Raw genomic sequence first — 58,702 nt, 5'->3', positions numbered from 1 at the left:
AATCAGCATCAAAGCATTTAAGTCACCGTTCCAGAAATAGTTTTGTGAGCAACCATCCCCAAAACACTTGTTTTGTAAAGTGTTTTGCAGTTAACTATAGAGAACGGAAAGTAGACATTCCAAAAATGCTACTAACCGTATGAAATGGTTCTATCTTTATAAATGGGGATTTTTGAAGATAATGTTTCAGTTTAATGGAAGACCACAGGACTTGAATGGGAAGAACTTCCTTAGAGATCATCTTGTCCCATTCTTTCAGAGTATTAGCTCAATCGCAAACCAACCGGTACCAGAAGACTGAACCGGGCCTGCGCCTGTATCTTTTTAAGCAAAACCCGCCACACACCGAATTCCCTATCCAGTCTTGAGCGCACAACGACTTTCAGTAGTCTTCTAGGTTCCCAAGAACAGTGTCCACACTTTTACTTTGCTGGTGTTGTCTTGATTCCTTTTTCTTAAGCGTGCACGTCCCTCTAAGAGCGCACCCGGCGTATCCCTCCTACCACTCCTATGGTGTCGGACCGGAATGGAATACCCAGACTTGCGACCACCATGTGGAGAAGCCACGGTCTCCCTCCTGAGCGGTTCTGAAACACCCACGGAGTTTTCCTCGGTTCTATACGACTCGCCTGCCACAATATAAACCGCTCCCTTTGGTGCAGACCCGTCACGTCCGACAGCAGCCGCCGCCGGACCCCTGGGCTGTGCCGCGCGGGAATCGGCCATGGGTGGCTCGCGGCACGTGGTGACGAAGGGACAGGGGGACACGATCCCTACCCCGGGAGCCCTCAGCTAAGTGACCCCGACTGTGGGCACGTCACCCCCGGGCAGGCCCCTTCCTGAGAAGTTAGGGACTCGAAGATCCGTGACGGGTCTCAGTTAGTTTAACAGGCCCCTCGCCCCACTCCCGAGAGGCCCGCCTCTCTTCAGGGGTCCTGTGCCCCCCTGGGGGCGGCGACCGACGACGCTCAGAAGGCGAGAAACGGCTCCCTAAGCCGCTCGCTGGGTCCCTTTCTCCCCACAATGCACCGGGGCCAGCAGGAAGGCCGCTCCGACCCCTAATTTTCCCGCGAATTCAGTTCAAAGAGGCGGCCGGGCCCGCGATCGGCAGCGCGCACGGGCCAACCAAGCCGCACCTCCCCGAGAAGCGCCTCCGCGTGACTGACGGAGGAATCCGCGGGCCAACGAGCTGGGCTGCCGGGCGGCGCGCGCTCCCGCCGGCCAATCAGAGCGCCGGGCGGGGGAGGTGGGCGGAGCGAGGCCAGGGTAGGGTGAGCGGCCTCCGAAGCAGAGCGGGGCTCTGAGGAGACTTTTTTTTTTTTCCTCCCTCCTTCCCTCCTCTCCTCCTCCCTTCCCTTCCCCTCTCCTCCCCTCTCTCCTCCTTCCCCCCTCGGTCCGCCGGAGCCTGCTGGGGCGAGCGGTTGGTATTGCAGGCGCTGACTCTCCGGGGCCGCCCGGCGGGTAGCTGGCGGGGGGAGGAGGCAGGAACCGCGATGGCGCCTCAGAAGCACGGCGGTGGGGGAGGGGGCGGCTCGGGGCCCAGCGCGGGGTCCGGGGGAGGCGGCTTCGGGGGTTCGGCGGCGGTGGCGGCGGCGGCGGCGGCTTCGGGCGGCAAATCCGGCGGCGGGGGCTGTGGTGGCGGCGGCAGTTACTCGGCCTCCTCCTCCTCCTCGGCGGCGGCAGCGGCGGGGGCGGCGGTGTTACCGGTGAAGAAGCCGAAAATGGAGCACGTCCAGGCTGACCACGAGCTTTTCCTCCAGGCCTTTGAGAGTGAGTGTGTGCGCGGCTTGGGGGGCAGGCATGCCCAGCCGGGAGCTTTCGGGGCACGGGACACTCCGTGGGGCCTCCCCGCCTCACCGGGAGCCCACTTGGTTGGGGAGTGGAGGGAGCAGTTGTGGGGGGCTGTCCCCGCTCCTGAGGCTGCGGCTCCGGGGGCCTCGAAGTCTGGGGCTTTAGGGGGGAGGTGAGGGGCTTCGGGGTGGGTTCGTGGATCCCCGAGGGCTCACCCGGGAGGTGCGGCGCCGGAGCCCCTGGCTGGAGAGCAGGCGGCTTCCCGGCGAGGAGGTCCGAGCAGAAGGGAGGATGCCGAAGGATCCCAGGACTAGTTGGTGTTTTCTTTCTCTCGTACTCTTGGAAGTGCGGGCGGTTCGGTTGTGGGTTTTCAGGGGGGCAAGATTAAGCTCTCAGAGGGACGGGGGCCGTAGAAGCCACGGGATTGTCATCCGTCCGAAATGCCTTCGCACCGGCTGGTGCTGCCTGCTAACATGGCCCCTTCGGATGCTTTAAAAGCTTTCAAATCTACCCACCCATTTCATGGATACGTAAACTGAGACAGTAGGCAGACAGTTTCGTTTGCGGGAGATGACCCTGAAATTCTGTCTCAATTCCAGAACGTTTTCGTCCATCAATTTCTGGTTCTGAGGTCTGTTTGGAAAGCAAAACTATGATTTATTTGGAAAGGGGAGCAAGGTGTCTGGAAACAAACAATAGGACTTATGAAAAAATCATGACTATAAATTATCTTAACGGTTCTTCAATGAATGGTATATTCTGGTGGTTTTCTTTTTTGCTCTTGTGTGGCTGTTACAATTTGGGTGATCTTGGAGCTAAGTGGCCTGCAGAAACTTGAATAAACTCAGCTTTTCTACCCAGTGTCTTTATTTACAATTTTACCGTGGCATATGCCAAGGGCATGGTGTCAGCTGTGCTTGGAAAGACATATTACATTGTTTAATACCTTTCCTTCTCTCTCATTAGTGCTTCATGAAATTCTAATTGGAATTTAATATAAGGAATTTCCGTTTTTACTGAAACGAATATTTGAACTTGCCTCAGAGAGATCCATGTTATTTTGCTTAATAAACTTTCAAAAATCTGGAGAGGCTTTAATTGGCAGGAGGCTTGAGAACTGAAGGGCGGTGATGACAATACATGCACTTGTTTCTGCCCTTCCTGAAGTGCCTCTGCTCCTTTTACTTTAATTTGAAACTAAAATTAACTGAAGATAAAGTGAAAATTTTAAAAATTCTTTCTCAACGTCACAAGAAGACAAACCCTTCCCAAGAGTTTTAGCTGTTTGTTTTCTGATGAGTAGTTCAGCTCCACAACTCAGCTGTCATTAAGAGCTAGATCTGGTCAGGAAACAACTTGATTCTTCTCTAGTGCTGAACTTTGAGACTACTAATACAGTTCTTCATTGTTTATTTTGATACTGCTTTACTTAAAGAATCTTGATACTAACAGGTCATTAGTATAACTGGTACAATGGTATATGTATATATTTCCCAACTTTAACCTATTTAAAATAAATTTTAACTAATTTTTAATTTAGGCATTATACAATGTTTTTGAAGTCTGTCAAATGTGTGAAAAATATATATTGAGGTAATATTTACATGATGAGATAATTTTACATTGAGAAAAATACATAAACATTTAAACTAAGATATATTCATGGAAAATTTAACTGAAGTTTATGTCTTCGACTGGTTTCACTATTGACTGTCATCTGTATTAGGATGACTGGGAAACAGTTTTATTCTGTTTTGGCTGGCTGCTACACAAATTTTTAAAATAACCAATTAAAAAGTGAAATTTTCATCATGTTTGGCGTCAGTAGTTCTTTTGTTGACTCCAACTACCTCATTTTAGCTACTTTTTTTTGAAGGAGATGAGCTATAAATAAACAGCTAAATTAAGTGGATATAACTATTGCCATTCAGTTCTGTACAATAACAATAGGTACCTTAGAAAAGATTTAAGAAAAAGATTGTAGAGAACCTTAAGTTTAAAATAAAACGAATGAGTTTTCTGAATGTATCCCGTAGAGTGAATATCTTTTGATCTTACTGTGTATACTCATTTTTTTGGTGTAAATATTTGGTTCAAGATTTTTATAATGGGTGATTGGTTTATATGGTTAGTAATATGAGCTGGATTGACAGTTTTCTGACAAGTTAAGTAATAAGTAAGATTAATTAATGTGTTAATTTCTCTTTCTTGTTACCTAGAACCAACGCAGATCTATAGATTTCTTCGAACTCGGAATCTTATAGCAGTAAGTAGTCTATGAAATTTATGAATTGTATTTCTTTTAATGTCATCTGTATTTAATTTTAACATTTTAAAACTTTTTTTTTTATAGCCAATATTTTTGCACAGAACACTTACTTACATGTCTCATCGAAACTCTAGAACAAACATCAAAAGGTATGTTTTTTGAATCATTTCAAACTGGTCAAATGCTTAAGAGGTTTTGGTTTAAGTTGTTGTTTCTAATTAAAGATTAAATTGTAAAACTGGGTGAAAGAGTGGTTGAATAGGCCGTAAAGTGATTTTTCATACTATCATATTTGTAAGTCCCAGTTTATTTCTAGGTTTTTTTCCTAATAGAGATGATTTGGTAGTGAAGTAAATGAAGTGATTTTATTAGTTTGTTACTCTGTGCCACTAGTTATTTTCAAGTTTGGTAGAAGTCCAGAATTTAAATATTTGCTAAAGGGCTTAGGATAACTGCCTTTGATATATAAAATTTAACAATTAGTTTAATATTTCCTATATGTCTTAGCAATAAAGGATTAGCTTCTATAATGATAGATAGAAAGTCTGTCTAATGATAGAAAGACAGAAAGTCTCATTTTGTGTCTTCGGTGGTGGTCTTACTGAGGAGGAAATACTCTTGAAGATGATAGAATGAATGTTATTAAAAGACAAGAAGTCTTAATTATCTAGTCTTAAAGTGGAGAATCTGGAGGTGGGGTCCAGAGCTTAGTTTTGCTGTGTAACATTTAGCACTTAACCATTCGTAATTATAGAATGCAAGCTTCTTGTTCTACGTGAAAGATTATATGTATTGAACATATCAAATGCAGAAGTTTATGGAGAAAATTTCTTTTAAGCGTTTTGGTGTCATTGTCTTGACTAATAAAACCATTAAGCTATTTCAATAGACTCTGAAAATAAGCTTCTTGCAGGATGTTTCCTGGTTACTAAGTAGGCTTCATGTTTCTATAGCAAGATATTAGATTAATTTTGTAGATAAATCTAGGTGTATTTTGAAGGATTGAAATGTTAAAGCAATTTTGCTTTTGGCAGTCTTTCTGAATCTAGAGAGACAGCATTGTGTTTAATAGGTAAAAATTGCTAAGCATATAAAAAATGGGAAGAGGTGATGAATTAGGTAGCAGAATTGGTTTGTCAACTTTTTTGTGGAAACTCTGTTATTTCACCTATGTCAGAGTTTAGCAAACTTTTTCTGTGGAAGACTAGATAGTAAATATTTAGGCTTTGTGTCTAGGAGGCAACATCAAGGTTACTATGTAGGCATTTACTAAAACACAAAAGAAAAATGTCTAATTTTTTATTGGTGAAATTTAAAATACAGTAATACAAGATATAATATTATGTTATAATAAGATTACTAGCAAGAAATAGAGAATTCCTTTATTTTTGTGGTCTGGAGTGGGGAGTTTTAATTGAGGTTCAGAACTAGTGGTCTCTATCATTCAATCAGTTGCTGATTATTTGTAAAAACCATTCGTAGCTTCATGGGTTGTAACAGACAGTAGGTAAGATTTGGTTTGTGTTCCATGGTTTGCTGACCCTTGATTTCATTCTGTAAAACTAGGAGAATTTGATTTAACTTTTTTCTTTTGTTAACAATTCAACTGATGATCCATATTAAAAACCTTTATCTAGGATGCTGTTGGTTTTAATCTAAAAATAATTAAATTATGTAAACAAGTTTGGGGCTTCATAGATTAAAGTACACATTTAAAATCTTATTTCCTGTTGGGTTTTGTTGATTAGATTCTGTCTTGTGGGATATGTTGTCTGTCAGTGGTTGGAGAGAATTTTAAAAGCTTGGGTAATAGAAACTGATTTTCTTAATGATTACCCTTTAGATTTTTAAAAAATTGTGGGAAATTTTGAAGCAATTTATTAGCCAAGAAAATTTTAATCCCACTATTTCCATATAGAAATGTATAGGGTTCTCTTTAATCTGTGATTGCCGTGCCTCCAGAGTTTTTGGTGACTTTGGAAGGTAGCTGATTTAGCTGTGCTTATGTTCTTTCCTTAAATTGTTTTTCATGCTCCTTTTTTACTACAGCTGTAACAACAACATAATATCCATTGTTGGAATAAGCATGCTACATCCTTTGAAGTCATACTCTCAGTTGTATTATTAATTCTGTTGTATTGGTTAAACTCATCTTGTACTTCAGCTTTACACGTAGAAATACTCAAATTCTGTAGGCTAACACTATCCTAACAGTAGAAATACAGGTGAGAAGGACATCTTTTATTAAATCCTTTTTCCTACATTTCATATAAGCTATCTCTGAATCCTCCTGAGAAAATGTCCAGAAATTTCTTGAATTTTTTAAAATAGTCTTTTTTTAGTGACCTTTTGATAACTATTTCCTGTATTAAATATAAGCTGTAGTGGCATTACTTCTCTAGATATCAGAAATACTTGATGTTAGCAGAGGAGCTGCTTTTATATAGTTGCTTATGTTGCTTGTTTTTTCCTAAGGAAACCTGGTTGCTTGTATATCTTCCCTGTTTCAGATGATTGTTAAATTCAGTTTTCCTGTTCACTTCTCCTGTATACAACTTCATAATGTTGGAAGAGATTAATCTTGGCCCTTACAGTCTTAATTTTCTTCCTACAGACAGAATATCTTCTTAATCATTACATCAAGATAAACATACTGTTCTTAAAAAGTTTCTAGTAACTTTATAATCCTCCTTGATGGTGACTTTCAGTATTTATACTGACCAGGTCTTTTTAACTAGCCTAAAAGTCTTCTTTCTTCTCTCTATCTCTGGAAATTGAAATTGTATTGCCATCCTTCAGAAAGTACTTCTTGCTGTGCTCTGTTGGATGTTACTTTAATATTGAAGTTTTCAATTATTCTAAAGGTAAAGAGAGAAGCTTTGTTTTTAAAAGTTCTTTTGTTAATAGAGGCTACTCTTTTACTCACTGTAGATTAGGTTCTGTTCTTCCTTTCCATATTTTACTGTAATATATTTTCATTAATATATTTTTATTATATAAGTTGAGTACAATGCTAGTTTTTGAGGAATGAGTATACTAATAATTTCTAGTATCTGCATTCAAGCAATATAAGGTAATAAGTTAATGTGAAATATATTAAGCTTTTCAAGTCTAGAACATATCATAGATTGCCCTAAAAATTAAGATGAAGCTTGTTTTACAGTCTGTTCATTCTTTAATTATTTTGGGAGATCATATTTGATCTCTGTTTTTTAGAAAAATTACTTTTTTTCTTCCTAAACTTGTCAAGTTAAAAGCTAATATGGGGCAGGCATTTGGGCTAACAGTTAAAACTACTTGTTGGTACACCTGCATTCCATATTGGAGTGCCTGGGTTCAAGTTATGGCTCCTGTTCCTGATTTCAGCTTCCTGCTAATGCACACCGTGGGAAGCAGAAGTGATGGCTCAGGTGGTTGGGTGGGTTCCTGCCATCCATGTGAGAGATCCAGATTGAGTTCTCAACTACTGAACATTTAGGGAGTGAACCAGAAGATGGGCACTCACATGCTCTTAAAAGAAAATAAGTTCTAATATATAATTTTATTTTGATTTGATAGATATATCCCCTAACTTCAAAAAATTTTCATGATTCTTTAAAACCACTCTTTAGTATAATTTAAGTTTTGCTAGTAGTAATCTTTGAGGCTGCCTTATAAAGTTTAGATACATTTTTATAGAATATCCATTTTTATGTGATGGTGGTAGTACACATTTGTTGTGTTGCTTAACAGTGATATGAGAGTGTTTCAGAATATGCATAACTTGCATTTGTTTGGCTCAGTTAAACAGATGCTTGAATATCTACCAAGAATAAGGCACTGTACCAAGCACTATATGGCTTTCCTTGAGGAAGAGCAATTACTGCCCTTCAGGAACTTACAATCTAGTAAGAGAATAAAATATTTTCAGAAGTTTTACGTGTGGAAGACTAGATGTCACAGTAAATGTAAATGAAATGCCATGAATAGGAGAAATCACTCTGGCTTGGGGATTATTACAAAAGGTTTCATGAAAAAGTTAGTATTAGAGGTGGAACTTTGAAAGCTTGTCTGCTACATTATAATACCATACTATCTCATTGTTACGGCTAACCATCCAGAGTTATCTTACAAAAATAATCAAAATCAGATTCCCATATTGCCTATTTATAGTGATGATGAAGTATAATTTGTTTGTTTTTCTCAGTTGAGAAGTGATTATTTTGTTTATCTGTTTCTTCCAGGAAAACATTTAAAGTTGATGATATGTTATCAAAAGTAGAGAAAATGAAAGGAGAGCAAGAATCTCATAGGTAAGAAAACCTGTCAGTTTGCATTAACTGATTTACAGGAAAGAGGAAAAATTACAGTGATCATTCCCCTAGTGATCACCTCAATATCATAAGGAGTTAGAAGGAACCTTAGAGGTCAGCTGGCCCAAATTCATAATTAAGTCAGTTATTAACTTCTGCAGCATTCTTGTCAGAGAATAACTTAAGCCTTGGCTTGAATACCTTCAGTGTTGAAGAACTCAGTGTTTTGTAAGGCCGTTGTGTTCTTTATCGTTTACCTCTGTTACCAATTTCTTATATTTTGAATCAAAGCTTATAACTTCTGCCATTGATCTTAATCTTACTACTACTCTAAGGAGGGAATGAGACTCACATTTGTGGTATACTCCTGTTTGCTAGGTGCTATGGCAGGTGCTTCACAGCATCACATCTCTTCTGAGTAATTATATTCAGATGTTAGAGAGGCTGTTTTTTTCCTTTCTTTTCCTTTCCCTCATTTAAATCCCTCAGGCAAAATAGTCATACTTTATATTTGAAATATGTTTTTCAAACAGTAGCTCCAAAAATATGTTTTTCACATGGCAGTTTTGGAAACTTGACCCTTTGGACAGAGTCTACTTACTGTAAATTTTTGAATATATAGCCAGACTAACCCATAAATATTCTGACTAGTGTAATGATTGCTTACTCTAGATAGTATGCTTCCATTTGTTATTTGATATGTGGACTAAAGAAAATTGGATATTCTAGAAAGAAATGGGAATTTTAGTGATGTTTATTCATTCATGATTACTTTTAGGGAGAATTCAGAAGTAAAAACAGTGAATTTTTTTTAAAAACCTGGAGTTGGAAAAATTGCCAATGTATTTTTCCCCTTGACATTTTAATTCATATCTTATAGGATATATACTTAATAATGGTCCATTTTTTATCTCATTGTTTTAATGACTGATAAAAGACTTCATTTTTATAGTCATTTGTATTTTGTCTTTTGAATTGGGTGATTTTGTTACTTGAATTGTAAAGTCACTTTTTTTTATTTTGTATATTGCACTCTTACAGGTTTGGAGTATAATTTATATTTCCATGTCTAGGCAATCCTGACTTGTAAGTAAGGTCCAGTAGTCAATTCTAGAAGCAAAGATCCTAAATCTTTCCCTAGTCTATCACTGCCTAAGGAGGAGTACTCTCTAAGAAAGAATGAATATTCTTGAGTTGCATGCACACTCTATTTTCTGTTTGAATTTCTACTCCAAGTGCTTGTCAGTGGTCACCTACCCTGGACAAGGATCCTCAGGGCCTTTTTTACTGAAAATATAGGCTATAGACAAAGTCTGTTTTGACCTTCTTGCTTCTTCTGACCACTTTAGTAGTTTTCTAAGATTTCAAGATTTAAGTGAAAAGGAAGAATGAACCAACAAAAAGAACATTTGACCCTTTTTGTCATCTTTACTATCAAGTTTCTACATTCCTCACAGCTGAACCCTACTACTGTCTCATTGTGACATTGGGTTTGATAAATATTACAGAAACTTCCCTAAGAGTGTGCTGTGAGGAAGATACATTATACTGGTCAGTTCTTTGAACAGTCCTTCCTCTGATAACTTGTTCCTTTTGACACAGTAGGTTCAGATGAAGCAGCTCAACAGAAGCAAGGTTATATAAAGTTGCTGCTTGTAATTTTGAAAGATGTTTTCAATCTTTAGGGTCCAACTGGGTCCATTGATTTGGTCATTTTAAGTCTCCTCTGACAAGATTTTTATGAATATCTCAGTGTTGCACCAGAGTCACTAAAGTGAATTGAGAAACTACTTAATTTCAAGTTTACCCCCGAGACTGCATAGTGTAAGATTTCCTCTGTATATTGTCTTAAATTAAGCATAATCTTATTTTTTCTGCTAAAGTTATTACATAGGGGTGTGAGAAGTACCCTAGCCACCAGTATATAATGGCAGCACTGTAAAACTTTGCTTGTAAAAACTGTCAAATTCTTTATTGGCCCATAATGTTAATTGGTAGAAGTTAAAATCTTAAATTGTGTAACTTATACAAAAGTTTCTGTCTTCTGTCTACATTCACCATACCATCTTGGACATAGGGATCTCATTCATGAAGTTTGATTGGATCCTGGGTAGAATCAACAGCTGTAGTTTGAGAGTCTTCCACTGGAATTCAAATTCTTTCAGGGCTTTCAAAGTTGCAGTATCTTCCACTCCCAAACCTAATGTGTTTCATCCCTGAAGCCCATAGGCATATCAAGATATATAAAGCTATCACATACTAAAGCCCAAAAGTTAGTATAATCAATCTGAACAAATTATGACATTTACAGTGGCTTACAAACTAAACCAAAATGTTAGCATTGTCTGTGCAGAAGAAATTGGTATTCTGGAGTCTTTTATAATTTATATCTACAGTTGTTATAGAAGTCACTTGTAAAAACTTACTACCGAAAGGAGCTAATAGAAAAAAAATTATGGGACATTTCATGGTTTTTACATTAAGTACAGTCAGTTCATGACAACACATCAGAATTGTCATTTATGATCTTAAAAATCAATGTTAAAGACTGTAATCCAAGCAGATTGTTTCTTTTCTGGAAGAGTGACTTCTGAAAACTTCAGAGTGATATGCAAGTTTCAGAAACTTATTGTAGTCACTTCTCTATTCCCCAGGTTTTTCCTTTTGTTTATCCATGAATTGGTTTGTTTGTTTTTGGTGTGATTATGTGTATTTAAAACATCTTTATTTTCTTTTTATAATGTCTGATATGATACCTTCTCTAGCTCTTGTTTCTGGTTCTCCAGCTTATACTTTATTACAGATTTTGACCAAGCACTATAGCTTCCTCGAATAAATCTCTTGCCTTTCTGTAGTTGTCCATCCTCTCAGGATTCCAGAGTTTTTCTTATGCCATCAATCCTACCACTTTGGAATTCTGTAGTTGTAACTCTTGGCTTCTAAGTGCATCTCCATGGACAAACATATCATGAAAATATTTCCAAATTTGAATTGCTTCCCAAAGTGTTTCCCAGGGCCAAATGAGAATCAAAATGTATCTTCTTTCTTCCCTTATCTTCCATTCCTGGCCCACTGTTAATAGCTGAAGAAATCCTGTGAACTGAAAGCTAGAAATTGTATTAGGGATATTTTCAAACATGTTTTTAGTAAGATAATAAGGTGAAGTATATTTTAATTTTTATTTTTGTTGAAATCTAAACTTTAGTAATTAACTATTAGAAATTAGTAATTAAACACCCCCTTTTGTAGCATTTGTGTGTGTGTGTGTGTAATAACAAGATTTGGACCTATATTTTTGGGGAAGATTCCCAATTCCTTTTTTCTTCTCTCTTTTTTTTTTTTTTAAGATTTATTTATTTATTTGAAGGGCAGAATTATAGAGAGGCAGGGAGAGAGACGCCTGCCATCTGCTGCTTCACTCCCCAAATGGCCGCAACGGCTGGAGCTGGGCAGATTCAAAGCCAGGAGTAAGGAGCTTCTTCTGGGTCTCCCACGCAGATGCAGGGGCCTAAGGACCTGGGCCAGGAAGATTCCTGTTTCTTTAATGTAACTTGTCCTGGGCACTGCATTAAGCCCTAGAGGATATAGAGCTGAACAAAGCAGAAGACAACCCTGCCTTTATGGAGCTTAGTGTTTGAGGTGAAAGGCATAATCATATAAAAAATATCAGTAGTGCTAGGTAGGGCCATGAGACTCCAATATATTAATAGCTTTCTGCCTCTGCCTCTCTGTAACTCTGACTTTCAAATAAATAAATAGATCTTAAAAATAAATTCCTTTAAAAAATGCTAGGAAAGAAAAATACAAGGTAACTCTGAGTGTATAAAGCAACAGAACCAGCTCTTAAGTAAAGGTGCTGAATATGAGAATGGTGTTGGTTAGGGAAGAGTTCTCTGAAAAAAATAAGCTGGTATTTGAAAGGTGAACATAGGGGGCTGGTATCGGGAACAGTGTCATGGCACAGAGGTTAAGCAGCTTTCAGTGACATTGGCATCCTGAAACCAGTGTCCCGTCTGAGCACTGGTTCAAGTCCCAGCCACTCCACTTCCAATTTAGCTCCCTGCTAATGTGCCTGGGAAAGCAGCAGAAGATGGCTGAAGTGCTTGGGCACCTGCCACCCATGTGGGAAACCCAGATGGCTCCTGGCTTCAGCTGAGGCCCAGCCAGTGCAGCCATTTGGGGAGTGAACTAGCAGATATAAGATCTCCCTATCCCTCCCCACCAATCCCTGTCCCCTTCTGTGACTCTGCCTTTCAAATAAATAAATAAATCTTTAAAAAAAAAAGAAGTAAAATGGGGAGGAAAGAACAGTATAGGTGGTTCTGGATAAAGCATTTGAAGCCACAGTAGCTGAGTAGAGAGAGAGCAGGTGGAGTGGCATGAGAAGATCCTGGAACAGGTGGCCATGGTCAAATAATACAGGTTCAAGTAATGCATGGCCAAATAATAACCTGTAGTCTATTTAGGGATGTAGTCTTTATCTCAGGGAAGCCCTCAAATTATTTTAAGTAGAACTGTTGCATTAGTGGGTTTCCCTACTCTTCTATTTTATAGATATGGCTGTGTTTTTAAGTTTTAAACTGATTAAGTTGGTTGTATATCTTCCCCATTATTAGTAAAATTAATTTCTTCCCTTAATTTTTTTTTTGTTGTTTTAAGATCCTGTCCTGAGTAAGTTCTGAAGTTTGCAAATTGACATCTTTTTGCTTTTGTGTTTTAGTTCCCTCGTCAGAACCTGACTCATAAATTTCTTTCTCTCTTTCTCTCTCTCTCTTTTTTTTTTTTTTTTTAAAGGGATTTATTTAAATGGCAGAGTGTGGGGTGGGGAGAGAAAGAGATGTTTCATCTGCTGGTTCACTCTTCAAGTGCTTCCAGCAGCTGGGACTGGACCTGACTGAAAACAGTAACCAGGAACTCCACCATCTGGAGTCTCCCACATGGGTTGAAGCAACCCAAGTACTTGGGCTGTCATCCATTGCTTTCCTAGGTGCTTTAGCAAAAGCAGAATCAGCAGATTAGCCAAGACTTGAACTGGCATTCCAATATGGGATGTTGACTCTGCAGGCAGCAGCTTAAACTGCTGTGTGTCACAGTACCAGCCCCGTAAATTTTTATTTGCCTACTCCTGAAAGTACCTCATCACTTGTCACTGAGCATATCTTATTTTTATTTATTTATTTGAAAGGGAGAGGCAGAGAAGGAGAGAGATATCTTCTATCTGCTGGTTCACTCCCCAGGTGACTGCAACTGCTGGGGCTGGGCCAGGCCGAAGCCAGGAGCCAGGAGCTTCTTCCAGATCTCCTCCTGTGTGGGTGGAAGGGGCCCAAGGACTTGGACCATCTTTACTGCTTTCCCAGGCTTAATAACAGGGAGCTGGATAGGAAGTGGAGTAGCCAGGACTTGAACCAGTGCTCGTGTGGGATGCTGGCACTGCAGGCAGCAGATTAACCTCTACGCCAGAGCACCAGCCCTTATATTTGGTTATTAAAATCTGAGTAATAAAGAGCAGAGCTTTAAAATGTTCCTTATAATCTTGGGTTTTTAATAATTCCTTTCTTTTCTCTAAAGTACTTCTGGAAGGTGACATAGTACATGAAAAGACACGTGCTATCCCTCATTCAACTATCTTCTTATCACAAGAGTGTTACCTGTGTGTCTAATGCCAGTGATGGGATGCCAGTGCTGCAGGTGGTGGCTTAACCCACTATGCCACAATGCCAGCCCCCATTTAATTTCTTATTAGTATGTTGCCTGCTTCCTGTTATCTTACCCTGTTCATCTGAACTAGGTCCTTGCAGCCTAAAACCATATAGGCTTGCCCAGCTTTACATGTTTCTTTTCCTTCTCTTGGTCTGAGCCAGCTTAACCATTAAGATGTGGACATAGTAACCACAAGAGAGGGGAAGGGAAAGAAAACTTTGCCCTGGTTGGTTTTTCTTGGAAGCCACCACCTATAGAATGGATCATCATTACACTTTATTCTAGGTACATATCAGAGTGTTTAGTTTGAGGTGGGGAGGAGAAATAATGCATAGCAAGTTTATATTATATTCCTAGTGATTTTTTAAAATTGATTAATTGAAATCTGGAGCTATTTTTTGTAACAAGAAATGTTAAAGATTTTTAAAAAAGAAAGTGTTGGGGTTGGCATTGTGGCACAGTGTGTTAAGCCTTTGACATCCCAAATGAGACCAGTTTAAGTTACAACTGCTCTGCTTCCAATCCAGCTCCCTGCTAATATGGGAAAGCAGTGGATATGTCCCAAGTACTTGGGCCCCTGCCATGTATGTAGGAGACCTGGATGGATTTCCAGACTCCTTCCTTCAGCCTGGACCAACCCCGGCTATTGTGGCTATTTGGGGAGTGATCCAGAGGATGGAAGATCTCTCAATCTCTTCCTTCCTCCATCCCTCCCTCTTTGTCTCACTCTCTTCTGGCTCTACTTTTCAGATAAATAAATTATATCTTTTTTTTTATTTTTTATTTTTTTGATAGAGTGGATAGTGAGACAGAGAGAAAGGTATTCCTTTTTGCCGTTGGTTCACCCTCCAGTGGCCGCTGCGGCCGGCGCATCGTGCTGATCCGAAGCCAGGAGCCAGGTGCTTCTCCTGGTCTCCCATGCGGGTGCAGGGCCCAAGGACTTGGGCCATCCTCCACTGCCTTCCCGGGCCATAGCAGAGAGCTGGCCTGGAAGAGGGGCAACTGGGATAGAATCCGGCGCCCCAACCAGGACTAGAACCCGGTGTGCTGGCGCCGCAAGGCGGAGGATTAGCCTGTTAAGCCACGGCGCCGGCCTAGATAAATAAATTATATCTTAAAAGAAAAAGTGTTACTGTCTATAACTCTACCTGTCAAATAAATTAAAAAAAAAAAGAAACAGTGTTATAGTGATGGCTATCCCAAGTAATATACTGTACCATTGCTTTTTCATTTCCAGTCTTTTGTAGATTGATACTTTTGTAAAATGCAGTGGCACATGTTTGTGATCCCAAGTTAAATTTCTATAAAGTTTCTTAAAGTGTTACTCTTGATAGTAGTTCTAATAATTAGTTATTTTGAGTTATATATGTAAATATATAATAAATATATAAAATATATTTATAGATATATAGTATATAATAAATAAATATAACTAACTATAGTTATATTTGAGTAAGGCTGATTTAAAATATGTTCTGGTGTAGATAAATAAGATGTTTCTGGCATTTTATAGTTGGAACTTAGTCTCACATTTCCTAGAAAAGCCATGTAAATGATACTATTAGTGAGTATAATGAGCCGTAATCTCTACAAAAGCTCACTACTCTAAGAGGACATTATCCTTATAAAAAGTGTTTGTTGAGTGTCTAGCTGCTAGGGTTACCAGTATAATAAAAAGACTTTTGAAAGAGAACATGTATAGGGACCATTGTTGTGGTCAGGCAGGTTAAGCCACCACTTGTGACTCTGGCTTCCCATGTGAGCACCAGTTGAGTCCCAGCTTCTCCACTTCCAATCCAGCTCCCTGTTAATGCTCCTAGGAAAGCAGTGAAAGGTGACTCAAGTGCGTTGGGCCTTGCCAGCTACGTGGGCGACCTGGATGGAGTTATAGGTTCCTGATTCAGCCTGGCCCATCCCTGGCCATTGCAGTGTGGATCAGCAGATGAAGGATCAATCGATCAATCTCTCTCTCTCTCTTTCTTTCTTTATGTCTGCCTCTCCCTATTTCTTTGTAACTCTGCCTTTCAAATAAATATATATATATTTTTTTAATAAAGAATGCCTGTGAGAAAATAGTGACAAAAAGTTAAATTCAGATGCTTATGAAAGAAAGCCCTGGGATGATTGAAGTTAGGATCTTGGTAGAAGAAATACCAATATATACAGGCTTCACAATCTAGAGAGAAACAATATCTTCTTTTGTATATATTAGGTCACAGCTAATAATTGAAGCCAGAATTCAAATTTGGACTTTCAGTCTCTATCATTGCAGTCTCTTCCTCCTTCCTTCCTACCTTCCTTCCCTCCCATCCATTATTTGAAAGGCAGCATTAGAGATCTTCCATCTGTTGGTTCACGGCCCAAATGACCACAGTCATCTTGTCTTGGCTAGCCTGAAACAGGAGCCCAGGATTCCATCCAGGTCTCTCACATGGGCCCAAGCACTTGGGCCATCTTCTGCTGCTTTCCCAGGTACATTGATAGCAACTGGATCTGAAGCTGAGGGACTTGAAACAGCAGTCTGATGTGAGTTGATGGCATTGCAGGCGGTGACTTTACGTGCTACGCCACAACGGTGGCCCTTTATTTTTCTATATAAGGCTTTGGTGGCCATAATAATAAATGAGAGTCATAGGTAGCATGTAGACAAAAGATTTAGTAGCTGGGAGCTCATTAGAAAGTTTGCAGATAGAGTGATAGTTATAAAACAGTATTTTGAGAAAACTAACCTGGCCTTAGTATGTAAGTTTAATTGACCAAACTGTAATTTGATAGATCTGTTTTGACTAATGTGTTATCTTCTACTATGTGGAGATTTTAGAGCATTCCTCTTTTAGTTATGTTTTATTTCTTACTTTTCAAAATTTATTTATTCAAATGGCAAAGTTAATGGTAGGGGTTGGGAGTAGAGATCTTTTTTTTTTTTTTTTTTAAGATTTATTTATTTGAAAGTCAGAGTTACACAGAGAGAAGAGAGGTCTTCCATTCGCTGGTTCACTAACCAATTGGCCACAACAGCTGGAGCAATGCCAGTCTGAAGCCAGGAGCTTCCTCCAGGTCTCCCACTGGGTGCAGGGGCCCAAACTTCTGCTGCTTTCCCAGGCCACAACAGAGAGCTGGATTGGAAGTGGAGCAGCCGGGACACAAACCAGCACCCTTATGGGATGCCGGCACTGCAGATGGTGGCTTTACCTGCTACGCCACAGCACCGGCCCCTAGAGATGTTTCATTTGCTGGTTCATGCCCCAAATGTCCGCAATGACCAGGCCTGGGCCAGGCTGAAGCCTGGAGCCTGGAATTCCTTCCAGGTCTTCTATATGGGTGTTGTGGTCCATGGACCTGGGCCATCTTCTGCTCTCTTGGGCAGATTAACAGGGAACTGGGTCAGAAGTAGAGCATCTGGGACTCACCCATATGGGCTGCCAGGGCTGCCAACAGTAGCTTAACATGCTGTGTCATAATGCCAGCCCCTGAGTTATGTTTTAAGGTTTAGCTAATTCTGCTTTGTAAGGTAAAATTTGTGAAACTATTTTTATAGGAATAGTAACTTTTTAAATGTAAAGGTTTATTTATTTATTTGAATGGAAGAGAGAGAGAGAGTGATGCATTTTCCATCAACTGGTTCACTCTCCAGATGTCTACAATAGCTGGAGCTAGGCCAAACTGGGGAGAAATCAGGAGCCAGGAACCCCATCTAGATCTCACACATGGGTAGTAGGAACCTGGGTTCTTAGCCATCATCTGCCTCCCAGGCACATTATCAGAACGCTAGATTGGAAATGCACAATAGCAGGGTCTCAAAACACATACTTGGTTTAAAGATAAAGGCATCACAAGCAGTGGCCCAACCCTCTCTGCCACCATGCCCATGTCTCCCCTCTACCTCCACGTTGTTTTTTAGTAGGTGTTTTCATTGCACACCTCACTAAGAAAATAGAAACATCCCCAATATTTCACTGAAATACCTCACTCACCTCCTATTGCTCTGTTAGAAATAGAGAAGTCCTAGGAAAATATACAAGGCTAACATTTTTATGATATGTTCTCATTTCAAATTGTCACTCCCCTTTAATTCTCTCTTGTCTCAATGCCTTTGTTACCACTCTTCTGATTATAAACCGCCTAGATTGTCATTATCATTTAAGAAAAGAAACAGGTGGACATTTGACCTAGCAGTTCGTGCTTACACCCCACATCGTAGTACATGGGTTTGAGCTCCAGCTTCTAAATCCAGCTGCCTGCTAATACAGACCCTGGGAAGCAGCAGTGATTGTTCACACAAGTCGGGTCTGTTCACCCATGTGAGTCTTGAACTAAGTTAACAACTCCTGGTTTCAGTGCCTCTTCTCCAGCTGTTACATGTATTTAGGGGATAAACCTTTGATGGGAGCTCTCTGTCTCTGTCTCATTGCCTCTCAAATATATAGGTTATTAATCTTTTTTTTTTAATTTTTGACAGGCAGAGTGGACAGTGAGAGAGAGACAGAGAGAAAGGTCTTCCTTTTGCCGTTGGTTCACCCTCCAATGGCCGCCGCGGCTGGCGCGCGGTGGCCGGCGCACCGCGCTGATCCGATGGCAGGAGCCAGGTGCTTCTCCTGGTCTCCCATGGGGTGCAGGGCCCAAGCACTTGGGCCATCCTCCACTGCACTCCCTAGCCACAGCAGAAAGCTGGCCTGGAAGAGGGGCAACCGGGACAGGATCGGTGCCCCGACCTGGACTAGAACCTGGTGTGCCAGCGCCGCAAGGCGGAGGATTAGCTTAGTGAGCTGCGGCGCCGGCAGGTTATTAAATTTTTTTAAAAATTTGATAGGCAGAGTTACATAGAGAGGGACAGTGAGAAAAGTCTTTCATCTATTGGTTTGCTCCCCAAATGACTGCAACAGCTGGAGGTAGGCCCATCCAAAACCTGGAGTCAGGATCTTCTTCCAGGTCTCTCATATGCGTATAGGGGCCCAAGGACTTGGGCCATCTTCCACTGCCTTCCCAGGCCGTAGCAGAGAGCTGGGTTGGAAGAGGAGCAGCCAGGACACAAACTGGCACCCATATGGGATGCTGGTGCCACAAATGCAGGCTGAGCCTGCTACACCATAGTGCCAGCCCCCATTAAATAATTTTTAAATACTCTTTACTGATTTTTATTGTCCTGTAACTGCTATTTCCTTTAATTCTTTGTTTTTGTTTTAAGATTTATTTATTTTGTTTGAAAGGCAGAGTTACAGAGAGGCAGAGAGAGAAAGAGTTTGTCTTCCATCCTCTGGTTCATGCCCCAGATGGCTACAATGGCTGAATCTGTGCCTGTCCGAAGCCAGGTGCCAAGACCTTCCTCTGGTTCTCCCATGCAGTTGCAGGGGATCAAGCACTTGGGCCATCTTCTACTGCTTCACCAGGCCATAGCAGAGAGCTGGATCAGAAAGTGGAGCAGCCAGGACTTGAACCAGCACCCTTATGGGATGCCGACACTGCAGGCGGCGGCCCCAGTTGTTGCATTTGTTTGTTTGTTTGTTTGTTTGTTTAGGATCTTACTCATTTGAGAGGCAAGAGTTACAGAGAGAAAGGTCTTCCATTTGTTGGTTTACTCCCCAAATGGCTGCAACATCTGGAGCTGGGCCAGGAGCTTTTTTGAGTCTTCCTTGTGGGTGTAGGGGCCCAAGCATTTGGGCCATCTTGCACAGCTTTTCCCAGGCTATAAACAGAGAGCTGGATCAGAAGAGGAGTAACCAGGACTTGAACTGGTGCCCATATGGGATGCCGGCACCACAAGCGGAGGCTTAGCCTACTATGCCACAGCACCGGCCCCAAGTAAATTTCTTGAGTAAGGGATCACTCCTGCCTCTCTTTCTCTACCATCTATTTTCTGTAGCCCTCTATAATGCAGTTTACGTTATACCAAAGCAACTGCTCTAAAAACATATAAATGGCTGCAGATCAACAAATACAATTGTTCTTTTTTGCAGTTAGAGATAATAAAAGGCTGTTGATGTTTCTGTTAGTATATCCCATTCTAATGGTTTTTCCATGGTTGATAGGTGTTTTTCAGAACAAAAGAACTAGTTTTCAGAACTAATTCATACTTCCTTTTCCATAGTTTTTAAGGCTAAAGGTGAAGATGACATGTTTAAATGGTAAACTATAGATCTATAACACATTTGTAATTGTTTCACTCTTAATTGAAGCATAAAGTAATGGTTCTGCATCATCTGTTTGGAAGATTGAATTTCTATAGCTTTAAAATATTCAAATTAAAATTTCTATGTGGAATCAGGTAACCTTATCAAAATTTCATTTTGAGTGATGGAAAGGGAAACCCCATTTTATAGATAGCACACTAAAGTATAGTAAATCATGTGGTCTGTCATTTGATGTGGTCTGTTTTCTTATTTGATACATTTGTGTGTTTGTTTTTTGTGAGTTGGAGGTTTTGTTGATTATGTTTTTAAGTATATTAAAAACATTATTTTGAATGTCCTGACAGGAAAAACATGGAGTCATGGACTTGAGTAACAGTTATGAATGAGAAAAAAAAATATTTATGTTAATTGAAATAGCTGTGATTTCAGTGTTATATTTTAAAGTCTAGATTATTTATTGCTGAACATTAAAGTGATAAAACCTTTTATTTGTTTTATTTAGCTTGTCAGCTCATTTGCAGCTTACATTTACTGGTTTCTTCCACAAAAATGGTATGTACTTAAAAGTAAATATTTCCACATTCTTAACAGAAGTGTCAATGTGAATGTGAATGTGAAAAAAAAGCTTTTTTGTATAAATATATAAAATATATTTAATGGAATGTTGATTCTGATAATATTTTTAAATTAAATTATAAAGGCTATTGATGAAAATGTTAATTAATTGCCTTGTAACTCATATGGGTGAAGAGTCTCCTAATACAACCTTTTCTTTTTTAAACATTTTGAGTTAATATTGCTGCATAATTTTTTTTTTTAAGTAGTAAAACAACTGACATAAGAATGTTACCAATGGGATACCTTAGTATGTTTGATATTATACAAAGAAAATTATATAGTACTTTTATGTTATTTCAGCAGAAGCTGAAAGCATCCTTCAAAAAGTTATTTTCAGAATGGATAAAATTCCTATATACTTGTCCATCTTACATTTATGTATATATCAAATATAATGTAGTGGAACAAAACCTGTATTAGAAGCCTACCAGGTTGTCTGTAGGGTTGTTCAGTAAGAAACAAAGGTTAATAATAAGATGGTTATATTAGAATAATTTGATAACTCTTCAGCTTTGTTTTGTTTTTGGAAAGGCAGTGTCAGGGTTGGGAGAGGGAGAGAGAGGAGAAAAGATTTCCCATCCACTGATTTACTCCCCAAATGGCCACAACAGCCACATCTGGGCCTGGCTGAAGTCAGAAGTCTGCAACTCTGTCTTGATCTCTCAAATGAGTGACAGGGGCCCAACTACTTGAACCATCTTCCACTGCCTTCCTAGGTGCTATAAGCAAGAAGCTGAATCAGAAATGGAGTAGCTGGAAACTTGAACCAGAACTCTGATATGGGGTGCTGGTGTTGGAAGGAATGGCTTAATTCATACCCCAATGCCAGCTCGTTGGTCAGATTTTTTACATAAGAAATTTGATGTGTAATCATATCTGTGTTAGCATCTAATGTAACTTCTAGTTTTTTGCCTTAAATCTGGCATATTTTTTATAAAGAAGTAACCTGAATAGCTTTTGTATGACTTGCCCCCTTCCTTAAATTATAGTTGTCTTCTGGAATCCTTGTTTCTAACCATCCATATTTGGTTTTCTGTGGTACATCTAAGGTATATGAACTCTTTTAGAAACTTGGAATTTTATAGTTTCATTAGCCCTGTGTTTCCAGGAACTAATTTAACATGTAATCACTGAGAATGCTTTGAAAATAGTCTGCTTAATTTTTTTCCTGTCTACACACTTAAAAAATAAGTTCAAAAGTTGCTCAGATTCTGTTTACGGTTTTGTTTGTTTGATATTGTTGAAGTAAATGGGAAAGTAAATCGTTGCTACTTCTGTTTCCAGAAAATAATTTCCAATTGTAACTGAAATTAGTGGAAGTTGGGAAGAAGCAGATAGTTTCTTTTCTTGTTCATTCAAGGTGTATTTGTAGGTTTTTGTAAGTTCATTTACGCAGAGCGACAGATAATTCTTCCATTTGCTCATTTACCCCACTCCACCCCACTCCACCCCCAGGATCCACACTATTTAGGACTTGGCCAGGCTGAAGCCAGGCTGAACAAAATTTGGGTCTCCCAAATGGCAATAGGAAACCAAGTTACTTGGTCCATTACTTACTGCTTCCCAGGATGCTCATCAGCAGAAAGATCCATAAGTGGAAGCAGTACTTGAACCCAGACACTCCAGAATGGGATGTGGACATCTCATGCAGCATTTTTTTTTTTTTTTTTTTAAGATTTATTTATTTGAAAAGCAGGGCTACAGGGTATAGAGGGGAGATCTTCTATCTGCTTGTTCATTCCCCAATGGCTGCAATGGCTGGGACTGAAGCAGGTCACAGCCAGGAGCCTGGAACTCCAGCTGGGTCTCCCACAAGGGTGGCAGGGGCCCAAGCACTTAGGCCATCTTTTTTTTCCTTTTTTAATTTATTTATTTTATTTTTTATTTTTGACAGAGTGGACAGTGAGAGAGAGAGAAAGGTCTTCCTTTTGCCGTTGGTTCACCCTCCAATGGCCACCGCGGCCAGCACACTGCAGCCGGCACACCGCGCTGATCCGAAGGCAGGAGTCAGGTGCTTCACCTGGTCTCCCATGGGGTACAGGGCCCAAGCACTTGGGCCATCCTCCACTGCCTTCCCGGGCCATAGCAGAGAGCTGGCCTGGAAGAGGGGCAACCGGGATAGAATCCGGCGCCCCGACCAGGACTAGAACCCGGTGTGCCAGCGCCACTAGGCGGAGGATTAACCTGTTGAGCCACGGTGCCGACTTAGGCCATCTTTCCTGCTTTCCCAGGCGCATGGGTCACAGATGACAGCTTGCTGTACCACAAAACCAGCTCCCCCAAAGCGGTCTCATGTCTTTTTTTTTTTTTTTTTGACAGGCAGAGTTAGACAGCGTGAGAGAGAGAGACAGAGAGAAAGGTCTTCCTTTTTCCGTTTGTTCACTCCCCAAATGGCTGCTTCAGCCGGCATGCTGCGGCTGGCGTGCTGCGCTGATCCGAAGCCAGGAGCCAGGTGCTTCCTCCTGTCTCGCATGTGGGCGCAGGAGCCCAAGCACTTGGGCCATCCTCCACTGCCTTCCCGGGCCACAGCAGATAGCTGGACTGGAAGAGGAGCAACTGGGACAGAATCCAGTGCCCCAACCGGGACTAGAACCCAGGGTGCCGGCGCCAGAGGTGTAGGATTAGCCAAGTGAACCACGGTGCCAGCCTATTTGTTATTATTTTTAAAGATTATTTGTTTAAAAGTCAGAATTACAGAGAGGGAGAGATCTCTGTCCACTGGTTCACTCCTCAAATAGCCACAACAGCCAGGAGCTTTTCTGGGTCTCCCACGTGAGTGACAGAGACCCATTCCTTTGGACTGTCCTCCACTGCTTTCCCACGCACATTAGCAGGAAGCTGGATTAGAAGTAGAGTAGCTAGGACTTGAACCGGTACCCATATGGGGTGCTAGCTTTGCAGGCAGCGGCTTAACCAACTATACCACACACCATGTTCTTATTTTTTAAAGATTTATTTGTTTATTTGAAAGAGTTAGAGAGAGAGAGAAATCTTTGTTCCACTAGTTCATCACCAAATGGCTGCAATGGCCAAGTCTGGTCCAGACCAACTCCAGCCTGGTCTTGCATCTTGTGGCACAGGCCCAGATACTTGGGCCATCTAATACTGCTTTCCCAGGTGCATTAGCAGGGAGCTGAAAGCAGTGGGGACTTCAGCTGGTTCTCAGATGTGGGATGCTGGCATTGCAAGCAGTGGCTTAACTCATTGCACCACAGTGCTGGTCCCCAAGCAGCATCTTAACTGTTGCTCCAAACTCCTGTCCCACACTTTTTTCATTTTCAAATGGGCATTGTGGTGCAGTGAGTTAAGTGCTACTTGGGATGCCACATCTAGTATTGGAGTTATCATCCTGACACTTCTGTTCCCTGATTCCTGCTTATGTGTATCTTGGAGGTACCATGTGATGGCTCAAGTAATTGGCCCCTACAACCTACATGAGAGACAGATTGAATTGCAGGCATTTCAGAATTGAACGAGCAGATGGAGATTTCTGTCTTTTGTCTGCCTTTTTAATTTAACATGTATTTATTTGAAAAGCAATGAGAGATCATTGTGCTGTTTCACTGCACATGCTTGCAACAGCTGAGGCTGAGCTAGGTTGAAGTCAGGAACCTGGAACTCAAAAAGGGTCTTCCAAATTGGTGGCAAGGACCCAACTACTTAGACTACTATCTGCTTACTCCCAGGTGCATTAGGAGGCAGCTGGATTAAAACTGGGATAGCTGAGACTTGAACCAGGCACTCTAATGCAAGATACAAGCATTCCAAGTAGGGGCTTAACCCACTGCACCACAATGCCCACCACCATCCTTTTTTAAATCTCAGCCTTTCAAATAAATAAATATCAACAGAAGAAACCAGGAGGGGTAGGCGTTTGGCACAGTGATTAAGATGCCACTGTAGGGGCCAGCCCTGTAGCGTAGAGGGTAAAGCCACCATCTCCAGTGCCGGCATCCCACATGGGCTCCAGTTTGAGTCCAGGCTGCTCCACTTCCAATCCAGCTCTCTACTATGGCCTGGGAAAGCAGTAGAAGATGGCTCAAGTTCTTAGGTCCCTGCACCCACATGGGAGACCCAGAAGAAGCTCCTGGATCCTGACTTCAGATCAGCCCAGCTCCGCCTGTTGTAGACATTTGGGGAATGAACCAGTGGATGAAAGACTTCCTTCCCTCCCTCCCTCTCTCTCTCTCCCCCTCTCTTTCCCCCCTTCCCTCCCTCCGTCCCCCTCCACCCCTCCATCCCCATGTCTGCCTAACTCTGCCTTTCACAATATTTAACAAAAAAAAAAAAAAAAAAAAAGATGCCACTGTGATAACCACATCCCATATCTTAGTGCCATGTTTGATTCCTGTCTACTCCAATTCTGTTCCAGGTCCCTGTTTATGCCCACCCTGAGAGACAGCAAATAATGGCTCAGGTATTTAGGTTCCTGCCACCCACAGAGGAGACCCAGACTGAGTTCTTAGTTCTCGGCTTCAGCCTGGCCTAGCCCTGGTTGTTGGAGGCATTTGAGAGTAAACTAGTAGATGAAAGATCCTTTGTGTGTCTGCCTCTATCTCACTGCCTTTCAAATTAAATTAAAATACATAAATTTTTTGAAGTTTAAAATAGATTCCTAATGTCAAGATCCTTATAAATCTGTTTTTTCCTCTTTTTGTTTAGCAAAAGAGCTTAGGATGAATACAAAGAGGTTAATAGTATAATACTACGGTAATTTTTTTAAAGATTTATTTATTTATTTGAAAGGCAAAGAGAGAAACTGCAATGGCTGGAGCTGGGCTGATCTGAAACCAGGAACTTCTTTAGGTCTCCCACGAGGGTGCAGGGGCCCAAATACTTGGGCCATCTTCTGCAGCTTTCCCAGGCACGTTAGCAAGGAGCTGGATTGGAAGTGGAAGTGAAGCAGCCAGGACTCAAACCAGTGCCCATATGAGTTGCCAGTACCCACTGTGCCACAATGCCAGCCCTGATGATTATTATTCTGAGAGTACTTTTGTTATTGTGTTTTAGGGATTGATTTTTTTTTCCATATTAAAATTTTTTGCGTGCCAGCATTGTGGCATAGGGAGTTAACCCACTACCTACAACACCAGCATCCTATGTGGGCTTCAGTCCAAGTCCCAGCTGTTCCACTTCTCATCTAGCATCCTGCTAATGTGCCTTGGAAAGCAGTAGAGGATGGCCCAATTACTTAGGCTCCTGTACACCAATACTTGAGAGACCTGGATGAAGCTCTTGGCTCGTGGCTTCAACCTAGCCTATACCTGGCCGTTGCAGCCATTTAGGGAATGAACCAGTGGATGGAGGGTCTCCCTCTCTTCTGCAGCTCCTCTTCCTCTCTTTGTAACTCTGCCTTTCAGACAAATCTATTTTAAAAGGGCTTTTTTTATGTTTTTCTAAGGATTTAATTTTTTTAATTTTGAAGGAGATACAGAGGTAGACAGAGAGATTGTCCATCCATTGGTTCACCCTTCAGATGGCCATGACAGCCAGTGCTGGACCAGGCCAAAGCCAGAAGCTTCATTCAGGTCTCCCACATGGGTGGCAGGGGCCCAAACACTTGGGCCATCTTCCGATGCTTTTCCCAGTACATTAGCAGGGAGCTGGATCAGAAGTAGAGCAGTCAGAACACAAATCAGCACCCATATGGGATTCCGGTGTTGGAGGCGGCAGCTTTACCCACTGAGCCACAATGCCAGCTCCAATGCTGGGCAGGCTAGCAGTTAGGACACCCATGTTCCACATTGCAATGCCTGATTTTGAGTGCAGTCTCTGGCTTCCAATTCTAGTTTCCTGCTAATACAAACAGACCCTGAGAAGCAGCAGGGTCTCAACCTGGATTGAGATCCTGGCTTTGGCCTAGAGTTAGAGGCATCTGGAGAGGGAATTAGACAGAAGCTCTTTATATCTGTGTGTGCCTTTGCTCTTATGTTTAAAAAATTAAAAAATAAAATAGTATTTTATCCTGAATATAACATCTTAAGAGACTAATCAAAATATGTTTTATGCATGTCCTGAATAAGAATGTTTTTAAGTTAGAAAAATAATGTTCCAGTCCTCAGAACAAAAGCTATTTTGTTTCTATACATGTATATGTTTATGGATTAATCTATGTAAAATAGTTTTATATACTATTGGAACTTACAGATGTAAAAATTTAGGTATGAACTGTTAAACACCTTTGGAATCTTAAAGGCAGGTATAGAGATTGTGCCAAAACCCTAATTTGCAACCCTTTTTAGTTAATTTTTCTAGAGAGTATAGTATTGAAAATGGAAATCTCTCGGGGGCCAGGACTGTGGCGTAGTGGTTAAAGCCACCGCCTGCTGTGCCGGAATCCCATATGGGTGCTGGTTCAAGTCCTGGCTACTCCACTTCCCAGGAGTCAGGTGCTTATCCTGGTCTCCCATGGGGTGCAGGAGCCCAAGCATTTGGGCCATCCTCCACTGCATTCCCGGGCCACAGCAGAGAGCTGGACTGGAAGAAGAGCAACCGGGACAGAATCTTTTATTATCATAAATGTTAGATTTTTTTAAATCAAATGTAATCATTAAATATAAATGAATTGAGCCCCATCTTTTGTGAATAAAAATAAAATCATGGTATATAGGATGATAATTATATTTTTCTTGTGAAAGGATGGATTTAAAAATCTTGTGCAGCAAAGTAATTCTGTTTTCCATGAACTTCTAGAAGTTCTGTCATATAAGGCTTTTGAAGAGTTTGCTGCAGATTTGGGACTGATTTTGGGGAAAAAAGAGTAAACTTCTGATCAGTCTTATAATTATAGGAAGTCTGTTGTTTGCAATTACCAGATTTCTAGATAAAATGATAAAGTATTGATTTCTATTTAGATAAGCCATCACAAAACTCAGAAAATGAACAAAATTCTGTTACTCTGGAAGTTCTTCTTGTGAAAGTCTGCCACAAAAAAAGAAAGGTAATGTGTAAAATATTGGTAGATTAAATGGATTAGTTTTCTTTCTTCTTAATTGAACATGTAATTGCATTTTGTATTTTTAAAGCCAATTTTTAAACTTGAAGGACTCAAGTAATATGATGGCTGTATTGCAAAACTGTTAACTGATTTTTGCCAGCCTTGATTCCCTGTTTTCTAGTCTAATTTGGTATAGTATATGACTGTATTTCCTTTACTACTATTTCATTCTCTTAGCTGATTGACTTAACTTTTTGTACCCATTGGAATTTTAGATGAGGACTTAAAAAAGTTTTTCCCATTAGGAATATCTTTTATAATGCTTCTTTCATGCAAAGAAATTCTCTTGTCAGCATTATCAGTCACCAACTTAGTTAATTAATACATTGCATCTCATTTTTTGTATATGATGAAATCACTATGGAAGCAAGTATCGTGATGATTTTATCATTAAAAGTACAGATGTACTTTTGATGGCTTCAGGTTACTGAGAGTTTTAAAAATAGGAGCTACTGACCTGTATAGAGAGTCTTTATTGCTAATATTTTTCCAGGATTATAATGTGATAAAAGACTTGAAGATTGCTAGATCACTTGCAGGTTGTAGAATACGGCAGTAGGAGTAACTTTGTATTAAAACGTTTATGTAAAGTTAGGAAATACCATTCCTCATTTCCCATCCAACTCCCATATTCTTTATTTTAGCAACAATATAAATATTCTTTGTGATAAATTATTTAGGGAAATAATGTAAATATGAGTACAGAGTAACTATTTTGTCTGCGTTTCAAAAACAGGCAAAAACATTTTCTTGGGTAGTAGTCATGCTTGAAGTACAAACTCCTACTCTGACATGGAGTAGAAACTTATTTGAGGCCATAATCATATGTTTTATTTTAGAAAAGAAACTAAGATATGAACTGTTTTTTTCTTGTTACAAAAGCCTTCTGCATCTTTCCGTTTTTCCACTGTACTTGTTCAGCGTAGCTTGTTAGCTGATAACAGAACATTACTCAGAAGATGACTAATATTTTTGCTGTTAAATTACATGTTTAAATAAATTACTTTATCCTTAATGTTTAGACCATGGAGTTGTCACAGCTGTCTTTTTTAATTTGCGATAACTTCATTAGGTATTATTACATTAAAAAAGAAAATATTTAAGAAAAATGAAGTTGATGAGTTTAGTTAGCATTTTAAGCATGTTTATAACATAAAAATTTTCTCAGGTGACCAGCCAAATATTAGAGATAATATTTTCATTGTATTGGAGAAATCCCCAGTTGTTATTATTAAAATATAGTTGTTTCATATTTTCATTTTGACTTCACAATTTTCAGAACTATGATTAGAATTCTAACATGCCATTTAGTAATCATGGCCTATTCCTATTTTCTGTAGGTGTGATTAGAAGTTGTATTATAATCTTTACTATTGCTTATGTATAATCTTTACCTTTGCAGGATGTAAGTTGTCCAATAAGGCAAGTTCCCACAGGTAAAAAGCAGGTGCCTTTGAATCCTGACCTCAATCAAACAAAACCTGGAAATTTCCCGTCCCTTGCAGTTTCCAGTAATGAATTTGAACCTAGTAACAGCCATATGGTGAAGTCTTACTCATTGCTATTTAGAGTGACTCGTCCGGGAAGAAGAGAGTTTAATGGAATGATAAATGGAGAAACCAATGAAAATATTGGTAATCAAAAAAATTTTTTCTGCCTATTTTTATATGTTTTGAGAAGCAGGGAGAGAAAGAAACAAAGCTCCCATCTTCTGATTCAATACATAGCCAAATACCTGCAGTGGCTGGAGTAGGCCAGGCCAAAGGTGGGAGCCAGGAACTCAATCCAGTTCTCCCACATTTGAACCATCACATCCTGTTTCCCCAGGGTACACATTAGCAGGAATCTGGAATTGGCAGTGTAGGTAGGACTTGAATCTAGGTACTCCGATATAGGATATGGCCATCCCATCTAGACCAAATGACCACCCCAATATTGGTAATTTGTATTTCAATAATTTTATTAGATTTTATCATTAAAGATGAAGGTAGTCAATGAAAGTGATTGAGCCAGTATTCCTTCATGGTATTCTATGAAAGTATTTTTGAGTTACTTTAAAACCTTGCCTTTCCAAGGTTGGAAGGACTGCTATTTTAAATCTAGCAAGCTATGAAAAATTTCAAATAAAAAGAAGCTTTGAAAAAATGTTATTATGAACTTTACCAGTTAGACATGAATTTCATTATGCTTATCAAATTATCACTCTCTCTACCCATCCATCTATTCTCAGAATTCTGAATTCATCTTGAGGTAATTATTCAGCCAGCATACAGGTGCTAAGGATATAAAGATGATAAAACATTTAGTCCTGTTCTCCAAAGACTCACAACACAGGGTAGGGAGAGAGATAGGAAATAAGTTGCAGGAAAATGATGAGTATTTTAACGGTATATGTGGAAAAGCACCTTGGAAGAAATAATCTTTTGAGTCTTGCAGTATCCTTTGAAGTTTTTGAGAAAGAACCTTGAGTGAGTGTGAGGAGGAGTTTGCCTTGTAAAGATCATTCGAAACAAATTAGCATTTGCAAAGATAGGAGTTAATGTCAATGAATGTCAAAAGGTAATGACATACACATATGGTAAAAATGCAAAATTATAAAAAGTTTTCATATGAACATTATATTGCAACTTTGGTATAATTTGTACCTCATTTAGTATAAGTTAGTATGCTTTATGTTAAGGGACTACAAAGCATAATCTTTTTTTGAATATTTGATTGATGACACATGTTTGTTAAATTCAGATGTGAATGAAGAACTTCCAGCCAGAAGAAAACGAAATCGTGAAGATGGGGAAAAGACATTTGTTGCACAAATGACAGTATTTGATAAAAACAGGTAATATTTATGGACAAGTGAGGCTACCATAATGTTCTCCTGTTGTTTCCATTCTGAAACAGAAAATGCTATTATTACCTTGCCTTGATTCTATTTTTACAATGAAAAATTTGCAAATACTGCATTGTTCTTTTTATCACTTAGGAAACAATAAACACAGATAAGGAACTATTTTAATGACTCAGTTAATATTGTTTTTTTGTTTGTTTTGGCAAGTATTTTCTGAGTGCCTACTCTTTGCCACACACTGTTCTAGGTAGTAAGAAGGCAACAAAATTCCTGCCTTAGTGAAGCTTAACTTCTAGTGTAGAATGTAGACTACCCCCCAAAAATATCAACTAATGTTGCTTAGTGGTAAGTGCTATGAAGAAACATAAGAATAAGTGGTTACTGTTTACAGTTAAAGTCTCTGGTAGGAGGTAATTTAAGGAAAAATATTATCTAAAATCTTCTTTATGTGGCTGTGTGTGCATTTAGCACAGGTTAACAAAGAATGCCAGCACTTAAACCACCTCCAAAGTTTCTGTTTGAAAGTGCAGCATCTCGGGGCTGGCGCTGTGGCACAGTGGGTTAGGGCCCTGGCCTGAAGTGCCGGCATCCCATATGGGCACTGGTTCTAGTCCCGGCTGCTCCTCTTCCGATCCAGCTCTCTGCTGTGGCCTGGGAAAGCAGTGGAAGATGGCCCAAGTCCTTGGGCCCCTGTACCCACGTGGGAGACCTGGAAGAAGAGCCTGGCTCCTGGCTTCGGATTGGCGCAGCACCAGCTGTTGTGGCCATCTGGGGAGTGAACCAGCAGATGGAAGACCTCTCTCTTTGTCTCCTGTCTCTGTAACTCTGTCTTTCAAATAAATAAAATAAATCTTAAAAAAAAAAAAAAAAGGAAAGGAAAGAAAATGCAGCATCTCAGCCCCAGTTCTAGGAAGGAAACAGTTTATTTATGTATCTGAAAAGCAGAGATCTTCCATCTGCTGGTTCACTACCAAAATGCTCACAATAGCTGTTGCTGGGCTGAGCCAAAGCCAGGAGCTCAGAACTCTATCTGGGTATCCCATAGATGTGGCAGAGGCCCAAGTACTTGAGTCATTACCTGCTGCCTCCTAGGGTCTGCATTAACAAGAAGATGGAAGTGGAAGCAGATGTGAGATGAGATTTGAACCCAGAGATGTGGGATAGCACTCTGCTCTGGTATGGGATATGGGTATCGCAAGTGGCAGTTTAACCTCACCAAATGTCCATTCCCTAAATGACGGCACTCCTTTTCACAATATTGGAGGGTAAAGTAAAACATGCTCTAAGTTCTTATACCAGGCTGCTTACTAGTAGTTAACACAGTTTATTGTTATAAAGAGTCAAGAAAAGTAAATGGGCTATTCCTCATTTTTTCATAAGCACTAGACAGATGTATTAATATACTTATCTATTAGTCACATATAAAGAAGGATTGCAAGGCTTTTAATTGGAAAGCAAAGTAGAAATGGTGACAGATTTTAGCTAACATGTTGTCTTAGTATAAATCATGTACTGCCATTTAATGTTACTAATGGAAACCAAAAAGTCAGAAATTTGAATAAGAATCAAGAACTTAAATGGATAACAGAAACATTAATGTCCTGTCTGTGGGGGAGGGAATTAAGATAAGACACACTTTTTTAACAGTATCATTAAGTGTTCTGTTTTAGGCTATTGCAGGTACATTGTGTTTTCAGTTTATTTTTTCTACCTCAGATATAATGTAATTCTTAGAAATATTGTTTTTATTTGAATGAGAAAAATATTCCAAGAAAAAGACTAACAATTTTCCCCAGTTTTAATTTTGAAAATTTCCATACTTATAGAATAGTTAAAAGAATCTGACACAGCTATTTAGTACCCACACATTCTTCACCTAAACTCATCTGTGTTAACATTTTGCAGCACATGTTCTTTTTGGGAGTGTATGTTTTATTTTTGTGCAGAACCATTTGAAAGTTTACCACATCCCTTGGCAGGCGCCGTGGCTCACTTGGCTAAGCCTCCACCTGTGGCGCCAGCACCCCGATTTCTAGTCCTGGTTGGGGCGCCGGATTCTGTCCCGGTTGCTCCTCTTCCAGTCCAGCTCTCTGCTGTGGCCCAGGAGTACAGTGGAGGATAGCCCAAGTGCTTGGGTCCTGTACCCGCATGGGAGACCAGGAGAAGCACCTGGATCGGTGCAGTGCCCTGGCCGCAGCGCACCGGCTGTGGCAACCATTTGTGGGGTGAACCAATGGAAAAGGAAGACCTTTCTCTCTGTCTCTCTCTCTTGCTAACTCTGCCTGTCCAAAAAAAAAAAAAAAAAGTTTAAAGAAAGTTCAGCATGTAGCTCTTAAGGAGGACATTTCCATTCATAACCACTGGTCATACTCGGGAAAATTAAGCTGCAACATAGATAATGTTCTCTCCCCAACTGATCCCATAATGTCCTTTATAACTTCCTCCCCTTCTGTAGATAGTTATTATTTCTGTATAGTCTCCTTTGCTTGGGAATAGTTCTCCAGCTACCTTCTGTAGCTAAGTTTTATTGAGTGTATTTCAGTTTTGGACAGGTGCTTATTTCCTCATTATTGGGTTCAGGTTAATTATTTTTAGTATAGAAATTATTTAGTGATGTGTTCTTTGTCCACCACATCACAAATACAAGGTGCTACTAGGTTTGATTGATTAAAGGGTGGTCACCATATTTCTCCATTGTAGCAATACTTTTTTCCCTTTCCTTTTTTTTTTTTTTTTTTTTTTTGACAGGCAGAGTAGATAGAGAAAGAGAGAGACAGGTCTTCCTTTTTGCCATTGGTTCACCCTCCAATGGCCGCGATGGACGGCGCACTGCGTTGATCCGAAGCCAGGAGCCAGGTGCTTCTCCTGGTCTCCCATGGGGTGCAGGGCCCAAGCACTTGGGCCATCCTCCACTGCCTTCCCGGGCCATAGCAGAGAGCTGGCCTGGAAGAGGGGCAACTGGGATAGAATCCGGCGCCCCAACCGGAACTAGAACCCGGTGTGCCGGCGCCGCAAGGTGCAGGATTAGCCTGTTAAGCCTTCTCTTTCATTAATTAACATGTGATCTCGGTGATAGTAGATGAACCTCTGTGGTTATCTTTTTTCTCCAATAGGCTTTTACCCAGTAGTTTTAGCATGCATTGGTAATCTTGCTTGAATAAATTATATATTTTCCTTTATTTAAAAGGCCGTGGGGGGGGGGGAACAGTGCTGTGGTATAGTAGGTTAAGCCTCTGTCTGTGGCTCCAGGACCCCATGTTGACACCAGTTCAAGAGTCCCAGCTGCTCCACTTCCAGTCCAGCTCCCTGCTAATGTTCTGGGAAAGCAGTGGAAGATAGCCCAAAAGCTTGGGCCCCTGCACCCATGTGGAAGACCCGGAAGAAGCTCCTGGCTTCAGATTGGCTCTGCTCCAGCTATTGCAGCCACTTGGGAAGTGAACCAGTGGATAGAAGACCTCCCTCTCCCTCTCTTCCTCTCCCCCTCCCCCCCCTCCTTTTCCCTCCTTTTCCCTCCTTTTCCCTCCTTCTCCCTCTCTCCCTCCTTCTCCCTCTCCTTTACTTGAAAGGCAGAGAGACAGCTCTCTCATCCACTGGTTCATGCCCCAAATGACCACACAGAAAGGACTGGGCCAGGAAGAAGCCAAGAGCTCAGAACTCAGTCTTGGCCTCCCATGTGGGTGGTAGGGACCTATCTACTTGAGCCATTACCTGCTACCTCCAGAGGTGCACATCAGAAAGCTGGATCAAAAGTGGAACCTCAAATCATATGGGATGTGGGCATCCAAACTAGTGTCTTAACTGCTGTGACAAACACCTTCCCCTTAAATACATTTTTTATTTTGCCAATTCCCCACTGTAATATTCTATCATTTCTTCAATGTTCATTAGCATTTTTCTATAAAGAGTATTCTTGGCCTTAATTTCTATTATTTTTTTTACCAAAATACTGGATTAATAAATTTCATTCAACTTGTTTTAATTTATTCATATTACTCATTATTGTTGACATTGTCCCAAAGTCAAGCTGTTGTGTCTTTTTCTTCCTTATTTTCGTTTTGGTATAGTGGTTTTTTTTTTTTCTTCTAATTTTCTTGAATAGCAAGATATACCTCTGCTCTGGAATTGTTGTTTCTTTAAGGAGTCCTACCTCCTAGTAGAGGAATAGTATTTATAAAATTTAGGGGTTTCAAATGTAAAGTTTATTTTTATAAATCACAGAGAAGTTAAAGTTGTAAAGAATAACCAAAATTCTAAATCAAAGGCTGATGTTGGTTGCAGTGGGTTAAGCCACTGATTGCAATGCCAGCATCCCATCTGATTTTACTCCTGGCTGCTCTGCACCCCATCTAGCTCTCTGCTAATGTGTTTGGGAAAACCACAGAAGGTGGCCCAACTCATTGAACCTCTGCCTCCCACATGGGAGATCGGGATGCAGTTCCTGGCCTCTGCCTGGACCAACCTTGGCCATAACAGACATAAGGGGAGTGAGCCAGTGAATAGAAGATAGCTCCCTCCCACCTCCTCTCTCACTCTGCTTTTCAATAAGTAAATAAATCTTGAAAAAATTCAAAAGCTGTATAGAAAAAGTAGAAACATGAGCAAAACTTTAGATAATAAAAGAACACTGTTACCAAAGTAAAAATGATGAAATTGTTTTCTATTCATTTTTAGTATATCATATCATTAATGTGAACAGATAATATAATTTTAGAGATTTATTTAATTGAGAAGCAGAGTTACAGATAGAGGGAGACACACAGAGAGAGGTCTTCAGTCCATTGGTTCACCCCCAGACAGAACAGCTGGACTTGGCAGTTCCGAAGCCAGGAGCCAGGAGTTTTCTTCTGGGTCTTCCACATGGATGCGGGGGCCCAAGCACTTGGGCTGTCTTCCATTGCTTTCTCAGGCCATTAGCAGGGAGCCGGATTTGAAGTGGAGTAGCCAGGACATAAAGTGCCCATGTCAGATGCTGACATCCCAGATGGTAGCTTAACCCACTGTTCCCCAGTGCTGGTCTTGTTTATTTTTTGGAAGACTTATTTGTTTGTTTAGTTGAAATTCAGAGTTAGGGAAGGAGAGAAAGAGCTCTACCATCTACTGATTGAATCCCCAGATGACCACAACAGCCAGGGCTGGGCCACACTGAGATCGGTGCAGCGCGCCAGCCGCAACACGCTGGTAGTATCGGCCACTTGGGGGGTGAACTGATGGAAAAAGGAAGACTTTTCTCTCTGTCTCTCTCTCTCTCTAACTCTGCCTGTCAAAATAAATAAATAAATAAAAGTATGGAGAAAAATGTGTTAACTATGTGTATACACACATAAATGCTCAAACATTATAAAGCAATACTGTATTTAATTGATTCATTTATTGATCGCCTATATGTGCCAGGTGCTCCCCAGATCCTATAGTTAAAGATTTATTTATTTATTTGAAAGGCAGAATTACAGAGAGGCAGAGAGAAAGAGGTCTTCCATCTGCTGGTTCACTCTCTAAATGGCCACAACAGCCAGAGCTAGGCCGATCCAAAGGCAGGAGCCTGGAGATTCTCCCAGGTTGCCCATGAGGGTACAGGGGCCCAAGCACTTGGGCCATCTTTTACTGCTTTCCCAAGCCATAGCAGAGAGCTGGATTGGAAGTGGAGCAGCCAGGACTCGAACTGGCACCCATATGGGATGCCGGCACTGTGGGTGGTGCCTTTATCCACTATGCCACAATGCCGGCTCCAAATTCAAACATTTATAATACTTAAAAATAATGGTTGTGCTTCTTAGTGGTTCCCTAAAGCAAGTATTATTTACACTGTTATCTGGTTTTTCAGAGTATGATGCCTGCACACCTATTTTGTACTTTAAATTTAAAACTTGGGAGATTTTAAGATCTTAGGCATATTATACTTTGAGTGTTTAAATTTACATCTGAGTAGCTACAGTAATGAAATAATTGTCTAGCTAAAATTGCTTTTGTTAGGACTGGAGTGTAGATACATTTGGAATCTTGTTGGATGTAGGTTTAATGCTTTTTAAGATAAATCTAAACATGTAATATTGTGTACTTAATAATACATAGGTTACTTTAAAAGTGTATGTGTTTGTCTAACAGGCGCTTACAGCTTTTAGATGGGGAATATGAAGTAGCCATGCAGGAAATGGAAGAATGTCCAATAAGCAAGAAAAGAGCAACATGGGAAACTATTCTTGATGGGAAGGTATGGACTACTTAGAAGTTTGAGCACATTATAGTTCTGAACTCCCATTTTTGACTGATGTCTTCTTTCCCAAATGCAAATTCATGTTTAAAGTAAAGAGTCCTTCATTTTTGGAACTTAGAAAAACACAAGTAAAATTATTTATAGTATTTAATAGAAGGCATTGTTCTTAAAGCCAGACTGCCTGATTCAAATATCTGTTCCTAGCTGTGTGGCATTTCGCAAAGTACTTACTTGTATCTCAGTTTTCTCATTTGTAAGGTAAGGGATGGAATTGACAGATTAAATGAGATAATAAATGTTAACTACTATTTTAAATCATTAATGGTAACAACAGGTAAGAGATGACTAGTAACAAATTTCTCAAGAAATCTGCATAATTTAGATAAAGCATATTTAAAGTAACTTTTTGTTGTTGTTGTTTTGGACAGGCAAAGTGGACAGTGAGAGAGAGAGAGAGAGAGAGAGACAAAGGTCTTCCTTTTGCCGTTGGTTTACCCTCCAATGGCCGCCATGGCCAGCGCACCACGCTGTTCTGATGGCAGGAGCCAGGTGCTTCTCCTGGTCTCCCATGGGGTGCAGGGCCCAAGCACTTGGGCCATCCTCCACTGCACTCCCTGGCCACAGCAGAGAGCTGGCCTGGAAGAGGGGCAACCGGGACAGAATCCAGCACCCCGACTGGGACTAGAACCCGGTGTGCCAGCGCCGCAAGGCAGAGGATTAGCCTATTGAGCTGCGGCGCCAGCACTAAAGTAACTTCTAAATGACTTTAGAAAAGGGGGTACACCTACATTTCTTGGATAGGCAGACTCAAAATAGGACAGTGTCACTTATTTCTAAATATATTAGATCAGTGTACCATCATAAGTAAAATCTGTAAAAGCTTTTTTAAGTCTTAAAATTTGTTTCGAGTTAATCTGAAAATATATAATACCAAGGAAATTTTTAGAAACATTCTGAGAACCTTTACCTACTATATATTTGAATATGTCATAAACATAATAAAGTTAACAGCATAAACTGTGACTATAAACATACAAATCACTGATGGGTAGTCCTGAAATGTGTGTTTGGAAATTAGTGTATGATAAAGATGATAGTTAATTCTGTATGGGAAAGATAAATAATTAGATCTCTAACCCTCTGGAAATAAATTTGTGCATAATAAATTCCAGAAGGCTTGTAAACATAAATGTAAAATTAGCATTCCTTAACTTCAGAAAAAAAAATCTAGGGGAATGTTAACACAATCCTGCAGTGAGAAAGACCCCTCCAAGGGTGATACAAAAGCCAGAATGCTTAAAATAGCTGACTGAATGTAATTATTTCTGTACTTCAAACATGTAAAGAGGAAAACAGAAATGATGGACTTCGGGAATATACTTGTTACACAAAATGTTAATATTATGAACACATAATATGAGTTTAAGTCAATAAGAAAATGATAACACTCTAATAAGAAAAATGGATAAAAGATGATCAGGCAATTCTTTGAAAATTTTATATACATATTTTAAAATTTATTTATTTGAAAGTCAGAATTTCAGAGAGAAATCTTCCATCTGCTGGTTTACTCCCCAAATGGCCGCAACAGTTGAGGTTTTGCCAGGCTAAAGCCAGGAGCCAGGAGCTACATCAGTCTCCCACATGGGTGCAGGCGCTTTTCCCAGCCGCATTAGCAAGGAGCTGAATCAGAAATAGAGCAGGCAGTACTCCAATCAGTGCCCATGTGGAATGCTGGTGTTGCAGGCAGCAGCTCAACCCACTACGCCACAACACCAGCCCCTATATTTGTGCTTTTAAATAATAGCTTCATTAGTGTTTAGAGACACACAAATAATAGATGAACATTTAAGATTTATTTATTTAAAAGACACAGAGAGTGGGATGGAGAGAGAGAGAGTGAGAGATTGATCCTCCATCTGTTGGTTCATTCCCAAATTGCTAGAACAGCCATTGCTCAGCCAATCACAACCAGGAGCCAGGATCCTCCTCCGGGTCTTCCACATAGGAAGAGAAGCCTAGATACTGGGCCATCCTCCCCTGCTTTCCCTGGGTGCATTAGCAGGGAGCTAGATGAGAAGTGGAGCAGCCAGCATCATGGGCAGTGGCTTTACCCACTATGCCACATTGCCATCCCCAAGATGTTAATTTTGACTAATAGTTTGGCAAAGGTTGATAACATCTAGTATTTAGGGATGTGAGGAGACATAATTTCAAATAATACTTTTTAAGAATAAGTATGAAGGCTGGTACTGTGGCATAGCATGTAGAGCCACCACCTGCAGTGCCGGCATTTCATGTGGGCACTGGTTTGAGTCTCGGCTGTCCCACTTCCAATCCAGCTCTCTGCTATGGGCCCCTGCATTCCCATGGGAGACCTGGAGGAGGCTCCTGGCTCCTGGCTTCAGATCGGCATAGCTCTGGTTGTTGTGGCCATTTGGGGAGTGATCTAGTGGATGGAAGACTTCGCTCTACGTCTGCCTCTGCCTCTCTGCCTTTCAGATAAATAAATCAATCTTAAAAAAAGTGTAGTCTTTGAGGAAGGCAGATTGGCAATAAGTATAAAATTAAAATAACTATTAGAATTCTACATTTCTGTTACAAGTTAAGTAACTGAAAAGTCATGTAATAGGTCTTCTGGACATTTTTTTAAACAGTAAAAAATTGGAAACAATTTAAATCTAAAAGGTAGACATTGAAATGAATGACATTTGACAAGATTTCCATGGTATTTAATTTTACATATATTTACATAATAGTATATATAATCCTCATTTTTTTTCTGAAATTAATGACAGTGGTTAACTCCAGGTGATAGGATTTCAAATAATTTTATTTCTTGATACATACCTAAAGCATTTGAGTTTTCTACAGCTCTTCGTTATCTTTATAATCTTTTATTTTTAAATTTATTTAAGTCTGATAAGTTTGTTCATGAGAAGATAACGGTATATGTGTAATTTTTTCTAACACAATTGTAGGCAGCATTTTTTTTTTTTTTTTTTTTTGACAGGCAGAGTGGATAGTGAGAGAGAGACAGAGAGAAAGGTCTTCCTTTTGCCGTTGGTTCACCCTCCAATGGCCGCCGCGGTAGTGCGCTGCGGCTGGCGCACCGCGCTGATCCGATGGCAGGAGCCAGGTGCTTCTCCTGGTCTCCCATGGGGTGCAGGGCCCAAGCACTTGGCCATCCTCCACTGCACTCCCTGCCAACAGCAGAGAGCTGGCCTGGAAGAGGGGCAACCGGGACAGGATCGGTGCCCCGACCGGGACTAGAACCTGGTGTGCCGGCGCCGCAAGGCGGAGGATTAGCCTAGTGAGCCGCGGCGCCGGCCTGTAGGCAGCATTTTTAAATTGACTTATTTAAGTCACAGCATACAGATGGATTTCTTTTTAAAAACTATTGTATTAGCCAGTGCTGCGGCTCAATAGGCTAATCCTCCACCTTGCGGCGCTGGCACACCGGGTTCTAGTCCCGGTTGGGGCGCCGGATTCTGTCCCGGTTGCTCCTCTTTCCGTCCAGCTCTCTGCTGTGGCCCAGGAGTGCAGTAGAGGATGGCCCAAGTGCTTGGGCCCTGCACCCGCATGGGAGACCAGGAGAAGCACCTGGCTCCTGGCTTCGGATCAGCACGGTGCGCCGGCCGCAGCGGCCATGGGGGGTTGAACCAACGGAAAAGGAAGACCTTTCTCTCTGTCTCTCTCTCTTTCTCTCACTGTCCACTCTGCCTGTCAAAAATAAAAAAATAAAATAAAATAACTATTGTATTCTCTTAAGCAAGTGATTTATAATTTCTCAGCAGGTGCTGGTTTGATGTGTAATTAGGATACTGAATGTTTTTGACATTTGCAAAAATTACAGTGAATATGTTTGTATCTGAACCTTCTTTTGCAATGAAAGTTTTTTGATGGCCAGCGCCGTGGCTCAATAGGCTAATCCTCTGCCTTGCGGCACCGGCACACCGGGTTCTAGTCCTGGTCGGGGCGCCGGATTCTGTCCCGGTTGTCTCCCTTCCAGGCCAGCTCTCTGCTATGGCCCTGGAAGGCAGTGGAGGATGGCCCAAGTCCTTGGGCCCTGCACCCGCATGGGAGACCAGGAAAAGCACCTGGCTCCTGGCTTCGGATCTGCGCCGGCCACAGTGGCCATTGGAGGGTGAACCAACGGCAAAAAAAAAAAAAAAAAAGAAAGACCTTTCTCTCTGTCTCTCTCTCTCTCACTATCCACTCTGCCTGTCAAAAAAAGAAAAGAAAGAAAGAAAGTCTTTTGATAAGATAAATTCCTAGAGACTTACTATGTCAAAACCAGTTTATATTATACATTTACCTCATTCTCATCAAATTTATAGGGTTTTTTAAAAGATGTATTTTATTTATTTGAAAGGCAGGCCGGCGCCGCGGCTCAGTAGGCTAATCCTCCACCTTGCGGTGCCAGCACACCGGGTTCTAGTCCTGGTCGGGGCACCGATCCTGTCCCGGTTGCCCCTCTTCCAGGCCAGCTCTCTGCTGTGGCCAGGGAGTGTAGTGGAGGATGGCCCAAGTGCTTGGGTCCTGTACCCCATGGGAGACCAGGAGAAGCACTTGGCTCCTGCCATTGGATCAGTGCGGTGCGCCGGCCGCAGCGCGCCAACCGCGGCGGCCATTGGAGGATGAACCAACGGCAAAAAGGAAGACCTTTCTCTCTCTCTCTCTCTTACTGTCCACTCTGCCTGTCAAAAAAAAAAAAAAAAAAAAAAAGAATGAAAGGCAGAGTTACAAGGAGAAAGAGAGGCAGAGGAGAGGAGGGAGAGAGATAGAGGACTTCCATCCATTGGTTCACCCCCTAAATAGCCACAACAGCCAGGGATAAGCCAGGCCAAAGTCAGGAGCTTCATCTGGGTCTCCCATGTAGGTACAGGGGTGCAAGTATTTTGGCCATCTTCCACTGCTTTTCCCAGGCCATCAGCAGAGAGCTGGATCATAAGTGTAGCATCCAGGACCCAAACTGGCACCCATTTGGGATGCTGGCATTGCAGGTGGGATTTTTTTTTTTTTTTAATTAATTTATTTTTTGACAGGCAGAATGGATAGTGAGAGAGAGACAGAGAGAAAGGTCTTCCTTTTTGCCGTTGGTTCACCCTCCAATGGCCGCTGCGGCCGGCACATCGCGCTGATTCCCCAGTGCCATCCCTGTTTTTTTTTTTTTTTTTTAAGGCATAGAGAGACCCTCCATTTTTCTGGTTCATTCCCCAAACAACCACAACATTAAGACTGGGTCTCTCAACTAAGTGGCAGAAATCCAAGCGTTAGAATCTGAAGTGGAGCCGGGATTCAAATCTATGCACTCTGGTGTGAGATGTGGGTGTCCCAAGTGGCATCTTAACCACTGTGCCAAATGCCCATCCTTAAAGTTACAGGATTATTTGTACTAAAGATATAGAACTTTGGACTTGCATGAAAGTAAAATAGGAGCCCATTGAAAGTTTTTGTAAAAGAATAGTATGAAGGTAGACCAGATTATTTGATCCTCTGTATCTAGATTGGGAAGTAAAAATTGAAAGCAGTGAGAATAGCCGAGATATTGTAGTATTAAGGAAGTATGAATATATACTAAGTCTGAATCTATACTAAGATTTTTCTTGTTATCACTGAAGATGAAAATGATAGGCATTTCAAAAAGGTTTTGGTAATTACATAAGAGAAATGATAGTATAGGAGTTAACTATAACTCCAAAATTTTTAGAGTCACTAGTAGAATGATAATGCCAGGAACAAAAATATTCGTACCTGGAAGGGAGTTCATTTAATTAATTTTCAATTTTTATTTGCTTGAAGGGCAGAGACAGAAAGACATCTTCCAGCAGTAACCTGTAATTGGAAGCAAAACCAAAACTCAAACAAGGCACTCTGATATGTGATGTGGAGATCTGAAATAGCATCTTAAGTGCTACACCAAACTTGTCCTTGTAAAGCTTATTTTAAGGAAAATATAGTGAATTCACTTCTAAACATAATTTAGTTCAAGGTGACAATGTATTATCAAACAACAATGTCCAAAGGGCAATTGGAGATTTGAGTTTGGAGCTCAAATACAAAGAAAAGCATGGAGAACCAATTTGGGATCATCAGCCTAAATAGGTAAATCCTTGAGGATGAGTAACAAATTGGTGCAGATCGCTAAAAGTTAGCTAGGAAGAAAGCAGACAAGTTGTCTAATGAGTGGTTTGAGGTGGAAGAAGAGAGCCAAGATAGCTCAGTGTACCATAATTGAAGAGGAAACTAGGACTGTCTTTGACAGTGAGGCTGGGAGAAATCAAGGAAAACGAGTATATGCTAGAACTTTTCAATTTACAAAAAGAAAGGACTTGAACACTTCACAGCAGAGACAGGCTGTGGTACCACAGTTTTGTTCTGCTTTGTTTTAAAGATTTTCTAGAATTGGATATCAACATAAAAAATGGGATGCTTTCCTGTGAAAGCCTGGGTTTCTTAGCTAGAGAAATCTGAAAATCTGGCTGTGCTGGATCCATATTTCCTCATGGCAACAAGTCAGCTGTTACTGGTAAGTGGTTACGTCTTGGAGATGGACTGTGTGTGCTTTCCAGCTCTACAGTGTCTACTGCTCAATAAGTGTATTTGCCAGTCATCTCTGTCAGCATTTGATTTCTAAGTAAAATGTATGGATTTAAATGAGATCACACTGACTTGTTATTCCTGTGATTCCTTCTCACTTTTTCTTGATTTTATTTTTTTAGAGGCTGCCTCCATTTGAAACATTTTCTCAGGGACCTACATTGCAGTTTACTCTTCGTTGGACAGGAGAGACCAATGATAAATCTACGGCTCCTATTGCTAAGCCTCTTGCTACAAGAAATTCAGAGAGTCTCCACCAAGAAAATAAGCCTGGTTCAGTTAAACCTGCTCAAACTATTGGTAAGAGAACATTGCTACTAAGATAATGATTTCCAGGAGTTAATGTTTGGCCTGCTAGTTAAGACACAGATTGGAGGGCCGGGGCTCTGGCAGAGCAGGTGAAGCCGTTGCCTGCAGTGCCAGCATCCCATATGGGTGCTGGTTTGAGTCCCGGCTGTTCCACTTCTGATCCAGCTCTCTGCTATGGCCTGGGAAAGCAGTGGAGGATGGCCCAAGTCCTTGGGCCCCTGCACCCGCCTGGGAGATCCAGAGGAGGCTCCAACCATTGTGGCCAATTGTGGAGTGGACCAGCAGATGGAAGACCTCTCTGCCTCTCCTCTTTCTGTGTAACTCTGACTTTCAAGTAAATAAATCTTTTTTAAAAAAAAGACACAGTGGGGCCAGCGCCGTGGCTCACTTGGTTAATCCTCCGCCTGGGGCACCAGCATCCCATATGGGCGCCGGGTTCTAGTCCCAATTGCTCCTCTTCCAGTCCAGCTCTCTGCTGTGGCCCGGAATGGCAGTGGAGGATGGCCCAAGTGCTTGGGCCCCTGCACCCGCATGGGAGACCTGGCTCCTGGCTTCGGATCAGCGTAGCTCCGGCCGTAGTGGCCATTTGGGGGGTAAGCCAACGGAAGGAAGACCTTTCTCTCTGTCTCTCTTTCACTGTCTAACTATATCTGTCAAATAAAAATAAATACAATTTTTTTAAAAAGACACAGGTTGAGATGCCTCATATGAGAGACTGGATTCAAGTCCCACATCTACTTGTGATTTCAGCTTCCTTCTGATACAAACCCTGATAGACAGCAGGTGATGACTCAAGTGCTTGGGTCCCTGTGAGCATTATAGGAGACCTGGTTCAGCTTCAGCCTGGCATAGACCTGGTGATTACAAGTATTTGGGCAGTGAACCACCAGATGGAAGATGTCTCTTGCTGTTCTTCCCTTCCTATTACTCTACCTTTCAAATTAATTAAAAACAATAAAAACCTGGATTTTAGCAGGCTAAAATTTGCAGTACATTTTAAAAATATTTATGTATTTGATAGATAAAGAGAATCTCTCATCCACTTGCTCACCCCTAAATGCCTGCAGTATCCCAGCTGGAACCAAAAGTGGGAGTAGCCAACCCAGTCCAGGTCTTCCCATGTTGGTGGCAGGAGCCCAGTTACCTGAATCATCACAAGCTGCCTCCCAGAGTCTACATCAGTAGGAAATTAGAGTCAGGAGTGAGACTAGGCATTGAATGCACACACTCTGATATGGGATATAGGGGTTTCCACCAGCATTTTAGCCACTAGGACAAATGTCTGTCCTGCAGTCCTTTTTTTTTTTTTTTTCTTTTTTTTTTTTTTTTGACAGGCAGAGTGGACAGTGAGAGAGACAGAGAGAAAGGTCTTCCTTTGCCGTTGGTTCACCCTCCAATGGCCGCCGCCGTTGGCGCGCTGCGACTGGCACACCGCGCTGATCCAATGGCAGGAGCCAGGTGCTTCTCCTGGTCTCCCATGGGGTGCAGGACCCAAGCACTTGGGCCATCCTCCACTACACTCCCTGGCCACAGCAGAGAGCTGGCCTGGAAGAGGGGCAACCGGGATAGAATCCGGTGCCCCGACTGGGACTAGAACCCGGTGTGCTGGCGACACAAGGTGGAGGATTAGCCTAGTGAGCCGCAGCGCTGACTTTTTTTTTTTTTTCCGGATTTATTTTATTTATTTGAAAGAGTTGCAAAGAGAGAGGTCTTCCATCTGTTGGTTCACTCCCTGGGCCCGGCGCTGTGGCGCATTGGTTGAAGCCTTGTCCCGAAGCACAGCCATCCCATATGGGCGCCAGTTTGAGTCCTGGCTGCTCCTCTTCCGATCCAGCTCTCTGCTGTATCCTGGGAAAGCAGTAGAAGATGGCTCAAGTCCTTGGGCCCCTACACCCACATGGGAGATCCAGAAGAAGCTCCTAGCTTCAGATCGGCGCAACTTCAGCCATTGAGGCCATCTGGGGAGTGAACCAGTGGATGGAAGACGACTCTCTCTCTCTCTCTAACTCTGTCTTTCAAATAAATAAAACAAGTTTTTAAAAAAAGAACAAGAAAAGAAAAGAAAAGGAGGAGCACTGGGACTAGAACTGGCGCCCATATGGGCTGCTGACGCTTCAGGCCAGGGCTTTAACCTGCTGCACCACAGTGCCGGCTCCCCCTGCAGTGCTTTTTTTTTTTTTTTTTTTTTTTTGACAGGCAGAGTGGACAGAGAGAGAGAGAGAAAAGTCTTCCTTTGCCGTTGGTTCACCCTCCAATGGCCACCGTGGCTGGTGCACTGTGGCCGGCGCACCGCACTGATCTGAAGGCAAGAGCCAGGTGCTTCTCCTGGTCTCCCATGGGGTGCAGGGCCCAAGCACTTGGGCCATCCTCCACTGCACTCCCGGGCCATAGCAGAGAGCTGGCCTGGAAGAGGGGCAGCCGGGACAGAATCCGGTGCCCTGACTGGGACTAGAACCCGGTGTGCCGGCGCCACAGGTGGAGGATTAGCCTATTGAGCCACAGCACCGGCCAGTGCAGTCCATTTTTAAGAGAAAAAAAAGTATAGATGGAGTTAGCTCTCTGTTGAGTTAACTCTGAAGTTGCAATGTGCTGACATTTTTTATCTGCATAATAGAAAGTTTTTGACCTGAGAGCATCCGTGTGTTTTTATATGCCTTTTTAAAGAAGGCACAAGGTTTACAATGTCTTTGACATTGACTTCTCACGTGTAGGTCACTGTAATAGGTTAAAAAGATACAAGAAATGGTCTATCCAGGGAAAATAAATTACAGTGTAGGCCCTTTGCAAAACACTCTGAAGCCAGTGAAACAAGTAAGAGTTGCAATGCAACCAGGCAACCAAGAAAAAAAGCTTTATACAAAAGTTTGTGTGTGTGTGTGTGTATGTGTATATATATAGGGATTGTTATGTCAGGAAGAACAAATACAATTCTTTCCTTATGTCTGAAAGGAAGTAAATCAGAATAATTAATGATTTATCATTGGAATTTTGAAAGAATTTAATACACTTTTTTTTTAATTTAATATTTGATAAACAAGCATTTCGTGAATGCTTGCTTCCTGCTGGGCACTAAGAATACAAATACTGACACAGGTACATTCTGACCTCATAGTGTCTAAAACAAGTATACTGAGACATAAAATTACTCAGACTTGTATTTATGATGGTTTAGAGAGTAGGAGGGGATTTTGAAAGGAAGAAATGAGTCTTTCCAATAAAGACCTTAACATTTGATAGGGGTGCTGATTAGAGGCTTTTTCCTGTGATCATCAGTTGAGAATGAGAACACAAATTATGTTAAAGATCACAAGTAGAATTCTGTGAGACTTAATGTTTAATAATTTTGGTGGAGACATTTTAGTTTTTAGTAGCAAGTTGTCTCATTAAATATAAAACTATTTTCAGCTGTTAAAGAGTCATTGACTACAGATCTACAAACGAGAAAAGAAAAAGATACTTCAAATGAAAACCGACAGAAATTGAGAATATTTTATCAGGTAAGCATAGCTGAGCTGAGCCTTCTTTTTTAAGTACTCATGTTTTGTATGTTAGATCTGAAATTTTGGGGAGGCTCTATTTTGATTTTCTTCTTAAATTGTCTTAGCTATTTTTAAAGATGTATAAGGTGTGGATTTGTTGGTTTTGTGTTTGTTTTTTAGTTCCTTTATAACAATAACACAAGACAACAGACAGAAGCAAGGGATGACCTACATTGCCCTTGGTGCACTCTGAATTGCCGCAAACTATATAGTTTACTCAAGCATCTAAAACTCTGCCATAGCAGGTTTATCTTCAACTATGTTGTAAGTAAATTTTCATTTCTCCTTATCACTAATGTACATTAAATATGAGACATCCTGATTTGTCAGTTTCGTACTTTGTGTAAAAATATGAAAATCTCTGCATTAATTGCATTGCTATAAGCACAATTACTGTGCATGATTCAGGGTTATATATATTTGGAATAAAAACTGTTCAGGTAAGAAGTAATTTGTTCAGTGGTTCCAAGCCAGTAGATGGCAGTCAAATTTTGGGAGTGAGTTTTTTGATAGGCAGAGGGAGAGAGAGGGCTCCCTTCTGCTGGTTTATTTCCCAAATTCCTGTAGCAGCCAGGGCTTGGTGGAAGCTGTAAACCTAATCCAGGTCTCCCACACAGGTGGCAGGAATTCAGTTATTTGGGCCTCACTGCTGCCTCCTTGGGTATACAGTAGCAGGAAGCCACAGTTAGGAACCACAGGTGGATATCAAACCCAAGCACTACAATATGGGATGCTGGTGTCTTAACTATTAGATCAAACACTTACCTCAGAGCCAGAGTTGATTTCTTTTTTTCTTTTACTTTTTAAGTTAATTTTTATTTCTTTGAATGGTAGAATGTCTAAAAATGAGAAACAGAGATCTTCTGTCCTCTGGTTCACACTCCAAATGCTTGCAACAACTAGAGCTGGGCAGGTTCAAAGCCAAGAGCCAGGAGCTCCATCCTTTATCTCCATTCATGGCAGGGACCCCTGTACCAGAGCCATCACTTGCTGTCTCTGAGGAATCAGAATTTTTTTTTTTTTTCCAAGATTTATTTACTTACTCCTAGAGAGACAGGAGATTTTCTCTCTGCTGGTTCATTCCCCAAATGCCACAAGAGCCTAGAACTCCATCCATGAGTCGCAAGGACTTAAACACTTGGGCCATTTTCCGCTGCCTTCCCAGGTGCATTAGCAGGGAGCTGGGTCAGAAGTGGAGCAGCTGGGACTTGAACTGATATTCATATGGAATGTTGGCATCGCAGACAGTGGCTTAACCTGCTGTGCCCACAACACTGGCCGCCAGAGGCAGGATTTTAACACATCTTTTTCGGTTCATATCTTACAAGTTCCTGTTCACCAAGCTGATGTTCCTGGCTTTAGTTCCAAAGCATTAAGAACCTGGACAGTCATTGTGGCACAGCACGTTAAGCCATTGCTTGTAATTGATTCTGTATCAGAGTGCTGGTTCGAGTCCTGACTGTTCCTAGTCCAGTTTCCTACTAATGTGCCAGGTAAGGCAGTGGATAATGGCTCAGTTTGGGCCCCTCCCCCAGTATGGGAGACCTGTTGGAGTTCCTGGCTCCTGATTTCAGTCTGGTCCAGCCCTGGTTGTTGTGCCATTAGGAAAGTAAACCAGGGGCTGGCACTGTGGCATAGTGGTAAAGGCACTGCCTGCAGTGCTGTTGAGCTCTAGTTGTTCCACTTTGATCCAGCTATCTGCTATGGCCCGGGAAAGAAGTGGAAGATGGCCCATGTCCTTGGGCTCCTGCACCCACATGGGAGACCTGGAAGACACTGCAGGCTCCTTGCTTCGGATTAGCCCAGCTTCAGCCGTTGCAGCCATTTGGGCAGTAAACTAATGGATGGAAGACTTCTTTCTCTCTTTCTCTCTCTCTCCCTTCCTCTCTCTCCCTCTCTGTAACTACCTTTCAAATAAAGGAAAGTGAACCAACAGATAGATGGAAGATATCCTACCCCTTTTCCCACCAATGCTCAGCCTCTCAAATAAATTTTGAAAAAAATATGTTAGGAACTCAGGGTCCAGAGGTGTGGTGCAGCGAGTTAAACCCATGGCCTGTAGCATTAGCATCCCTTATAGGTGTTGATTCAAGGCCAGCTGCTCCACTTCTGATCCATCTCCCTGATGTTGTACCTGGGAATGCAGAGGAAGAGGGCTCAAGTCCTTGGGTCCCTGCACCCACATGGAAGAAGCTCCTGGCTCTTTGGCTTCAGCCTGGCCGCTGCAGCTACTTGGGGAGTGAACCAGTGAATGGAAGATCTTCCTGTCTCCTTTCTCTGTCTCTCTCTCTCTCTCTGTAACTCTGCCTTTGAAATAAGTATTTTTTAAGATTTATTTATTTGAGGCCGGCGCCGCGGCTCAGTAGGCTAATCCTCTGCCTTGCGGCGCCGGCACACTGGGTTCTAGTCCCGGTCGGGGCACCGATCCTGTCCCGGTTGCCCCTCTTCCAGGCCAGCTCTCTGCTGTGGCCAGGGAGTGTAGTGGAGGATGGCCCAAGTGCTTGGGCCCTGCACCCCATGGGAGACCAGGAGAAGCACCTGGCTCCTGCCATTGGATCAGCGCGGTGCGCCTGCCGCAGCGGCCATTGAAGGGTGAACCAACTGCAAAAAGGAAGACCTTTCTCTCTGTCTCCCTCTACTGTCCACTCTGCCTGTCAAAAAAAAAAAAAAAGATTTATTTATTTGAAAGTTGGAGTTACACAGAGAGAGAAGGGGTGGGGGCAGAGGCAGAGAGAGAGAGGTTTTCCATCCACTGGTTCACTCCCCATATGGCCGCGTGCTGATCTGAAGCCAGGAGCTTCTTTCAGGTCTCCCACATGGGTGCAGGGGCCCAAACACTTGGGCCATCTTCTGCTGCTTTCCCAGGCCACAGCAGAGAGCTGGATTGGAAGTGGAGCAGCTGGGATTCAAACCGGCGCCAATATGGGATGCAGGCACTACAGGCAGCGGCTTTATCCACTATGCCACAGAGCCAGCCCTGAAATAAGTATTTTTAAAAAGAACCCACAAATACTTTTTTATTTAGTTAACTTGAAGGGAAAGGTATTTAGAGTAAGACAATATTTTCCTAAACACTTTGCTTTTTTTTTTTTTTTACAGTATCATCCAAAAGGTGCTAGGATAGATGTTTCTATCAATGAGTGTTATGATGGCTCCTATGCAGGAAATCCTCAGGATATTCATCGCCAACCTGGATTTGCTTTTAGTCGAAATGGACCAGTAAAGAGAACACCAATCACACACATTCTTGTGTGCAGGTAAGTAAAAAGATCATATGATAAAAGTTTATTCTCTGACTTCTGTCAATGAAAGAGGAATAGGGGGAGCCAGAGGAATCCACTAGTTAGATGGAAATCATTATTTCAACATTAGATATGTCTTGGAATAGTATACTACTGTTTGTTAGAGTTTTTTCAATTCCTCCTTTGAACTTTTCCCCTGAGTTTTAACTGTCAATGTCACTACTACTGCAGTGGTTAGTGGTATTAAAAAGTTCCTTAAGTGTAAGTTTCTGTGTGCATACCTATATAGGAACCTGCAAGTGAGAGATATACTCTACGTGGGTAGTGTGAAATATAAGGCACTCTCTCCGTGTTGCTTACCCATATGATAGTATCCTGTTAGGTAGTACTAAGACTGATGCTTTATCTGAAAGAGAAAGAGACATCTTCCATCCACTGGTTCATTCCTCCAGTGTCCACAATGGCCAGGGCTGGGCTAGACCAAAGCCAGGAGCGTCTCTGGATTTCCCACATGGATTCAGTGGCCTAAGAACTTGGGTCATCCTCTACTGCTTTCCCAGATCATTATCAGGTAGTTGTATCCAAAGTAGATCAGCCAGGACTTGAACCAGGGCCCAAATAGGATGCTCGTGCCATAGGAGGAGGCTTAACTTATTACTATGCCACAGGGCTTGTCTCTCAACTTTTTGAATTTATATATGTTACAGCCCCAAATTTTGACAGAAAATATTTTATATGCATATTTTATCTTAATGAGTCCTATACTCCTTTTCTCTTTTTTATTTTGTACGTCTGCTAGGTATTTCATACCTTGAAAGATAAAAATTCTTTTTAAGGCCAGCGCTGTGGCTTAACAGGCTAATCCTCCGCCTTGCGGCGCCGGCACACCGGGTTCTAGTCCCGGTTGGGGCCCAGATTCTATCCCGGTTGCCCCTCTTCCAGGCCAGCTCTCTGCTATGGCCCGGGAAGGCAGTGGAGGATGGCCCAAGTGCTTGGGCCCTGCACCCGCATGGGAGACCAGGAGAAGCACCTGGCTCCTGGCTTCGGATCAGCGCGATGAGCCGGCCGCAGCGGCCATTGGAGGGTGAACCAACGGCAAAAAGGAAGACCTTTCTCTCTGTCTTTCTCTCTCTCACTGTCCACTCTGCCTGTCAAAAAAAAAAAAAAAAATTCTTTTTAAAAAAAAGATTTATAGTGTTGTGCTGTTTTGTAAAATAGTAATATTGTAAATTTTCAGATCTCAACTCCTAGTCATGTAATTAGGTGGTATAAATGTCGATGCCATATTACATCAATATTTATTTCTTTTCATTAGGCCAAAGCGAACAAAAGCAAGCATGTCTGAATTTCTTGAATCTGAAGATGGAGAAGTTGAACAGCAGCGAACATATAGTAGTGGCCATAATCGTCTATATTTTCATAGTGACACCTGCTTACCTCTCCGTCCACAAGAAATGGAAGTAGATAGTGAAGACGAAAAAGATCCTGAATGGCTAAGAGAAAAAACCATTACAGTAATTATTATCTTTGTTATTAAAATTATCAGCAGTGATCATGATATTTTATGATTAAATGAATTTTGATTGAAAAGTTACTTTTCTAAATGAAGAAATCCAGGAGAAAATTTTTGTAAGTGTCTTAAAAAAATTACAAAATAAAGGAAATACAGATTTTCTTCTTATTGGAAAGACAGAGTTACTGAGAGAGGTAGAGACAGAAAGAACAGAGAGAAAGGTTTTGCATCTGCTGGTTCACTCCCCAAATGGCCACAACTGCTGGGCTCGATCCAAAGCCAGGAACCAGGAGCTTCCTGGGGGGTCTCCTCCACTGGTGTAGGGGCCCAGACTTGAGCTATCCTCCACTATTTTCCCAAGCACATTAGCTGGGAGCTAGATTGGAAATGGAGTAGCCGGGACCCAAATGGACACCCATATGGGATGCCGGCGCTGCAGGCCAGAGCTTTAACCTGCTACGACAGCGCTGGCCCCTTCATATGAATTTATCTTGGGTACTTTTCTATATTCATAGGTGACTATTTTTTCATAAGTTATTTTCTTTTCTAAATTACTACTTAAATACAACTTGATTTTACAAAATGTTGCCACTTTGCCATTTTCAGTTTAAAACATCTTATGTTTGACATCCCCCTCCTTTTTTTTTTTTTTTTTTTTTTTTTAGAAATACCAATTTACTCTTCCTTTAATAGTTTCTTTTTTATTATTATTTTTTAGCAAATTGAAGAGTTTTCTGATGTTAATGAAGGAGAAAAAGAAGTGATGAAGCTATGGAATCTCCATGTCATGAAGCATGGGTAGGGTATTTCTAAGTTGAATATTCCATCATTCTGTTTTTGTTGCTTCACATTCTATTAAAGATTGGTTGATTAATTTGAAAGGCAGAGCCACAAGGAGAGATGAGAGAGTGGTCTTGCATCTGCTGGTTTACTCCCCAAATGCATTAACAGGGCTCTAGATGGGAAGTGGAGCAGCCAGGATTCAAATTGGTGTCCATGTGGGATGGCAGCATTGCAGGTAGCAGCTTAACCTGCTGTGCCACAATGCTGGCTCTACTCTTTCACATTCTATAAATCTGCTCATTAGGGTCTCGCTTAAAATTTGACTACTTTTGTTATGTGTCCAAAATGTTATACTAGCTCTATGTATTTGAATTGTATAAAGACAAACGGTGATGTTCAGAGAACATACAAGGGAAGTGCTAGCTCTTAGCCCTTTAACAGCAAGTGTTTAAAGAGCCTTGGCTTTCATTATTTACATGAAAAAAAATTTCTGTTACCATTAGTTGAATTGAATTTAACTATATATTGTGATTTTACAGGCAGAACAATTTCTAGAATTGTTTGGTCTTTTTTTTTTAAAGTGACCCAGTTTTTATTGCTTTTATTGCCAAGTAATATAAAAATAATATGCTATGTGCTACAAGCCTGGAAATGCTGAATATTATATATCACAGTTTACTACAATTTTAATAATAAACTTAATCATTCAGATAAAATGTGGCTTTTAAAAATTTCTTTGTTTCCATTTCAGAGAGGTAAATATAGAACAGTTCTTAGTTCTCATTGCTTTGGATTATTTTGGTTATAATATGTTCCCAGCTATTTTTTTCCTCACATATCTGTCTTCTTCCCCTGTGTGAACTTTTTACCTGTTAGACATTTTTCTTCTCTACCCCCTTTATTAGATTCTCATTTAAGGCTTTCCTCTACAGCACAAATGTCCAAGATTTTTTACTTATAGTTGAGTGAAATAAATAACTGCTTCTGTTTTAAAAAAAAAAAAAAAAGAAAAGAAAAGAAAAAAAGTGTGTCAAGATCAAAGGAGAAAATTAAGGGGAATTCTTGGTGTTTATAGGGTTAATAGGAGTAGTCTGGCCAAAGAAAGGATTTCCTTACTCTTGAGTGGTGAAGAGCCTAAGTTCTAGTTCAAGTGTTTGAGTATATTACCTTGTAAACATGGCTGGTGCTGGCCCAAAAAAAAAAAATTTATTTATTTATTTTTTAATTTTTAGGCTACCGATTTTTATACTTTTGGAAGAGACATCAAATCACTAAGTGCTTACAAAGCCTAAAGCATTTACTCTCTGGCTTTTTACAGAAAGTTTGCCTGGCTCCTGTTCTAGTCATTAAAACTGTTATCAATAAAATATGTATGTGAAAGGCCGAGTTAAGTCTGTTTTACTTTTTGTCCTGACAAACTAGTGTCAAAATAGTTTTAGTTAATTAATTAATTAGTTCTGTTTCAGTGCCTTCATCCAAATTGGTTAGTGTAACAACTATCAGGGTTCTTTGTCTGGTAGCATTGTAAAGTAGCAGATCATTGGGGGTAAACTGATTTTTTTTTTTTTTAAGATTTATTTTTTCTTTTCTTTTCTTTTCTTTTTTTTTTTTTTTTTTGGACAGGCAGAATGGATAGTGAGAGAGAGAGAGAGAGACCGAGAGAAAGGTTTTCCTTTGCCGTTGGTTCACCCTCCAATGGTCGCTGTGGCCAGCGCATTGCGCTGATCCGAAGCCAGGAGCCAGGTGCTTCTCCTGGCCTCCCATGCAGGTGCAGGGCCCAAGCACTTGGGCCATCCTCCACTGCCTTCCCGGGCCATAGCAGAGAGCTGGCCTGGAAGAGGGGCAACCGGGACAGAATCTGGCGCCCCAACCGGGACTAGAACCCGGTGTGCCAGCGCCGCAAGGCAGAGAATTAGCCTGTTAAGCCACAGCGCCGGCCCCTAAACTGATTTTTTAAAAAAGATTTATTTATTTGAAAGGCAGAGTTACAAAGAGGCAGAGAGAGACTCTTCCATCTGCTGGTTCACTCCCCGCAATGGCCGAAACAGCTGGAGCTGAACCAGTCTGAAGCCAGGAGCTTGTTCCTGGTCTCCCATGCAGGTGCAGGGGCTCAAGGATTTGGACCTTCTGCTACTTTCCCAGGCCATAGCAGAGAGCTGGATCTGAAGTCGAGCAGCTGGGACTCGAACCAGCGCCCATATGGGATGGTAGCGCTACAGATGGAGGTGTTACCCCCTAAGCCTCAGCACTGAACCCACTAATTTTGTTTTGTGCAATACAGATAGGTATTACAGTCTCCATGCTGGGCTCAGTTTCAGTGGATATTATTCTATATGATTTCAGTAGTTACTGTTCTATATGATTTCATTTAGTTCTTAAATGTTATTAATCATATAAGCACCTTACTACCAACACAGCCACACTTAACATGACTTTTTGTGATACCTTATTTTTTTTTAAAGATTTACCACGAACTGAAAATGTAGAGAAGCACTGCTTCTGTAATAAGAAATTAGGTCAAGATCAAGGAATAAAATTACAAAAGTATTGTTAGTTTGTATAACGGAAGTGGTGCTGGCAAAAAAAAATACTTCATATTCTTAGTACCACTGTGTGTGATTGCATAAGGAAAAACAGAAATGACATCTGTTATTATAATGATGCCTGTTTAATTTTGGTTATATTAAAACTTTTAAAAAAATTTCTCGGCCGGCACCACAGCTCAATAGGCTAATCCTCTGCCTGCGGCACCAGCACACCGGGTTCTAGTCCTGGTCGGGGCACTGGATTCTGTCCCGGTTGCCCCTCTTCCAGGCCAGCTCTCTGCTGTGGCCCAAGTGCTTGGGCCCTGCACCCACATGGGAGACCAGGAGAAGCACCTGGCTCCTGGCTTCGGATCAGCGCGATGAGCCGGCCGCGGCGGCCATTGGAGGGTGAACCAACGGCAAAGGAAGACCTTTCTCTCTGTCTCTCTCTCTCACTGTCCACTCTGCCTGTCAAAAAAAAAAAAATTCTCAATTGGTTAGCTCATTCAGGAGATTGTATCTCAGTTTCACTGCTTGTGAAATTACTATTTACTGGATTTGGGTATAACCTTACTGTTCTATAATGGTTATCACTATTATAGTTAATGAAAATGCTTTTTATCACTATTAATGTTTTGCTTTATTTACATAGGTTTATTGCTGACAATCAAATGAATCACGCCTGTATGCTGTTTGTAGAAAATTATGGACAGAAAATAATTAAGAAGAATTTGTGTCGAAACTTCATGCTTCATCTAGTCAGCATGCATGACTTTAATCTTATTAGCATAATGTCAATAGATAAAGCTGTTACCAAGCTCCGTGAAATGCAGCAGAAATTAGAAAAAGGAGAAACTGCTTCCCCTACAAATGAAGAAATAACTGAAGAACAAAATGGGACAGCAAATGGATTTAGTGAAATTAACTCAAAAGAGAAAGCTTTGGAAACAGATGGTGTCTCAGGGGTTTCAAAACAGAGCAAAAAACAAAAACTCTGAAAAGAAAACCTAACCCCACTTTATGGACAAACACTGAAATTTGAAATTGCATTCTAGGGAATTCAGCCTCTAGGAAGAGTTACGGTTTTGTTAAAAAAAAAAAAATCATAGGTTCCAAACAGGCACTGTTAGGTGAAGTAAATGATTTCAACAAGGATATTTGTATCAGGGTCCTATTTCATTCCATTATGCAGCATTACATATATGTCGGTTTAATTGATGTCATTAAAACGTTTTCTAGTTTGAGCATGAAAAGCAATACTTCAGAGAAAGTATTTTTAACTGCAACAGTTGTCTTATGAAAAATATTAAATCTAGAAATTATTTCATATTTAAATTATAATGCTTTTTGCATTTGTGACTAGTTTTCTATTTTGTAATTGTGAGAAATTTTCTTGGGGAGGGAAAATTGGAATGTGATTCCCTTTTTAGAAATTGAAGATTTTTGTGAAATTATGTTGCATTACCATTTACAATCAAACTTCGATCCTTGGTTTTGAAATCATTTATATTTGAATCAAAAAATTACAGTGTAAGACATTTTACACAAATTCATTTTACAATTTTAAAATAGCACTTCTTCATCTAATGCCTGTTTGAGACAATGTTAATTGTTCACATTGTTGACAGTGAAATGTCATGTTGATTTATAAGGTTACTGACCATTTGTTTTCATGTGGATAATTTTAGTGTATTGCTCACCCAGTACATTTCTTAAACTTGAACATTTTACTGTTTGTTTTTTTTTTCTTCTGATTAGGTAATCACATGGAAAATTCAGCTGTTCATATCTTTTCATTAGGATTGTTAAACCTGGGAAGAACAAGTTAGAGGTTTTTAAGATGCCACTTTTAGGGGTGGGGGAAATGTTCTATACAGACGAACCAGAAACTGTTGTGCTTTTTTTTTCTTTGCAAGGATGTCTTTGTAATGTATTTCATAATTAGAATATCCAGTACAGATAAACTGACTTGAATTGTTTTGAGCAATTTTGCCCTGTGTTGTGTGTTTTACGCACATATTTGCAGTTGGATTTTTTCCAACAGAAAGTGGTTTCACTACTGGCACATTAATAAGCACCAATAGGTTTTTATTCCAACTCCAAGCACTGTGGTTGAGTAACATCACCTCAATTTTTTATTATCCTTAAAGATATTGCATTTTCATATTCTTTATTTATAAAGGATCAATGCTGCTGTAAATACAGGTTTTTTTAATTTTTTAATTTCATTCCACCACCATCAGATGCAGTTCCCTATTTTGTTTAATGAAGGGATATATAAGCTTTCTAATGGTGTCTTCAGAAATTTATAAAATGTAAATACTGGTTTGATTGGTCTTTAAGATGTGTTTAACTGTGAGACTATTTAACAAATAGTGTGGATGTGATTTGTCATCCAGTATTAAGTTCTTAGTCATTGATTTTTGTGTTTAAAAAAATAGGAAAGAGGGAAACTGCAGCTTTCATTACAGACTCCTTGATTGGTAAGCTCTCCAAGTGACGAGTTCCAGCAAACTGATTTTTGCCTTTGGATAGCGATCTCGAGCATTTCTCTCGGGCTTTAATTTGCTAAAGCTGTGCACATATGTAAAAAAAAAAAAAATAGATTATTTTAGGGGAGATGTAGGTGTAGAATTATTGCTTATGTCATTTCTTAAGCAGTTATGCTCTTAATGCTTAAAAGAAGGCTAGCATTGTTTGCACAAAAAGTTGGTCTTTCCCTCCCCCAAATAGTAATGAAATTACTTCTGTTGAGTAAACTTTTTATGTCATCTTATAATAAAAGCTGAAAAAAATCCCTTTGTTTCTATTTATAAAAAAAATGCTTTTCTATATGTACCCTTGATAACAGATTTTGAAGAAATCATGTAAGATGATAAAAGCATTTGAATGGTACAGTAGATGTAAAAAAAATTCAGTTTAAAAGAACATTTGTTTTTACATTAAATGTTTATTTGAAATCAAATGATTTTGTACATAAAGTTCAGTAATATAAAAGTTGTATTCTGTTTTGGGCTTTCTTGTTGTTGTTATGCATTGTTATTGTATATATTAAAATATTGGTTTAAATAGCATGGTAAAGATCCGGAAACCATATACCAGCTCCCAATGATGGGTCAGAGCTAATAAGTATGTTATGTTGTAATTGATGAAAGCAGAATTTGATACTGATTTTTTTTTCTTAATTTTGAATTCTGGTTTTTTCCACACCAAGAATATGCAGTATCATACTGGGTAGTGCCAGTGAGCCACATCTCTCAGTTATGCAACCATAACTCTACAGTGCACTGTGTTCCTAAGCTCTGATGTTCAAGTTAGGTGGACTAAATACATTTTC

At 40.8% G+C, this 58,702-nt stretch overlaps 1 protein-coding gene across 3 annotated transcripts; it reads left to right on the top strand.

The window, feature by feature from the left end:
- The first annotated feature begins 1,260 nt into the window (after positions 1–1,260).
- SUZ12 (SUZ12 polycomb repressive complex 2 subunit) lies at positions 1,261–58,366 on the top strand. 3 transcript variants are annotated; one of them, XM_062216268.1, is made up of 17 exons: positions 1,261–1,420; positions 1,684–1,770; positions 4,011–4,057; positions 4,145–4,209; positions 8,284–8,352; positions 20,683–20,732; positions 27,653–27,738; positions 29,198–29,429; positions 30,538–30,631; positions 36,743–36,848; positions 43,577–43,754; positions 47,169–47,260; positions 47,423–47,566; positions 50,402–50,559; positions 51,860–52,058; positions 52,776–52,855; positions 56,018–58,366. In XM_062216268.1, the coding sequence occupies exons 2-17, from the start codon at positions 1,722–1,724 to the stop codon at positions 56,361–56,363; spliced, it is 1,995 nt and encodes a 664-aa protein (XP_062072252.1). In that variant the 5' UTR covers positions 1,261–1,420; positions 1,684–1,721; the 3' UTR covers positions 56,364–58,366. The 3 variants fall into 3 exon arrangements, with proteins under 3 accessions (XP_062072252.1, XP_062072249.1, XP_062072250.1); XM_062216265.1 differs by having other exon boundaries at positions 1,261–1,770; XM_062216266.1 differs by lacking the exon at positions 8,284–8,352 and having other exon boundaries at positions 1,261–1,770.
- The last annotated feature ends 336 nt before the right edge of the window (positions 58,367–58,702 follow it).

The sequence above is a fragment of the Lepus europaeus genome, chromosome 18 (genome assembly GCF_033115175.1).
Source record: "Lepus europaeus isolate LE1 chromosome 18, mLepTim1.pri, whole genome shotgun sequence".
Taxonomy (NCBI): Eukaryota; Metazoa; Chordata; class Mammalia; order Lagomorpha; family Leporidae; genus Lepus; species Lepus europaeus.
This window is presented reverse-complemented; position numbering and strand designations above follow the sequence as displayed.

What these genes read in the sequence shown, in the direction of transcription:
- SUZ12 (XM_062216265.1), top strand. Translation starts at nt 1,494, where the DNA reads ATGGCGCCTCAGAAGCACGGCGGTGGGGGAGGGGGCGGCTCGGGGCCC. An exon ending in ACAGTATTTGATAAAAACAG is followed by an intron (nt 30,632 to 36,742) that starts GTAATATTTATG and finishes TTTGTCTAACAG; the next exon opens with GCGCTTACAGCTTTTAGATG. An exon ending in AATTGAGAATATTTTATCAG is followed by an intron (nt 47,261 to 47,422) that starts GTAAGCATAGCT and finishes TTTGTTTTTTAG; the next exon opens with TTCCTTTATAACAATAACAC.